Genomic DNA, 72,089 nt, shown 5'->3' on the forward strand with positions numbered 1-72,089 from the left:
ACCCGCTGCCAGGCATCTGCATCCATGCAGAATTTATGTAGCTGCTCAGTAACAAAGCAATAGTGCTCAGGGTTGGAGATGATGTGATGCACTTTCTGGTTTTGAAAGAAAATCGGATGCATCTCTGTTTAAGAATTTTCTGGGATACTGCAGGTAACATCTCCAGCAAGTGTAGCACTATGCGATGCATTACTCCTTGTTCTGTCCCATGTCTTGACCTTGCTGCAGATAACTAAAGATGAGGAGAGCTCCTGGGTCACTGCGTTCGGTCACCTCCCAGCCCGTGCTGTGACATGCTACAGTGCCATTCATAAACACATTGTGGTTTGCTTTCGCCCTTGCTGGGGTTTGTTTGCTTGGTTGGGAGGGAGAGTTGCCCTGCCAGTCCACTCCACCAGGCAGCTCCATAGCTCCTCTGATCTTACAGACTGAAATCTTCCTCTAATTTCCAGTCTAAATAAGATCAAGACTCATATGCTCATGTGCACTGCAGACCTTTAGCTTCAGTTTCTCCCCCTAGGCATTAAATCTACATATTTATTTACAGAGAGCAGATCTATCCCCTTCCAGCCTTGTCTTGCTAAGGCTGGAGAATTGTTCTTTATGCGCTGCCTTGCTCCATCAATCCCTGCTACAAAGGACGATCCCACTTCTCAAAGAGTTATTGGATATCTGAAGCTGCTTTAATAAGAAGTCACTTAGCTTTTCTCTTGCATTATTCCCTGAACAAAGCCACTTTGGTCTGCGGAAAGTCTAGGGTTCAGCTCAATGTCAGAGTGACATCCAGTGGAAGCATGGCAGAGTATCTCTATAGCACACCCACCTGGCAAAACCTTGCTTGCCATTGCTTTAAATTTATTTTATTCTTGCTCCACTGAGCAGGGCACAAACTTGCCAAAGTCAACATGTGATGAATGAAATGGCTTTCGTTGTAAGACCTGTCAATACACTTCAGCTTCCTTACAATAAAAGGGTGACTCCTTTGACGTCTGGGACTTGCACCTGTCCTCCTTCTGAAAGCAATACATTCTCGATATGCTGAAATGCCACTCTTAGGAAATCAACAGAGTTAATCTATTGGGAACACTGAGGTCTCGGGGCCAGCTGTTCAGCTTTTCTTAGTATCATAGCTCCATTGATCTAAAGCAGCTCTGATGATACACACCGACTGCTCGTACCAGATAAAATCCCTTTTTTAGTTATTTTGTGCAAGGAGAATAGTGATTAAGGCTGATCTGGGGACAGAACAAAATGGATTATCATAATAAGTAATAACTGGAAAATAGGAGGTCCCTATATTGTGGGTACATATAATGTTGAATTTGAAGCAAGGAGAGGGGGGAAAAAGTACTGGAAGTGCTCTTTTTGTGCACATAAATTAGGCAGTGGGTAAAATGGACCTTAATTTCCCACTTCTGTGTGCTTTCCACATTTTATTCCCAACCTCCTGTCCATCCCTCTATGAACCATAAGCATCAGTATCCAGGACTTGGCCTCCTTCTCTTCTCCTCCCTCTGCAGATTTTGGTCACTAGGATGTTTCAACCCAACTGCTTCTGAAGGCTCTTAGTGTTAGATAGTCATTGATGGCTGCTCTAACCCAGTGCCAAGCAGACCAAGGCATTTCAGTTACTAACCCACTTATTGCAATGAGCTTTTATCATCAGTTTAATTATCCACTTAGCTTGTGGATCCCAAGGAACCTGTGGGATGCTGGGAGAGTCTTTGACCAAGAAGGTTTCCCCATCTCTCCCCAGTATCTTCCAGGCAAATGAGAGAGGAGCTCAATTCATTTGAAGAAGCCCCACGTGTTTAAGGTAACTTGAAATCCTTTATCTGTTGGTAACTCTTGACAGCAATCAAGAACAATGGAGAAATAAATAAATTAAAATCCTGTAGCCATGGAATCACACTTTAGATCAGATTTCTATTTGCATGCTTCATACGTCTACATAAAACATATTTCATGTACCAAGTTAAATAATGCACAATACTTAAACTATTCTTACTTTTTATCCTTTGGTTATTGTAATTACAAGTAATTTTGTGAAGGATTTTCTATTTTTAAGAAATCACACTTTTGTACTTGATCCAGCTAACAGGATTTTCTTACATTACTTCATAAAGAGACCATCTTTAAACTTCTAATGTTATTTCTTATTCATTAGTACATATGCCTGTAGGGTATGTTCATAAATGGGTTAAAGTTACAAAGTTATGCTTATAAAAGCTCATGGTAATTTGGAGTATCAGGAGGATTTATTAATTTTGAAATCTTAAAAGAGCAAAAGCTAAAATGAGATTGGATTAAGTATATTCTTGCATGCAGTTATTCTAAACACCCTTAAGGACCGCAGACTAACTTACAGAGGACATTATGCAAATATGAATATATCTCTAAGTGCCTCATAGGCTTGCTGATGTAATATTTTACATGGTTAGTTAAGTACATCAAGTAAAAGGTTTGACCTTGATATACTGTAAAAGGTACTTATCCCACAACACCCAATTGTTTTCGGTGCCATTGTGAAATATATCGCTCAAACGTGCAAACAATTTTGTGCATAAATCTCATTAAATGTAGCTCCAGCAGCCAAACAGCTGTCCACAATACCCGGTCTCTTTAGAAGACCAAAGAACCGCTTTATGATTTATCTTTATCAAAATGCTGTTTATATTTATCGACAGTACCAGGCTGTGTTTAAGGAGAGAGATGACAATTTCTTACTGGGACAAACAGAGTTTCTGGGCTTTATTACTGGCACCCGTTCCCATTAACAGTCGAGTTTTTGTTTGTGGGTTTCTTTTTCTAAGGGCATACAGAAGGTGGAAGACTACAATGCCCTAAAGTCAAACAGTGTTCTGGGGAAGGAAAACAAATTTGGGTTTTGATCTCGGCTGAGGATTTCTGCATGTTTTTGGGTTTACTTTCCTCTTCGATTGTGCTGCAATAAGCTTGACTATAGGGACTTAAACATTCCATTTCCCTGTATCTTCCCTCCTCCTGCCCCTACTCCATTCCATATATATGTGTGTGTATGTTCCATTGAGGTGGTAATGAAACAGAATAGAAAAATGGATTGCTAAATATTGCGTTATCTTTTCTGTATGCGTATCTGAAGGGAAGATTGGCTGATGTGGCACCTGCAGATTACTTTAGGGTAAATCCTTGTTTGTTCTGTTTAGCATTTTTGTGGTTATCACTAACTGAACTGGAGGGAAAGACTCTGTGGATGGATGAAGTAGGCATGGGTTCCTTATATTAATCAGATGGAAAAATAGATATTCAGTCCTGCACACCAAGACATCAGCCCCCTTCTAAAGCCTGTATCGTATCAAGCAGTTCCTGCGGGGCTCAAGCAGTAAAGAGTCTAATCTCTCTCAAGTCCCTCTAAAGTGACCAAAGTGCTCCAAAAATATTTATGGCACTTTATGTTGGACTGCAAATAGCCTGTTGGGATTGCTTCTCTTACGTGGTGGTTTGAGAGTGATTGGGTAGTCAGGGGGTAGAACAAAAAGAGAATTAACAATGCAGTTTCGTTGGGGTGATGTTGATTGTGTGGGATATTGCACTGAATCGTGCTTTTTCATTAGGTCTGTCTTAGAAAAATGATGAATTAGCTGTGAAGTACTACTGAGAATGTATCATTAACATGTGCCAGCTACCTGGAAAAACTCGACCTGTTGTGTATGTCACAGGCTGAAATATTATCCCAGAAAAAAAACCACGACTGCAGCTTTATATGAACAAGAGCTATTTCTGTGACACTGCCTGCCATGCTATGGTTTTGCTCAGAGGAAAAAGCCAATAGTTTTCTTATGGAGATGAGTGGGTGATCCCACGTTCTGGGCAATTTTGTATAGTGTGATGTTTCTTTTGTGGCAAAGCATGAGCAATCAGCTCCATTCAATTTGGACCTCTCCTCTTAGGTTGGATATTAGGAAAAAGCTCTTCTTGGAGAGAGTGGTGATGCATTGGAGCCATGTGCTTAGAGAAGTGGTGGAGTCACCATCCCTGGAGGCCTTGGAGAACTGTGGACATGTGGCACTGAGGGACGTGGTCAGTGAGCATGGCAGGGGTGACTTGGGGATCTCAGTGGTCTTTCTCAATCTTCATGATTCTATGACTCTATTTGGAAGGTTATGTACCCAAAGAGGGAGGAGAGTTTGGAAGCAAGATGAGGTTTGAGAAATCGTTATTCTCTGAGCCTGTGCTTGTTTGCAAGGACCTTGTGAATGTATTTGAGCAGTGTACTGCTCTTGTTTGGCTGGTATCAGAAACGAACCCCTTTCCATGCCACAAAGGTACTTCCAAGGATGCGTGTCAGTATGTCATACTGGTGATTCTGAATATCCACTCATTTCTGTGGTATATCTAGCTGGAGTAGGACTGTTTGCTAAAATAAGAAGCTGTTTTGGGGAGGTTTACTGATTTCTTTTGCTTCCACATGGAAAATAAAATTACTACAAAAGCTGCTCATACTAAATGGAGGTTCCATCGGGATTAGTGAGGATGCGGTGCCTCTGAGCAGAAGCTTCTGTCTCTGCAGGAGGAGATGTTTATAAGGAGAGGGACTGATCTTTAACAAAATCTGGTGCTTGAAGTAATATGCCACACACATTGTAATTTAGGACCTGATCCATGGAAGTGTGGTATTCGGATAAGCAGTTGGGTGCCTTGTGAATTTACAAACAGAGCTAAACAGATTAGGTTAGGTTGGTAACTCACTGGAAATGTTTGTTGGCTCCTTTTGGCATCCGTCTGCATCTTTGGTCTCCAAGAAACGTGCCTGAATATATCTTCATTCTGTGTGGTGTTCGTAAGAATTTGTTTCCCTAAAATGAGTTAATTAAGTAGGTTCTTAGCTATGCATTTATTTTAATCCTAGTGAACTGCTGCATATGAGAGCGCTGCATTTATCCTTTTTATCTACCAAAACTTCATAATCAACAAAAAAGTCATTATTAATCTATTTGTAATGCATGCACGTACACAAAACCTGTATAGAAACCCATGCAGTGTTCCACAAAGCACCAAGCGGTATTCCTGCATCCAGATCTGACTCATTTTAAATTCAGATAGTGGGGGAAATATCACTAGCAAGATAACATATCACACTACTGGAGATGATAGCTTTTCTTCCCAGTGCTGAATGTGTGTGCATGAGCAGTAGAACTCAAACAGAAGCACAATGTTGACCTCTTAAGACAAGAATAAGTGCAGTGCATTTTCTTTGGGTCCAGTAGATGTGCTATTAAGTGTTTCCGTGTACATTCTCTTTAGAGATGGTTGGAGAGGAGAAGATGTTTGAAATGAAGTAAAAAGCTGCAGGGTGAATGACGTCTTCTGCATGTGCCATAGAAGCAATGCAGCTCTAAACAGGGACGTGGGTGGAAGGAGGAGTGAATGTATAATCATTTATATAACAGGCAGGTGAAACACATTAAAATCTTACAGCTTTTAAAATCTTACAGCTTCGTCCATTATGTCTTTATATTGTTACTCTGATTTAGGGTTCACTTGTGGCACTGTTGATCTGCAGCACAGTGTTGTCTTGCTTCCTATTGGGATTTCTTGGTGTTGCTGAAACAAAATATTATTTGTATATAAGATGCTTAGCAAATATTTTGTACAAATTAGAACATTGGGATGTTTCCTAGAAATGTGTGTTTAGTGCAAACTTCTACAGGTGCAAAACAAAAAGCAAAGCAAGAAAATCCCTGCTCACCTGCAAAACACCATGTTTTGGGAGAGCTGAGCAACCTGCTCCTTCCACCCACCCTATGTTGGGCAGTGCCTTGGAGATGCAACATCATGTCGGTGTTGTAGGGGAGCAGAAGGGGAACCTGCTGATCCAACCATCAGAAGGTTAATGTATAAATTAGCTGGCTGGCTTTCAGCTTTATTGAAATTATCATGGTACCATAAAGCAAGGGCAGCCGCCTTGCCTTGCACCTGCTGAGGCTCTGCGCTCCACAGTCTTTATGGAGCGAGCACTGGGAATATATTAATAACAAATGATTCGATTGTGGAAGGAAGAGGTTTGTGACAATGATATATCTGCTCAGGGATGTGCTTCCAAGGAAATGGCTGATAAATCTTTTTGATAATTCAGATTTGGGGGCGGGGGGTTGTCAGGGATGATAAGGGAAAACAAAATAATTTGTTGGTTTAAAATAAGGTGTTTTGTATTCATTTTTTAATAGTTGCATTGTCTTGCTGAGCAGTTTGGTTGGCTATGGTTTGATCATCTTTCATGAGAGCTGTTTTGCCTAAAAACATCCCCTTCTTCTGCTCGTTCCTGCTGTTTTCCAGCTCGCTGGGTCTTTGTCTCATCCATTAGCTTTTTGTTAAAACTTCCAATTGAGTCACGTCTTCCAAACTTCATAAAGTGCAGCCTCTGCTGGGCAGAATGTGCTGCTCTGTGGCCAACTCCTTTCCCTACCAAATCTTTCTCTCTTCCTATGCCCTATTCCAGCACATTTCCTCTTTATATTCCCTGTCCAGACTTCTCTTCAAAAGCCTTTGCCTCTCCTCCAAGCTTCTATCTGTGGCCAAAAATCTCTCGGCCTCCCTCTCTCTGAGGACATCCAACTGTGCTTGGATTTAGCTCATGTTTGGAGTCCTGGGTTACCATTTTCAAGACCTAATTTAACCGTCCTGCACTGCAGCAGTTTGGTGGAGCAGTGAGTTCGTGTAGATGAAGGTAAGTGTGGAGAGAAGTGCTGTTAGGTGTGATTGCTATCCAGCCTAGCTGAACACGAGTAGCTCTGGTTTGGAAGCTGTGAGCATGTTAGCATGGAGCTATGTCCAAGTTAACAAGACCTAACGTAGCTCCACAGCTTGTGGACCAAACCTGGCGTATGCTGTGTTCAGCTTGATTCGCAAGCAGAATTAGCATACATCAGCCTACATAAACACAGTATAATTTTATTTGTCTTGAGCCTGCCTCAAAGGCAATAGTAGTTGCTATTAAACTTTGACTTTGAAATTCCTCCTGCCCATACTGTTGGGAGCTTTTCTGGTGGGTTCTGTTGCAAAACAGGCAATCTGTTGAGTGCAGAAATACAGTTGTTGCCGCTTTCTCAGATGAAAGCAAGCAATAAATGGCGATTGCACCATAGCTTGGCTCCGGTGTTGGTGAGCACTGCAGAAGTGCTGCTGGGCTGGGATGTCTTGGGCTGATGGAAAGAAGTGTAGGTGTAGGAGTAATACAGAGGTGCAGTAAAAATGTGATTTCCTCCAGATCTGTTCTATGCAAGCTGCACAAACCATCCTTAGCTGAACAAAATACACTCAAAGACAATGATTTCCCATTTTCCTAGAAAGACATGTGGTACTGACTGCCTGTGCTTTCTCTCCTGGAGCCTTAACAAACAGTCTGTGTATTTGCATTTTCTCCAGTGGTCTCAGCAGTGAACTTCCTTCCAAAAAAGAAAGAGGGGAAAAAAGGAAATCTTATGTTCCCTGAATGCAGGATGAAATTATGCATTCTCTCTGTGTCTCGTACATGCAGATACACAATTTAGTACTTTACATCTTCAAAGCGCTGTTCAAATAGGGACTAAGTCGTGTTTGTAAACACTTGCTTTGGGAGACAAGTTCAAATGGGGCTTAAGTCCCCAGTGAAATGTTGCTGGTCTCAGTCAAGCTCCTAGTGGACATTTGCCACAAAAGCACAGCACTGTTTGCTTGTATCGATAACAATTAGTATTATAACTCTGTGTTACAGCACAGCCCCCATCAAAGGCGCATTGTGCAGTGCACTGGGCATGCAGAAAATCAAAGACTTGTACTGCCTCAAGATGTGAGCGGAAAGAAAAGGGGAAGGGGAAAAAAAAGGGAAAGAAAGAAAGACAGGGGAAGTGATCTGTTTTGTTTTGCAGAGGAGAAATCAAGAGCTGCAGTCCTCAGATAGAATTTAACTGAAGCTTACTGCTTCAGGTTACCAATTTTGCTAAATCCAAGGTTAAATTACCAAATGGTGTGACCGTGGTCACAGGGGGAGTCTGTGTCAAACCCAGGGACAGAACCTGGCACTCATAAGCCCATAGAAACTGTGTTAACTGGAAGGTTACCCTTCTTCTCCAAATGGAGTTTAATGAACATAACACGCCTCAATAGGGTGTATTCAGAAGAAGTTATCCATTATGGATGTAATGTATGAGTTTTTCTCTCTTGGAAATAGGTTGCTCTTACTGGCCATTTCCTGGTCAGGTTTTGATGAGTCTCTTTCAGGCACAGTTCCCATTGAAACAGGTTTTCCTGAATGAGGACTTAAGGAACAAATGAAAAAAGACCTCTATAATTGCTCTATAATGATTAAATGGTTCCCATGAGCAAGGCAGTTCAGAAAGACGTGCTTTCACTTAGCAACGTTTGCGCTGCCAAAATGAAATGGCCACATCTACTGCAGGCAGAACTTAATTCATTGTTGTTGCTGCTGTTGTTATGTCAGAGCAGAGGTGGGGGCAGGGTCAGACCAGGAGAATGGCAGTCTCTATTGAGACATATATTGACATATTGAATATGGCAGTCCAAGTCCACACCATCTTGGGGCTCTCGTGCTGCTCCCCTGGGTGCTGACGTGCCCATTTGGAGTGGTTTCTTGACACAGTCTTATTTCTGCCATGTTTGTTCTCATTTGAAATGATACTTGGGCACAGGTGGCAGTGATGTAGTTTAAAGGCAGTGGTTCTACAGAAGGAAAGAAGATGGGTACATCAACTTTATTTTGAGGTGAGGTAGAATCACAGAAGGTTGGAAAAGACCACTAAATCATCTAGTCCAGCCATAATGAAGTGCAAACCAGACCTTCAGGAGTGACCTGTTGTTGATATTCCATTAAGCTAGCCTAAAACAAATGCTTTATTTCCCTTTCTTGGTTATTTATTTACTTATTTTAATATACATAAGGGTTTAAGAGAACAGACAAGATTTGTATTGAGCTCTTGAGTAATGAAAATGGAGGAGCCTGAAGGAATGATCAAAATCCCACCTGAGAAAGTCTCTCCCTTTGGGCCTGTGGGTGATGGATCTTCTCCATGTGTGCTCTGGGATGTGAATGGGAGCAGGATGTTGGTGGAGGACTGTTACAAAGCAACAAGGAGATGCTATGGGAACAGAACTCAGGAAGGTAGGAGGCTGAGGGCTTCCTACCTGGTCTGGAAATGCTCAGCTCCCAGCTGGGCACACAGACCAGGTCAGCATCACCCAGTGAATGTTTGCACTCTTAAATGTGGGAATGGCAACCCTCAAAGTGGAACCATCTTGGGAGATTTGCCTCGAAACAGTGGTTGCCAAACAATGGAGTCGAATCTCTTGAAAATGAAGAGCTCATAAAAATAAGCTGTGCCTTGTCAGCTGTAAAGAGAGAAGAGCGTGCTGTTCCTCAGGGCCATATTCTAATCTCAGATGCACAGTGTGCATTACCATATAGCTTAAAAAAGCAGATATTTCCAAGATATCATGCAAAGTTGTGTGCGAACCACTCACAGAATCCAGTATCCTTCAGGAGATTTTCATGCACTCGGATATACCCAGCAATGGCATAGGCTTCTGATAGGTGCTCTGTGGTTCTGTGGCAAAGGGGCAAAAAGGAAGATGAGGAAAGCCAAAGAGAAACATAGGCACAGGAGAAAGATGAAGCTGAGTTGGAGCTGGATGATTCCAGCAGCATTTTACTTTGCTAAAACATAGGGATGGGGAGAGTAACGAGTCCTGCAATGAGAGCTGGAAAGGAAAGATAATACACTTTGAGAAACCGTGCTATTTGTTTATGTGGTTTGGGTTGCTTTTTTTTTTGGTAGTTGTTCTCGTTCCTTGCAACAGGAACAAGTAATTTGGACCAGTCGAGCCAAAAGTAATTGGTATCAACAGCTGACTGGTGTCTGACCTCAGTCTGGCTGCTGGGAAACAGCTGCCAGCATTGCAGAACCCTATCCTGACAGCAAGCAGTGGTGAGGAATCACAGAAACATGGGGCCAAAAAGGATCTCAGGTCATACAGGCAATGAACAGGTGACTTTTCTGTCTCTCCAGGTTGAAGATCAAAGTCCAGGAGTCCCAAGAGTCACACCTTGTGTCTGTGGGAGCTTGGAAGGTGTGGATTTCAAGAGCAGTGGATGGCAGTGGTTCCTCACAGAGCCCTGCTGCAGGATGGAGCAATGGGTAATAAGTGTGCATCTGACTGATGTTGCTTGTGGTCATAGGAGACTGTTTCTTGGGAGGTTGAGGTTGGATATTAGGAAACATTTCTCCTCGAGAAGGGCAGTGATGCCCTGGCACAGGCTGCCCAGGGAGTGGAGGGTGTCACCATCCTTGAAGATGATGGTCCAAGAACCATGGAGATATGGCATTGAGGGACATGGTCAGAGGGTAGGGTGGGGGGTGGTTATAGTTCTGTCTCCTGTTGCCACACAGACTAAGAATCATAGAATTATTAAGGTTGGAAGAGATCACTCGGATCATCTGTTCCAACCTTCAGTCCATCACCACCATGCCCACTAACCACATCACTTGAACGTCTTCCCCATCTGCAAGGTTAACCAACATAACTGTGGGCTCTGGTCCTAGTGGTTGGCAACCCTAGGAAACAAGATGATCTTAGAGGTCCTTTTCAACCTAGGCCATTCTATGATTCTATTAATCATGCTAAGATGGTGTGCAACATGGTGGCTCCTCAAACACTGGCTGAACCACTGCATGTCTCTAGGAGACCTCTCTGGTTCAGCTTTGCTAAGCCCTGACCCGGCAGAGTGCTTAGAGCAGAGTTTGAAGCCTATTATGTGCACTGCCATCCCTTGTGTCCTTAGGTTTTCTCACATCTGGAACTCATCACAGGAGATGCACCCTGGCCACCTCTCAGCACCAAGACACCCCAGGGCAGGGGTGGCTCATGATTTGGGGCTCAGCAGATGGGAAGGAAACACCCTGAAGGAACCATGCAATCACTGCACCTGCATTGACAGCACAAGAGATGTGTGTGTGAGGAATGGGGACAGACTGACAGTGGCAGAACAGTAAGCTATTTGGAGCATCTGAGAACACAATGCAAGACAAAAAGGACAGTGAAAATTCTGAAACAGCACTTGAGTGGGGTTTTTTTTGTGTGTGATTTTTGTTCTGCTTCTCTTTGATGTATCACCTTTCTTATTGATTTTCTTTTCTTTGCGCTGAAAATATGCATTATCTTCCAGTCCCTCTTCAGTGAAGTAAATCTAAAATGAAAACAAACCACGCATTTGGCCAACCCTGCCTTAAAATTACACATCAAGAATGTTTCCAGTGACAAATACTTTCAAGGCAAACAAACTGAAGAGAAATTAAAAAATCTCTGTGGGGCATAAATATGTAATTACACTCACACAGGGAGCATTTTATCAGGTAAACCATCCTACTTTGTTAATTGAAATGCTGCAGCACAAGGTTTTTTGACAAAGGGGCTGAATATGTATGTGTATTTCTCGCTGCTGCTGTTCCATTTCTCTCTCCCCTTTCCCTCTGTGCTCCTGCAATGGGGTAATGATCACTCCTGGTTTCTTTGTTTGAATACTCTCACTTCTACTACCTCCACTTTATCCTGGCAGGGAAAGTTTTCCTTTCACTGGAGGCACAGGTATGTGGTTTAGGTGTTTTGTTGTTTTTTTTTTTAATGTTGCTGTTGGTTTAAAACAAAACAAAACCCAGAAAACAAGTCTTTTTCTTAAATAAAGGAAGGATAGAGTGGCACAAGCTTGTCCCATACACACCCCAACTCAATGGTGCCCCCAATGGGCAATGAGGAGAGGCAGTGCCAAGCCTTCCTCTCAATGTGCCAACGTCTTGCCCAGGTTTCTCTTCTTCTTTAAGACCAGTGGAGAATAATATATTGTTGTCACTGGCCTCTTTCATGACCCATTGCCTCATCTGATCCTTCTGTGGCATTTTCTCTCCTAGTAGACGGTACAGAAAGCATTCCAGTTGCAGAGCTTTTGGCCAATGTTTTGTAGATGAACTCAGAGAGCTTTCAGTGTATTACCTAAAGCACATGAGTTTAAATGTGCCGTATTTCTGATTCATCCTCATCTCTGCATTTCTCCATAGACCCTTCCCTTTCGCAGTCCTGTTTCTGATGTCCCACTTTGTATAATCTGGACTCTATTTTCAGTCTTTTTGTCTGCTCTGCTGCTCATTTTGAACAGAAGGGCAATAGAAAAACTAACATTTCCAGAGGAGGGCTTTAGCACACCATGCATCTCTCCAGGGAAGTCACTTAGTCTGTCAAGTAGATGTAGATCTGTAACCCTCTTGAAAAATGCTCAAAATACTTCTATGTGATCTCTTAACATCTTTCATCTGCTTTTACAGTGTTGACAGCATCAGTGCATCCTTTCATAGAAGTGCTGTGAGTGAGTAACTATGAACTGTGAGTTATTCTGAAACTAAAACACGATGGTTAAAGACTGAGAAATTGCCTGATGCTTTCTGCTCTTAGGGACAGAAAATGTAGCACTTCCATGTGATTTGAGCAGAGCTGCGGTTGAGACACATGAGGAAAGGGGGCTGAGGGATGAGACAAGAGCAAAACAGTCCTATTAAGCTGTGCCATTGGAAATAGGAAGGGACCCAAGCTGAGCTCCACCTTTATACTTAAATATAATGTTGCAGGCTCTCAAATCAGAGGCCTGGCACGGGGTGCTTTTGTGTAGGTACTGCTGCCCCGTGGAGCTGAAAGACTTGGCACAGGAGCAAAGAACGTAATAGAGAGGTGGGAACAAGTTTGGCCAACATGGTTGACAGTGCAGTGACCCAAGAGTCTAACACATGTCAGTCAATTTGGAGCATGGAGAAGAGATTTGGAATGGTGGTAAAGTACGGGATGCATACCAAGAATGTCCTTGTGGGCATGAGGCAGTTGGGAAGACAGTGTGGAACAGGCAGGCACCAAGCTGGGAGTCAGGTCTGTCAAGGTATTATTAATTATTGGTAGTGGCTGAAAGATAGTAGTTGTGTTGGGCTGTGTTTTGAGTTTAGTCTCTCTCTAATTTTGCTACAAAAACCGTTTTGATATGTAGAAGTATCTAAAAGTACTCTTTCAGATCTGCCAAAATAATACATGCAGGCAAGAGTTGTTTTCTCTCTAACTCTGAATATTGAACAATTTTACACAAAGAGCATCAGGTTCAGTTGAGTCCCATTGACTCTTTGGTGTCCTTGGCTGGTGTGCGTCCCTTCTGAGTCACATTCAGAAGAGGACTCGCCCATCTTTTCCCCTTTTCTTTCTTTGTGTTTTGAGCTGTGTGGTGGATGTTTGCTCAATAAACAGTGTTTGAAGTCAGTTGTCTCCAGGTATCTGTGTTGACTGAAACCGCTGTACTGTGGCGGAGAGAGCAAACAGAGCAGCTTAGTAGATTCTGTTATGGTTCATGTGAAGCCCTCAAACACGTCTCATGAGGATTTCCTTAGTGACAGATCAGTGTATATGCTTGAAGGAGTTTGACACTGCGTGATTGTTTCTTTTTTAATCACCATTATTTTCCTAAAATACAAGATTGGCTTATTTGAATGTACAAAACACAAGTGGAGAATCTTGTACCAATTAGGTTGGAAAGCTCATTATTTAGAGATTCAACTCTGATTCTACACCTTGTATTTTCCCAGGAACATCCTCTCTTGGGCATTCATCATGTCCTGGACAATTGCTGAGCAGTCCTTCAGGCAACCACAGCACTCAGCGCTGAACTGTGAGGGCTGGAAATGTGGTGACAAACACTTAAGGAAGAGGGGAAATGCGATTCTGTGGTTTGCTTCATTATTTACCAAATGGCTTGCATTCGTGATGAAAACTGGTATACAAGCTTCAGCCTACGGTATTGCCGTATTGGTCAATATCAGACAGAAATTTCCAGTTGTTTGGGGTTGACACCTTTTTCCTTGAATTGTGGTTTTGCACAACAAAAATAGTATAATCTCAAAGCTTGTGCTTGGACATTTTGCTTTTTCTAATGGGTGAAGCTGCATCCATTTCAGTGCCTGCATTCTCTTTCCCATACTGTTAATTAATGAATTCAGTCTGGTTTTGCTGGGAGCTGTAAAACTTAGTACTGATATTTGGTAGGAAAGTTCAATTAATCCAGACTTCAGTGCCAACTGAAAGTCCACCGGTCTGTGGCCATACAAAATCCCTCTGTGATTTTTGTAAGCCAAATGATGAGACCAGGCCAAACTCAGCCTCAGCCTGTGATGCAGTTGTAGCTGGATGAGGTGTTGAAGTGCCAGTTGGACTGTTATTTCCTGGTAAGGCTGCCCCTATCTCTTTTGAAGAATTACTCCTCAGAAAAAGGGAAAATAAGTTTTCTTTTTTTCAAAGACCAAAATTCCTTCCATAGGACACTGAAGTATCTCAAGGAGATACTGTAGCTGTTTCATTTGCATTTGTCATGAGTTGTAAGGGACCCATAAGGATCATGGAATCCAACTCCTGGTTCCACACAGGAGCACCTGAATATCAGACCATAGTCCAAAATATATGAGGAATAGTTACAGCAGTTGGGAAGCAGGATGGAAAAGCCATTTGTATGAGCACAACACTAGACTGGTTGGATAAAGCACCTCACTCGTACAGATATTTGTTGGATAGAAGTCCAGAGAGAGATGGAAAGTTTCCAGGCTGTTTGTTGGCTTGCATTGTCCAACACCTGTTTTAAACTGAATCATCACAACTACCTTAAACTGTCTTCACATCTTTTCCCGAGCCTGATTTGCTTTGGGAATAAACAGTGGTGATTCTTCCTTGCCTTTGTTCATTTAATTTGAACATGCTGGCACCACTTCTGCTTGTGTAAGCATTTGCAAACCTTTCCTGGCATAAATTAACGCCTGTTCAATGGCTTGTGGGCAGGTACTCGTACAGAACTGCTGAAAGGCCAGGCAGCAGTTTGAGTTTGGAAGGGTGACCTTTGTAGTTGTGTTACACTCAGATACGACTTCAGGCTTTGATGGATCCATCTGATGCACTTTGCCTCTCATGAACCTCAATGGCCTCACAAAAACCCTAATTGTAATCTGATGTTCTCTAAATGGAATTAGGGGAGAACAGAGTGCATGGCATGTGAATGGGCCTGAAGGATGCTGAAGGGCTCAGTGTTGAGCTCATTGGCATAGCTCAATGTCTTCGGCTTTATTAGAAGAGCTGTACAACCCAAGCAAGTTGGCAAATCTACTAAACAAGAATTATGCTTTTTGACAGACTCTGTGGTTTTGTTTCTGAGTGATGCAGAGAGTAGTTTTGAGGGAAAACTGATCTCCAATTCCCCTTCATATTCACATACAGTTTCCCTTTAAAACCTGTCCATTTTCTTGTCCCTTCAGCATCCATCAAAGTGCTGCTTCAGGACCTTGGTGCCTGGGACCTGCAACTTCTGCCCTGAAACAACTTGGCTTGTTTTTATATATTCTCATGCTGGTGCCAGGTTTCTGTCTGAATGTGCTTCCTTGCCTCGCTGTGCTTCTCTGCCATATTTCTACAGGGAAAGCTGAATGTTTTTCCATGTTTGCTTGAAGACTGAAATTCCCATCTCCCCTACCCACTGAATGAGGCACGCTGTTCTGCCATGGCACTGGAGAGGGACAGTCAGTGACGCTTCCACAGCTCTATAGGCTGCATCTGCCATTTGCACTTCAGCAAAAGGAATCTGTATCTTCCCATGTTTCTCCCTTCAGCATCTCTAAAGACATACCTTTCTACCTCTGTTTCCACTCAGATGATTCTTGCTTCATTTCACTTGGCTTCCTTACCCACAATCGTTCTGTAGGGGTGCTTAATGCAGTGTGTCAGTGTAAAGAAGTGTCCTGTGCATGGCCATCTCTACAAGGACTTGCCTGCCTGAGCTCTGCAATTATGTGATTTTAATTGGCTTTTAATTTGGGGAGATTATTTCTTATACTTAAATGAAAACCACAGAGGTGTTGTTAATACGTAGGTTAGAAATTGGGGGGGAAAAAAAAGAGATAAGTGATTGAATTGCTCCTGAGCTCATAGAGGAAAATTCACATTTACTTTCCTATGTATTTAATGTGGAATATACCAGAAAGTCCATAATTAGAAAATTATAAGGATTTAAAACCTATATTGCAAAAATACATTTCTGTGGCTCTGGAGGTTGCAAACATACTTTCCATGTAGAGCTGTATGTTGCATTTATGCTGATTTAATCATTCATTAAACATTAGTAAGAGGCCAATTATGCTGTTCAAGAATAAGATGTTTTACGAGAAAATGACAAAAAGATACATGTAATCATTGAAATGCCAGTTTACAATCAGATAGGATGGGAAATAATCCCTTTAGCAAGCTTAAGCTTTTACATATTAATGGCAACATTGGGGAGAGTGGAAAGAGGGCTTTAACAGCCTTGCGGCCTTCTGGTCCTAATCAGAAAGTGAGTGCTTACAGTGCTCTGGACAAAAATATAATGAACTGTTTGACGCTGTGGCAGAGACCACGTGAGATGCTTTTTAATTGTCCTTGCTGTGGCTTAAAGCACACGTCTACTGATAGACATATAAGTATAGGATCGAATCTCTCTCTGACTCTTGCAGGAGATGAGATGTCCTAGGAAGGGAAGGGAATACAGGTCCACTGGGACACCTTCATGCTTGTGTTTCTGAAGTTCCATGTCAGTCACTCTGTAGACAGGGGAGGAATATACCTATAAAATCATCATTGCTGTGGAATCAGGGTGACAGGAATTCATTATACCATTTCTCTTCTAAAACTTGGGGGCACCCAATTAAGCTCTTAGGTGACAGGTTCAGAATAAACAGAAGGAAGTGGTTGTTCAGACGCAGTGCTGGCAAGTGGTGGAACTCCTTACTGCAGGATCTGATGGATACTATGAGCTTGCATAGGTTCAAAGCACAAGTAGATAAATTCATGGGGGGTGGGTGGAGAAAGAAACCAACATTTGAGGTCTACTAAACACAAAGTTCCTTTTGCTTCCAGGCTTCTCAGCTGCAAATATTTATTCATTGGGAAAACACATGATGTGTGTGCTAGTCTGCTTTGGGCTGCCCAGGGAGGTGGTAGGTTCACCATCCCTGGAGGTATTCAGTGACTGTGGAGATGTGGCACTGAGGGATGTGGTCAGTGGGCATGGTTGAAATGGGATGAGGTTGGCATCTTCGAGATCTCTTCCAACCTTAATGATTCTATTATTCATCAGCTCATCCTCAGCCATTTGCTTTCTGCAGCTATTGGTGGAGAAGAATGTAACTAGTGGACCTTTGAGCTGAACCATCATGGTTGTACTTATGTTTTCGTATGCGTGTATATTTGTACATACATCAGTAAAAGAGATTTTTCGAATCTCATTTTGTGATGTTGCAGAGATTCCTGTCAGAAAAATATTCAGCACTGTATCTCTCATATTTATGATGCATCAGAAACCTAAGGAAGATGACACCTAGCAAGCCATGGACTGCACATGGAGGAGGACTTCTTTGATGTGCCTGGAAAGGCTGCTTCATGGCCAAGGAGCTACACAGGTAAGCTCAAAATGAAGAAAACAAGACAGGACTAACTACAATTGCTAGTTTTATTGTTCACATGAACCCTGCTCCCAGGTGCCTCACCTCTGAGCCTCTCCAGGTGCTTTGTGCCTTGACATATTCTAGATGCCAGGATTGCTGAGACCCTGGAGTAAATCTGTCTTCCTCTCTGAGTGCATCTGGACTGGCTGAGTTGGATGAAGAAAATCTACCATGATCCAAGCAAACACTCTGTCCTTATGAAAAATGTGGCAGCCAGGGAGCCCTAAACTTGTTTGCAATGAAGAAAATAGATGTAGGACTGAGAAGTCCTGGGCAAGAGCACAGAAAACAGGGAAGCCCTGGATGAGCTGCAGGTGGGTTCCAGATAAACCAGCAAAATATTACTCCAGTTTCTCAGGGCCACGCCAAGCATTGACGTTCTTTGACCACCTTGCCGACTTGTACATCTGGCCACCCAAACGTTCAGCCCTCTTTTCCCAAATGCAGTTGGTCAGCTGTGCCCGTTGCCATGCTGGCCTCTGGGCAACGAACCCGAGCGGTGCTGTTGAGAGGGAGAAAAATGTATTCCAGCGATAGTATTGAAGGGCTACCGCTGCCAAACACACTGTGTCTGTGGAAACACCTGTTGAGTAGCTGTTGCAGTGGGCAGAGCAAGATGAAGAAAGACAGCTGTAAAGGTGCCAGCAGCAGTAGGAAGCTCTACCAAGACTGCTTTGTGCCAGTTAGAGATGTGCCAAATTATTTGGCTGCATTTCAAATATCTGGGTGTCCACTACCTTTGCCAGCTCGTACTCTCAGGGAATATTTCAGCATTAACACCACTACTGCCATGCTCCCGCTGCACTTCCACTTTAATTTCAGTCTTTATGTTTCTGAGTTGTTTTTGTTTATTATTTCAAGTTTCTTTCCACATCTGTGGCGCTCAAAGGAGAGCCGGGTATTGCAGTGCAGAGCCCAGAATAAAGGCTGGGATCTGCAGTTGGTAGGAAGACAAAGCGTCGCTGTAAAGTTCTTTTGGCCACCGTTATCACAGAATCACAGAATTATCAAGGTTGGAAAAGACCTAGAAGATCATCTAGTCCAACCATTACCAATACTTCCCAGCTAAATCATGTCCCTCAACACAACATCCAAACGTTTCTTGAACGCTCCCATGGTCGGTGACTCCATGGTTGGGCTGTTAGGGTGGAGACAGAATGGCAAAACACAATGGGGGAAACTCTCTGAATGTTTCATGTCTATTCTGGAGTGTTTATGTACCATCCATTGCACTGGCGATATCCACTGAGGAATGAGAGAGCTCACAGCTGGAAGGAGAATTTTTCTCTTCAAAGAAAACCTTTCATGATTTAAGAGCACTCTTTTTATAGATGAGGAATCGAGAGAAAAAAGGAGTTGTAAAATAACAACAATCTGTTTTTGATAATCATCTTCTCCCTCAAGTGCCCAAGGAGTGTAGAACCAGCTTTGCCCCTTTTCTCTTCCCCTTTCCCTGCTAGAAGGCCATATTGTAAATCCATCCACTGTCCACAACAGACCCTAGAGGTATGCCCAATGTTAAGTTTCTTCTTGGTTTGAAAGCCAAAACGAACAATGAAATCTCAAATAATTTAATTATTTCTTTGTTAGTTCCTTCCCCAGCCTGGCACAAGGCTCTTGCGGTTCAGCAGCTGTTTTTACCTGTAGAAGAAAAATTCAGTGCATCCCTCTAGGATGAATTCAAGCCTAAACAACCCTGTTCCTGAGTTTCTTTGTCTACATCGTTCTCTGTTTATTGCTTCACAGAAGGTGTGTTTATTTCTGGTCTGGGGACTCAGGAATGGTGTTGCTGTTTGGTAGTGGGCTGGTTGGTGTCCCTCCCTGCAGCTTTATTTTCTGTGGCTTTTGCAGTTTTCTACATGTTTTTCATGCCTTCTCTCATTACACATTGTGTGGAGTGTGGATTCATTCCTGTTGTTTGTTTTTATGAGGACAGAATCCTATCTGATCTAAGGTCAAATGGTTAAAGTGAAAATCTTTCACACACTTTCCTTTGCAATGTTGGTCTTTCTCAATAATAAATCTCATTTACCAAAGAAAAACAAACCTTTGCTTTTGGAATGAGAAAATGTTGCACCATACAAATTGCCAGAAAACCAAATGTGTCCAGGAGAACTGACTGTTCTTTGAGCTAACATTCCAAACGCCCCTTTTTCCTATTAGACCTTTCTTTTCTCAAGCACTCATCTACCTTTTCCTATTCTCTGGATGGTTTAGGCCAGGATCAATAACTGAATGCCTGACTTATCCTGATTTTACCTGCAGGTGCATGACAAAGAGCAAGTAATCGTACTTCATTAGGTCTTGCAAGAGTCCATGGTTCATCTTTGCTCCAAGACAATGGGGTCATCTTATAGAAATCCTGCAGCTCTCTTCTTGTCTCCGTACTAACCAGAGAGCAAAGGAAAGAGACACTTGGTCCCTGCACTTTCAAATGTCCAATGGATCAAGAAAACTACAGCTTCTTGAAAACTTGCTAGCTGGGTCTCATAAATAATGAGAAAAGTCTCTGGCTGTTGCCTTGGCCACATCAAACTTTTCTCCAGACAACCAGAAAATGCATCTTTCCTATTAATCTTCCTGGCTTTGATGCCGGATTCATGGGTTATGGTCTGTTCATCCTTAGAAAATGTTATCTGAGTCAATATTTAGACAGAATAAGCCTTAATCACAACATAGTTATGCTTCATTAAAGAGGTTTTTCATTCACTTCATTCGGAAAATAACGCAGAATGTACCAGCAGCAAACAAATTGGGTAGATTTCCTATTCATGAAAACCTTCCTGTTGTTCCATAAAAATAAAGGGCTAATTACTTGTTCAGAAGGATTTATTTTCTTTCTTCACACGAGAAGAAGATTTTCATGACCTTGCTAGTGTGGACAGACTTTCTGGATAGCACCCAGGTTTCCTGTTGCTGGAGTAGACCCTTAGTGACATAGAGTTGTCCCCTTAACCCTTTCCTTAGGTACCAGGGGAGGAACAAACCCAGGCACCTGTACATGCTGGGACCACCACAGCTGGGAAAAATCTCTGCAGGGTAGGACCTGGAGTCATGGTGGACACCAAGTAGGACAGGAGCCAGCAGTGTGCATTTGATGCTTTGAAGGTTGAAGATAAACTGAGCTGCATTAGGCAAAGGATCACCAGCAGATCAAGGGAGGTGATTCAGTGATTATTCCCATCTACTCAGCTCTGGTGAGGCTACACCTGGAGGATTGTGTCCAGTTCTGGGTCCTCAGTGCAAAAGAGACCCGGGCATGCTGGAGAGAGCCCAGCGTATGGCCATCAAGGGTCTGGAGCAGCTCTGCTGGGAGAAGAGTCTCAAGGTGATTCCATCCATGTCTGTAAATACCAGAAGGGAGGAGCAGAGAAATAAGAGAGGTGTTGCTCAGTGCCCTTGCAGAAGGGAAAAGCACATCCAGGTCTCGGCAGCGTGAATACGCAGAGCAGAGCGCAGGCATGGCAAATATGGCCTCAGAGCCCCTCTGCACTACCATGTGGCTGTATTACCATAGTAACTGACCATTCAGCTGTCCGTAATGTATTTCTTTATCCTCACAACATCCTGGCAAGGTAAAAGTGTGTTTTTGTCTCCACGTAGCAGGCTGTGCGCAGTGGCTCACCCAAGGGCACTCAAGCAATGCTGTTGCTCTTCTTGCAGTCTAGAAGAGCACAGAAATAGCAACGTTTTCCCTCATCCCCACTGCAAGGAAATAGGATGCAGTTCCTTCTTCCTTCCTACACCCATAAGTTTAGACCAGGCAAGCAGTGGGGAGGCTGCAGAGAAGCCTGTGCCTTTCTCTGGGGCATGGAAGAGTGGATGATTTTGCCTGCAGTGCTCATAAAATAAGAAGAAAAATTGATTTCTTTCATCTCTTTCCTGTGCAAAGGCCAGTGCTGAGCCTAGCAGATTATTCAATAACATCCCATAAAAATATTAAACTTCTATATCGGAACCAAATTAAAACTGTACTTCGTGATGCGAACAAAGGTGCCCAAGTTGACTTGGTTGCTCTCCCTCTCCTTTTTCAAATTTAATATCACACAGAAGAGAGAAATGAAATCTGTATTTAAATGGCTGTGGAACATTGTGCATTTAAAGTGCACAGCAAGTCACTCCCTAAAGCACTCCATATGATATGTAAATCTTTTGATCTTTCACAAAATGCATGAGTTCCATAAAGAATAATGAGTACTAGCTTGGGAAGTACAATATTGACTGTCACTGTAGTGCACTTAGCCACAATTATTATTTGCATGGCTTTTGCAACATTACTGGAGGGGAGAGTCCTGTGAATATTTTTAATGCATTCTAATAGCTGCTAAAAGAGATTTTATTTTATAATAGATGCATTCTTTCTTTTGGGTCTACAAGCTTTTTTCTTTTTTTTTTTCAATTTATTCATTACTTTTTTCTTCTTTTTTTAACTCTTTATAAAAAAGCATCTATGGGGAAAAGCAGAGGAGCACAAAAGTCCTGAGGATAGAAACAACTGAGGTCCTGCCCTGCCATTAACTGCAAGAAAGCAGGGAAGTGGACAGTGTTTCTTTATTCTTTCAGACAGTCAGAAATGTTTATCAGTGATCTTAGAAGTGATCTCCCTGAGGAATCTTGAAGTGATGCACTCTTTGAGGTGCATTTGGGACAGGCCAAGGTGTAAATGCATGCAGATTCCCTTAGGTTCAGCTTTTTTTTTCCCTTCACATGCAGCTGGGGTTGGCATCATCTTCAGCACCAATCCAGCATGTTGTTGCTCCTCAGTTTCACCATGGGAAGGATTTCAGTGCCTGGGTCTGGTGGCAGTGGGGGCTTATTTGCTATACAAACTGTGGGGAAGGAGAAGCTGAGCTTTACAGTCTGCATGCTGAGCCTTCCCCATGTTTTTTTCCCAGCTTTCCAGTGATGCACAACACAGTCCCTCCTGGAGGTGGACAAGCAAACCCCACCTTCCAGAACCTGAGGTTTCTCTCTTTGGGACACCAGCATCTTGTGTGTCCACCCAAGGGACATGAGCTCACACCATGGGAGAATGAGGTAAGGAAAACAGCTGGAACCACAGCAAAAACCATAAACGAAATATTATTAGCTTATTACTATTAATGCTTTCTGGTTTTCCCTCTGAAGCTCTCAATAGCTGTCTGAAGGTCTTTCTGAAGTAGTTTGATTCATTTATTACTTGTCCTGCTTAAAGCTTGGAAGCTGGTGGTTTTTGGACTAGATAATCTTGTATGTCCTTTCCAACCTTGTGATTCTATGATTCATAGAACAGACCTTTCCTTCTATCAGAGAACGGTGATTCCCAACAGTTCATATTGGGAAAGAGGGAAGATTTAGGTTGGATGTTAGGGGGAAGTTCTTCACTAGGAGAGTGGTTAGGCCCTGGAACAGGCTGCCCAGGGAGGTTGTGGATGCCCCGTCCTTGTTCAAGACCAGGTTGGACGGGGCCCTGGGGAACCTGATCTAGTAAAGGTGTATGTTTGGTGGCCCTGCCAGGCAGGGGGGTTGGAACTACATGATCCTTGAGGTCCCTTCCAACCCGGGTAATTCTGTGATTCTGTGTGATTCTGTGATTCTGTGATATTGATCTGTTTTTTAATCATACAGAGGATGGTATAAATTTTGCCAGTTTAATTCCTCACAGTTTCACTTCCTGGTGCTGATTTTTCCTACTTTTTGTTGTGTGACTTTTAGTTTCCCACCTTAGAAACACTGTTCCATTCACAAGTCTATCTTTCATGATGAGAAATAGCTGGTGGAATTTAGGTTTAATGACCATATTGCTCTCTGTTGGTTTCGTGTCGTTCTTTTTTAACCCCTTTTCATCCACATAATTCCAAAAATGAATTCCTCTGTGGGAACATTTATTAGAAAAAAGCTCCACCAGCTCCCAGAAATTTACTCAACTTGTTTACCTGGTAAGACTTGTAGTAATTTTCCATATCATTTATGTTATGCCATTTATTATGCTCTGGGAAGGCACTATAAAGGCACTTTCAAGAGGAGAAAACCAAGAAAGATTATTCATTTCACATCCTCGTGCAATTCTTTTGTAGGTGGCTTTCAACAAAGGGTGATATTGGATTACATTCATTTTGGTTCTTAATAAACTAGTAAATCTCCCATTGTTCTATGTTGTCCAATTATAAAAGCAATGAATATGAGACTAAGCACTTCAAGATAACCATAGCTTTAAAGATAGACAAAAAGCTTTATAGATTAGGATCAGAATAAAACTGCCATTTTTGTAGCGTTTTGATGAATAATATTTTGTGAATTAAAGCTTTCTCTCTTAGGAATGTCAATAAATTACTCTTTAAGTGGAAACCACTGCAAACCTCAGGAAGAGTTTCCTAATATCTATGCTGCTGAAAAGGGAAGGAAGTAAATCCTTCCTAGAAGTCATTTCCTTGCTGTCTGAAGAGGCGATTATTGAGGGTATTTCTTGAGGTCTGTTTGCCTGTAGGAGTGATCTGCTGGGATTTTCCTCCTGAATCGTTTCTGTTGCCTCCTGTTAAGGATACGGTGCCTTTTCACACATGCTTCTTAGCTACGCTATGTTCCAAGAATGGATCCTTCAGCACTTTATAAATGCTTAATTGGCAATAAAAGCTGTCATTAGCATTTTGAAGGCAGGATTTGGGTATCTGCTTGTTCACAAGCACAAGGGTTTCCAAAGTGGAAAGAACTGCTTCTGAGAGGTCTCTAGAGGTAATGAATTAAAACATTATTGGCAACTGTTTTAAATACACTGGGCAGAGGCTGGACCATTTTAGTAAAATTTTAAGCACCACAAGTTGGGAAAAAACAAAAAGAATTGTAAGCCTCAAAGTGCTCGATGGGGTCATGAGCTGAGATCATTGCCTTGCTCAGCTCTGTAAGAAATCATAGCTTGCTTACAGAAATGTCTATTAATGTACCGACTGCCAACAGATTCTTTGTCAGCAAACCCTTAATGGAAAGTAGAACCCTCCACATGCTTAGTCCTCATATTCCTAACTTGCATACAACCTTACAAAATGGTCACGTGGCATGACTGAGTGCTGTGAATTTGTCCATCGGCAGAGGAGAACCAATGACTCATGGCCTTCTCTGGTGGTGATACAGGATAAATGTTCCATCCAGTTGCTTATCCTAGTTGCAGGCTAAGGCACGATGCAAAAAGAATATATATATGTAGGGGCCAGTTGGATAGAGGGGAAAACAGATCATGAGAGATGTGAAACGAGGCACGTGGATGGATGTGGGGAATGTCTAGGTGTCAGATCCCAGTCTTCAAGCCTTTGTATCATCCACGGAAAGGTCCATTGCCCATCTGTACCCTTGGCTTGGGCTGGGATGAATTTTTGCATCATAAACCTACTGCAGCCCCAGAGAGAACCTGAATTGTCTCTGAATGCAGTATGGAAGGGACACTGCTTGCCAAGAGTGGCAGCAGTATTAGCAAGCTCAAAGGAGAAACAAAAACAGAAGAGAAGATGCTTCCCTGCAGTCAATCCTCTCCTCACACACGTACCCTCTCACTGCTTCCCAGAATTTCAAGCACTTTTGTCTCTTCTCAGATGGCTCTTCAGCTAGAGAGATAGCTGCTGGGTAAAAATAATTCTTTAGCTCAGGATTGTCAGTCCCATCATGGGACCGTGCCTGAAAACGCAATCACACTTTTTGATCAGTTCTGCTGGAACAACCTGTTGTCTTTTATAATAACATTTCCATTGGGAATATTCAGATGCAGAGTGTAAAAAGAACCATTTCATAGCACACAGGCAACTACACACACAGTGACTTTGCATTCTTATCTTTTTGATTTTCCAGTGGGTGTATTTGCCTATTTCTTTTTTCAGACCGCATCCATCTGCTTCACCGTTCCCACAAAAGCTAGTTTACATGCAATAATTGCCATTAAAAATGGGGGGGGGGGAAAGCTTGTTGCATAAATACATTGCTTTGCTCCTTCTAAAGCCCACAGAAGCTACAAAACTACACAAGGTTGATGGATGGATGACTTTATTTAATTATTACTTTCAGAAACATGTTCTGTATCTTACTTATAGCAGGTGCAGGCTGTGACGTGGTATTTGCTCTGGTAATTATGCAGGTTTTTCTTGTAAATAGCAGAACAAGTCAGGATGAAAGATAGCGCTGCCCTCAGGTTGTGGGAAATTATTCAGTTTTCTCTTTACCAAATTTCAAACGATACGTGTAAATGATAAGGTCGCTTTGATTCCTGCTGCACCTCCCACCCCCAGTTCTTTACTCCTGTGGCATAAAACTGGGAGAGAGGGAGAATGGGACTGAAGGTGGATGTGTGGAAGGGGCAGCTTGTGCTGCAGCTTGTGATGAGTGCTGATATTGCTGCGTGGGAGGAGAGTGAATGTGAAAGCTGGCTCAAGTGCCATGCACTGTGTTGTAGCATTAAAAGTCCTTGCAGTGTGAGAGCTCAAGTGGTCTTTTAGTGGGGCTGGTGCTTTGCATTGTAGGGCAGTGCAATCAATCTCCCAACCACGTGCCCACTGGTGGCATATGTTAGGTCTCCTCTCATATCCTCCATCCTGTGCTTCTTCCTCTTCTTTGTCTCTGTCTGAAGGAGGAGGTGCTTGGATTTTCTCCACTCTCCACCTCCATATCCCATGTTTCTTTCCCCAATAGCTGGTGCCGTGTTGGTTGCGCTCAAATCCATCCCAACAAAAAATGCCAAGGTGAACATTCCCCAGTCACCAGGAGATTCTGCCACAGGGAAAAGGGACCTCTGAAGATCATTGTCATCCTCAGCCTATAAACTCTTCCTTGATCTTTTCCTTCCCTTGAGGCCCAAGAATACCATGTATGGCTGGCTCAGTGCTGTCAGCTATGTCAAGACTTGGCTCTGTGGCTGCAAAGGAGTGGCTGGCCACTTTCATGTTGATTTATGATAAAAAATCAGCTACTAACTCCTCTTCCCTTGCAGCAGTGTTGAGACTGTGTGCCTCCCAATGCCTTGTGCAATGCAAGGATGTACAAAAACTCCAGGCAGCATTTCCAAACTTGGGTGCCTGAAGTTATCCATGAGGGCCAGCATTTCCAAAGAGTCACAGAGTCACTAAGGTTGGAAAAGATCTCTGAGATCTCCAACCTCAGCCCACTCCCACCATGCCCACTGCCCATGTCCCTCAGTGCCACATCTCCACAGTTCCAGAGCATCTCCAAGGGATGGTGACCCCACAGCTCCCTGAGCAGCGTGTTGTGGACTCCTTTTGACTTCTCACTTTGGTCCTTTTGAGATGCAAATGACTACTCAGTTTAGTCCCATCCTAATGGGTCTGTGGCTTTCCACTGAAATCAAGAGGAACTGATGGCGTTTGGCACCTACTAAAAGCAGAGCCTTGCTACTGAGGGTAGTGTGTAAATAACAGTTCTGTAATAGGCACCCTCTGGAAATGTTACCTTCTGTGCTCTGTAGCAATCGTGCAATGAAATGAGAACAAACCCAACAATGAAAAATGTGCATTCAGTTTATAGAAGAGCTTAGCTGAACAATGCAGTATTTCAATGGAAGGTGCAGAGGATGTATATGAATGAGAAGCGACTGATTGTTACCGTGTGTCTATCAAAACGAAAATAAGGTCATTCACAAATCACATTTTATGGAAGGGAGGAATATATTTTTTAATTAGGATTAAAAATATTATCTACTTAAAACGTGCCCATGCATATAGTTCTGGCATAGCCTATGGCAACACCTATAATTTTAAAATAAAACTGTGGTTTTTTTTGAAGAAGGAAGTAATTTTGAGTGATAACTAATTTAGATAGCGCTAATTATATTGGTTGGAACTTGCAAGTGAGTCAATGGATAAAAAGTTGATTAAAGCAAAGTTATGAAACAACAAGAAAAATCCCTAGCTCTGTTCTTTAAGATGTTCTGAGCATTTTAATGTTTGTTCCTGCCTACTCCCTTGGCTGGGCTGGAAAAGAATGTTTCCATATAGCTGTTCAGAGAGAAAAAGAGGAAAATAGAAGTTTAAGAATAGTGTGTATATTGTACACCCTGAAATACTGCTTCAGAGGATGTAATAAGTTGCGTAGTGATGTGACTTACCTGATCTGTGTTTTGAGATGATGGTCAGTGTTACTGTGGCTAAGCAAGGAGGAGCTGGTGGGATTTGTGGGCATTTCTGTCTGCTGCAGCAAAACAAGCCTTTGCATGTGGTTGCTCTCCATAGGTTCTTCTAAGTCAATCTAATGTCTTACAGTGCGATGCAAATACACCTGGAGGCTTTATATGATCTCTTTTGGAAGTGCACTCCCTGCATAAAATCCCATAGACCAAGAACATATCTTCTTGCAGCTATTTCATATTTGCTTTTACAGCCTGCAGAGAAAGATGCAGCCTTGCAGGCTGGTAGTTGGACATAAGTCATCAGTGCACCCAAACAGAGGGATGGAAGGAAAAGAAGAGCACAGGCTTGACAGCCACGTGGTTGCTCTGCCCAGGCTGAATTTCTGCCCTCTCTCTATTTTTCAAGTTCTGTTGCTGAGAAAGTGGCCTTAATTAACCCCAGCAGAGAGTGACCAAAGCTAATATTAATTCTGCTGATTACCCTATTCTGTTTCTTCAAGCCAGGTGTTCCCTATCCATCTGAATGATTTACACAAGATGAAAGCAAGGTCAGTGAATATTCCTGAGGACTCAGGAAGGTCTGATGGAGCTACAAAGGGAAGAAGCCATTGCTTTTATCTCAGCTGCTGGATCTTATCTGGACCCTATCCTGCTTTCACAGAACATCTGTATTTTCCCACCATTCCAGTTCAGCTTTGTCACTGTTATTACTGGTGTTTCTAAGGCTCATAGAATATTTTACTTTAGTACATGTTTGCTTAATGTACAACCCATGGCACCCTATGTGCACTTGAGCACTCTGAAAGGATTTCGTTGTTTAAAAACAATGAAAGAAAGGATAGATGTTAAAAGAAAGGGAAAAGTAAGAAATGAAGATACTTATTATACATCAGCTAGACTGTCTGTAAGCAGCCTGGCATAAGTCGTCCTTTAATAGAGCTGTAAGAATAATTAATTTTTCAGTTCAGTGGTCAAACTGAAAAACTGAGGGAGGAAGGAGAGGAGGTGAGTGGGTGGGAAGAAACAAGGAGAAATGTTTGGGTCAACCTGAAGCAGCAATTTCTCATTTTCTCTCACTGATGCGAAACAAACACACGTATTATCTGTTCCTTTGGAAAAAAGTGGCTCTTGCTGAGTTTCTAAACAAAACCTTCTTTCTAGAAGCAAGGCCTGAAGATCCTGCATAGCTGATGGTGACACAACCACTCAATAAATTTACCAGTAGTGTGTGAAGACCTTTATGAAACACATGATGTTCCCAAACTTGTTACCCAGCTCCAATCTGCTTATGCAGCAATGTTTTGCAATGCTTCCAGAAGGAAACCCAAAGTTAGAGTCTACTAACAATGAGTTTGGTTTTCTTAATGATCTTTTCAAGGTTGTTTCAAAAGGAGCCTTCAAGCCCTTGGGAATATGTTTTTTTCAGGGTAGGGGATGTATCATGGATAAGGCCATGGAGTATCTCAGCAGTCCTGAATTCTTCAAGCCTCTGCCACAAATCACGGTACAGACATGGTTCTACCAACCTCATCTTTCTCTGGACAACCTGACCTGGTGCCCTTTATTTAGTGGTTGGCAACCCTGCCCATGGCAGGGGAGTTGGAACTAGATGATCTTTGAGGTCTCTTCCAACCCAAGCCATTGTGATTCTATGACCCAATGATTCTTCTTCTTGTAGGGGCTGCTTGTTTTCACTGTATTACAAACAAACCCAACCAAAAAGTGCATATAGAGCTGGTAAACTCCTAAGAGTACATTTCTTTGTGGGAAATCAACAGAGATCCTAAACACCAGAGGTGTGACAAAAACATGCAAGCAAAAGAGGTTGCTATAGGAAAAATCTTCGAAGGGGTATTATCCAATTAGTACTGATAGCTCTGCTAATATGGTAGCAATTAATATGTTGTTTGTGAAATAAATAGGAGAAGACCTAAATATTCTTTGGAGTTACATATGAATAATGCTCTAATATCTGCTGGAATAATTATAATGAAGCTGTAAGTATTCTCTCATCAGTTGTTTACTGAAATAGCAGTCTATTTAATCAGTAGCAATGCATTCAAGGTGACTAAATATTAAATATGATTGGCAGCTTACTGCTTGGACTAAAACGATTAAGTAACATGAGAAAGAAAGTGACAGGTGACTTCAGTCCCCTCGAGGAAACATGCCCCAGCCAGGAAATGGGTTGGGACTTCTAATAATATTGGTAACAAATAAGTGCTGAAATGTTTGCTTGCAGCAGTCATTCTGGAAAGGAATGCAAATCCTGTTATACATCTTTTTCATCTTGGTGAGGTTGCAGTGGCAGCACTCGCCAGCTCTGAGGTACCATGCATTTTAACTATCCTGCAGAAACACATGCTTGTAGGGGAGGTGCTGGATGGCCATGCCAGAAAAGCTCCTCCAATCCTCAGCGCTGTGCAGATGTGGCCTGATGGACCATTAACTGCATAGTATCTTGTGTTCACTTTTTGGAGTCTTTCCTTCTTGCATACTCCATTATTTTGGATTCAGTTAGACAAAGTGATCCTATCTCTAAGCTTCACATCCAGTGAAAGCATTTGCTATTTTGACAAAGACTGCATTTCCAGGGTTTCTAAATCTAATGTGAGATTCCACTCTGATATTCCCTAGCTCCTAGTTGTATGTTAACTGCTTCTAATGCTAAACCAAACCCCATGTAAGGACAAATACTTGTGTCTTCCCTTGGGCTACATTCTGATAACCTGGTCTAATCTTTGGGTGGTCCTGTGTAGAGCCAAGAGTTGGACCTGATGGTCCTTATGGGTCTCTTCCAACTCAGGATGTTCAATGATCCTGTAACCTCACCAGAGGAGTGCTTAGCTCCCTGGCAAGCTGCAGTGAAAGCACCACTCTTCTTTACCAAACACATCAAATGCTTGCCCTGCAGCTGCAGAGCTCTGAATTAAATCTAATAAATCAGGACATATCTTAGAGCAAGAAACTGGCCGGGGTCATGCAGGACATTTGTAACTAGTCTAAAATCTGAGTCCAACTCTTTGGTCTTTCTGCCCATTGCTGTCTTTTCTGGCTGGTCCCACTGGGTTCTCATGAGCATCTCCCTCCTTTCTGGCACTGTGGAATAGGTGTTCAACCATGAAAAGGCTGCAGGGCATTGCTGCAGTTGTTGAGGCTACTGTTGTCTGCTTCTCAGCCCAAGCAGCTATACTAAGGAAGTTGGGGAGCTTGGGGCAGCTACAAGGGCAGCAAGGGAGACATGTTTCTCTCTGTGTCCCTGATGGGATCCTAAGTGCAGTATAGACATGAGTGTCAATGCCCTTTTACACAGAAAATAGAGAATGAATTCCAAACAGTACTGGAGACAGCTGACCCTTTTAGCACAATGCTTAAATATTCTAGTGCCGTGCCAAGGCAGCATGTGCAGAGTAAATATTTTAATCCCTAATTAATCACTTTGGTTAGATTGGTAAAACAGAAGTCTAATGAAAATAATTTGAAATTTCCTTCATGAATAATTGCATTGTTCAGGGGATTCTGGGAAGAGTCAACTGGCTGACCTTCCATTCTTGGGCTGCTCTATTGCTATGAGACTTAATTTGTGTCCTTCAACCCTTTTCAGTCACCGTCACGAGATTAGAAATACCTTTCATGCAGTTTAGCAGCAACTATGCAAAAGGACAGTGCAGTCAGCAGAGAGGTAAGAAATTAGCACATGCTTCCCTGCAGTGAGACACATACAGTATGGCACATAGGACAGGGGCAAAGCTTCTTTTCCACTCTCTGTCCCTTTATTATGTCCTGAGCATGATGGATTGCATCGTTTATTGAAGTATTCATGACCATTTTTAATTAGAGATGTGAGGTCTGCGGGTGCAAGAGCTTTTACAAGATTGGAAAAGAATTTGCTTGTTGATAAATCCTGGTGGCCGACACTATGATTCATCCTGTGGCTGCATGGAAATTCATTTCCTCCTTCAGGTCCTGTCTTTCCGGTGCTCAGTGTCTGTCTCCAGTCCTGTCTAGACAGGATGGCTTGTAGGATCAGAATTACATCTCCTGCCAGCATCAGCCTGCATTTCTCTATGAATGCTACAGTCCTCCGTGGAGCAATGATTTAAGTGCAGCAAGGTCTGTGGTCTCCCATCCCTAGAGGTGTACAAGGCCAGGTTGGATGGGGGACTGGGCAGCCTGATCTGGTGCTTGTTTCAGTGGCTGGCAACAGGGTTGGAACTGGATGATCTTTGAGGTCCCTTCCACCCCAAGGTATTTTGTGATTCTATGTGGATGTTCCATGGGGAACTTTCTGCCTTGCTAAAAACACTACAACGTACTGTCTTCTTTCTCAGCGTGCTTTTTTGGGGGGGTTTGATAGTTGCAACAAAGAATGGTACAAACTGGGAGTGTTCAGGAGAACAGGTCATGTTGTACATGACTACTATGCTTAGCATGGAGAGGGAGTGCACAGGTTTTGCAAGTAGTTGTTGATTGTGTGGTAGGAATTGATGAGGGTGAGGGTCTTGAATCTTAGTTTGGAAGATAGCTGTCTGGAGGAGAGGGGCTGAATGTGGGTCAGAGCTCTGGTTTAGGAAAGTGAAAAGTTTGGTAGAAACTGGTTTGCTGGGCCCAGAAACATAAGCATCCTTGCCAGTTCCTCTAGCAAGAAGGGAGTGCAAATGAGCACAGCTCAGAACAGTGGCTGGTGAAAAACGCCACTAAGAAGTGTTTTCTGCCCATCAAAAAAAAATATGTTTTTGAGGCAAATGTTTAAAACTTTGGGTTTTGTTTAGAGGACAAACAATTATTTTTTATCCCACATTCACTATTTTACTCCTCTATTCACGTGCACAGTTGACGCTTATCAGCCATGGAAATTTACAGATATTAAACAAGCTACAGGAGGGCTCTGATAATGTTCCCTCAATTCAAGATAAACCTATTGAGAATTAAGGGAAAAATTATTAATGAAAACTGAATGAGAAGGCTGTAAAGTTCAAACAAAGTGTGTTCCCTACCTCACAGGATTTGGATGCATGCAAAATTTCATGAAAATTACTCATAAAATGGTACATTACTTCACATCTTCGGGCAAAAGCATTGTTGAAATATTTTCATTCCGTGCAAAATACATTGGATGATAATGATATTTAATGTACATTTAACAAGGAGATAAAGAATATGATGAGTTTATTGCAAAAAAAAATCATGACCTTCTCTCCAGGAATTGAACTTGCTACTTTTAACAATATAAAGCAAAGCCTCTACCCCCTGGGCTAGAAAATGTCATCTCCAGTTGAGATGAAGATGAGCTCAATATAGATGAATGTCATGGAAATGAACCTTGGTTTTATGTGTTGAGAACAGGCTGTGGGGAAGGAGAATGTATCTGTGAATCTCCAGCAATAGGGTACATAATCAGCAATTTGATTTTTAGGATAAAGTTTAAGATTTTACCTCTCTACTGCAAAGGGAGCATTGCCATCATGAGTAACAGTAGGAGCTTGGAGAACACAAGTGAAGTCACAAGGTACAGTAAACCAATGTTTCTTTTAACCTGATCTTGATTTCAGTATCGTCTCAAAGTGAATTGTGTGAATTGTTCATAAAGCAGGGCCTTGGCCAAAGAGGAGCCCTGCAAAGGAAGTGGACACTGGAAGCTCAAGGGGAAGATAATGGTAAACAAAGTCTAAATCTCTTTTTGTCCATTGGCAGAACCAGTGGGCCTAACAGGCAGAGCTAGAACCTGTGGGTCTTTAGGACTTGCTGGGAGGAATTCAGATTTGCTTGGTAAGACCCAGATTTTCCCCAACAAACAATAACAAATTGAAAAGCTAAAAAGATTCAGATCCCTTTGCAGTTCTCTCATATTTTATTATTTTGTCATAAAGGATATATGAGAAAACAGACAAAGTTAAATCATCTCTGCTTTTCAACCTAGATTTACTAGCTTGTGATTTTACTCTTTATTGAGGGAGACAGAGTAGAAGCACTACTGAATATCAAACAACCAAGGTGACAGGAGGCTGATATCAGCTTCATAGTCTCAAAACCCATCTTATATTGTGATTTGATCATGGACAAACCTGTAGCCCTTTGAAACAGAGAACACAGCAAATACAGCCACACAGTGCTGCAGAATAATGACCCAACACTGGCAAACGTGAACATTATTGACCCAAATATGGTGAGAATCAAGTGCTGTCCAGAAAATCAGAGCAAGTGCCGTTACTAATATTGGACTATTGCTAACCTGAACCTTGTCCAGAATATTGAGGAGAGCACAGAGAGTGCTGAAAACCATCTGAAATCCTGGGCGAAATCCAGACAATATTTTTTGCAAATTAAAAACTGGCATGTCAGAGAAACTCAGGAACTACAAAGGCACAGGAAGCCTGATGCTCTGTGCAGCCTGCTGACTAAAAACTTGCTGCTCGGGGTTCCTAGAGAGCCATTTTAATTGAAAGCGAGAGCGTCTGTTGCAAAAGGTTGGGAAGTCCTGCTCTAATTGACTCTTTCTGGGGTTAACTGTTGCAAAGAATGAGTCAGATCCCAGCTCCGCCACGAGCACCGGGAGTCAGTCCTCCCCCATCATTAATTACTTTGGTTGCGTTTCTTCATCAGCGCCGCTTGGATCTATCGACGAGATCCCTGGCTCCTTTCCAGCACCGCCACTCTGACGAGATAAAACACTCCGTGCGGGGAAGGGGAGGGCAAGCCTTGCTTGTTATTGCTTCTCTCTTTGATGCTGAATGGGTTGGTTCTCCCACACGGACCTTTCTGTACAGCTTCTTCCTTTCACGGAGCTGCGGGGTTGTCATTGTCACTTTTGTTTGGTTGTTTTTGTAATCGACCTTCCGGCATTTTGGAGGTCTGTAATCTAAATGAACAGAGTCTTACAATTGGTATGGCTTGGATGCTTCTTCCCAATGTGTGGGATAATCACATTCCTTTATGTAGCTGTAAATTAAGGCAAAGGTGGGGACAAAGAGCCCCTTGAGACTTCTATGTGCTAAATGGCTTTCAGTTATGGCTAAGTTGCAGTAATATCTTTGTGTTATGGAAGGCCCAGGTTGGATATTAGGAAAAATTTCTTCTCCAAAAGAGTGGGTGGGCACTGGAACAGACTGCGTATGGAGGTGGTGGAGTTATTGTTCCTGGAGGTGCTCAATAAGAGGGTAGATGTGGCACTGAGGCCTGGCTTAGTGGTACGGTGTTGATGGGCTGATGATATTAGTGGTGTTTGCAACCTTAATGGAAGGAAGAGAGACAGAGCAAAACCAGAACAATTACTGCACATCTGCTGTAAAGGTTTACATGCTTTTTCTTGGAATTTTTACTGTGAGTTCTTCCAAAACCAACAAACACAAGTGGCATTAGAGAGGTAAAGAATTTGTGTGAGTGTATGTGTGTGCTGGATGGGATGTTTTGCAAGTTTTCCTTCATCTAATGAAAACTTGCTTGGCTGTCCCCATTGACACAAGCTGTAAACCAGCTTCAAGTGGGCTGATACTCTACTGCATAGTCCCAACACACTCATGTTAGGTAGTAGAGCTGGTGAGGGTAGCTTTTTTGCTAGTAAGCCTATATTCTGTGCAAAGCATGCACAAAACTGTATTTGCTGAGGCCTCCTGTGGCATAGCTGTATTATTTCTTTAAATATTCTCTTTGGGTCATTGATGGCATCTCTCTTTTGCAGCATGCCTGGAACAGCAGGGCCTAATTCATTGCTACATCCCTAACAGCGCTGCTGAGATGACTGCTGCCTGTGAGATGTGTTAGTGGAAAGCACCTCTTCTTCAGCAGGATATGCTCAGGGTAAGTTTCTCCTTATCTCTGCAAAATAGTGTACATTTCATTTGTCTGCAGGAGGGTTATTAATGAAGGATGTCATGAGCCCTCAATGAAACAAAGTCTTTGGACATGGGGACCCAGAAAAATGGACACAGTGTACTCGCAAAATGTTCTTAGTAGCACATGTGAATTTCTTTGCACTCAAATTAAGGAGGATTAAAGCAGCTAAACTGTTGTTGCTCAGTTCTCTTGGATCATGTGACAAAGCCTGAATCACTTTTAGTCACTGGTATAGGCCTAAGTCAGTCCCTTGATCTCCAAATTAATTTTTGAATTGAATGATTGTGTGGGGCTTTTTTTTGTCCTAATTGAGTCTTCAAGTGAAAAATGCTTAGCAAACAGATGGAAAACTGAGGACAAAAGACTCTATTATGTAACACACACACACAAAAAAGGGAGAGTTCACCACAACAGTTTGAAATTAGTACTTGGAGTTTCTATTTATTTATTTTTTTTCTTAATAAAATCCCAAACAGTAAACGATACACGGTGTGCTTGGTGTAAAATCATGAAAAAAAAGGGAGAAGGTGGAAAATTCGTACTGGCAGCTCTCGTAACGGATAATACAAAGTGTCTGAGTAATTTATTGATCCACTTCTCGTTTTCCTTTTATTGATATGACAGAATCAACAGTTTTCCCAGGAGGAAAGAGGTATTGAGTGACAGCAATGCAAAGCTCAATGGCTGGTCTCTTGTTTCTGGAAACCCTGAAACTCCCTCTGAGAAAACACACAGGCTTAGTTCTGGAGGACCCTCAGGGCATTTTAGGGTTATCTTGTTCCCTAGATGCTGAAAAGTAGCTTCAGCAGGAACCTAACAAGCTTTAAAGTTGTACCGAGGGGTTCTATGCATAGTCAAGGCCCTTCTGTGGGATGCACCACATGTACTACATGCTCTGAAATTTGTGTTTTTCATAGTCAGATGGAGGTTGATGGTGGGAGAAAGTGCAGTGGGCTGCTGGGTAAGTGAATGCAGGTATACCAGGGTTTGTTGCTTGCAGGAGACATGGCAGAGATGGGCACATAGCCCCCACCTTTAGGACAGGAGATTAACTTGAAAGGAGTTTCTTGACTCTGTACAGAATCAAGAGATCTTTGGTCACAATATCATTGGTTTCTGTCATCCAGCTAGCAGGTAGCATTGCTCTTCACCCATGAAATCACAGAACAGTTTGAGTTGGAAGGAACCCCTCAAGGCCATCTGATCCAAACCCCCTGCAGTGAGCAGGGACACCCAAAGCTCCATCAGCTGCTCAGAGCCCTGTCTGACCTGACTTTGGGTTTCTGCAGTGACGGGGCATCCAACATCTCTCTGGCTGTCACTGTGCTTTTATTAATTTTACAGCCGTGAGGGCACATATGTTTTCTAGCTTTTTAGCTCCTGTAGTCCTGGCAACCAAATACTTTTAAAGCTTTCCCAATTCACATTCATCCCTTAATTTTATAAAATAGAGAGAAACCAACCACAGAGCAATTAATTTTATCACTGGGAGAAGACTCTGCTGAGATACAGAGATAACCAGAAAAAGACATTAAGCCTCTCAGTACCTTGGCATTTGCTTCTATGAGCTTCTGCCACACTTGGTGGATGTTTCACAGTTTTCTGCTTGAATGGAGGTTGGACAGAAACCATCAAGTGTCCCATGCTCTGTCATGGCTCTGCATGGTTTGGTCCTCTGTCTATGATCCATGGAGCTGCTATGTTCCTCTGGGGTGTTGCTCATATATACTGTGGAAAAGAAGTTGATTCTGCTTATTCAGAGAGAGAAAAAAAATCAAGTTTCCTGAGATAACATGTTGACAAACACTAGAAAAGATCTGGCCAAGTGTGTCCATGTATGAGTGAAGGGTATTGTCCCCATCTGGACAATACTCACAAATAAATTAGCTGCAGAGAAACCTACATGGTATCAGGCCCTTGTGTCAATGCTGGCATTTCTTTTCTGCAGAGATCTTGTTCTGTAAAGGTATAGCTTTCTGCATGTAAAGAGGGAGCACAATGGTCTGGTCTGTGGTCTCTGAAGGGGGAAGCTCTGCTCCTTCCCTGGGCTGCTGCCAGTGCACCCCGCAGCTCTCCATATCAGAATCAGTAAATCAACTTTCCTTTGTTTTAGTGATTTTCCTGCATGAGAAATTTGGAAGCATTATTCTCATTTAGTCTGAAATAGCAGCACATGAACTGGAGAGGAACAGGTCTAGCCCTTCATTAAGGGTCCAGACTCTGCAATGTCAGCAGTTGTTTCTTGCCATCACAGTGTAAAACCCTTTTCCCTTTCACTTCGCATTATTTCTTTCCGCAGAATGCTTTCAGTGCAGATAATGCACATGAAGGTACAATACAGCCAGTTGTCTGAGAAAAGAAGCCCGTTTTCTTCTAGTGGGTGGTAGGTAAGAATTACTAATCCAATCTGCTTGAGTTAACGCAAAACAAGGATTAGGGTAAAGTTCCCGAATATGTTAATCTTCCTTTATAGAAGTAAACTTTAGCACCGCTATCAACCCCATGGTTTATGGTTCATGGGAACAATGAACCAATTAAACTTGAGCGGAAAAAAAAAAAATCTCACACAAGTTTTCTGATTGTTACCTAATACTTTGGATTCTTCTGATTCTTAATTATTTGCCTCTGTGTCAGAGGCACAGGAAATAAAATGTTGTTTATTATTCATTAAACTGTTTCTAAACATATCCACAATTAACTGTGTCTTATTGTGGTTGTTCTTTTCATCTCCCCCCTCTATGAATGTAGCTATTAAATGACACGTAAGGTCCTGGGTCGCTGATATAATTGTTGGCAGCACAAACTGTCGGCTTACTGGAATGGTTGTGCCTATTCATAGTTGGATAGTTGTGGAAAAGCATGTGGCCTGTGTGAAGAAAGGAAAGGGTCAGCCAAAGCCTTTCTCTTAGGTATTGAGAAGGAAAAAAAAATGTTTCATTTCATTTTTATGAATTTTCTGGCCTTACAGAAGCAGGCCCATCCAGAAAAGCTTTATTCACTGCTTTAGCCCTGTTTGTTTCCAAAATATTCTTGCTTGCTGCTGATTCATATTCATTGCTCTATATCAATCCACATAACTGGGAGAGTGTAACTGTGTGTTTTGGGTTTTCTTCTTTGCATCAGATTTCTGACTGCAAAACGGAGCACAGTGGGGATAATTGGACTTACTGTAAGGGATATAAACATCAAGGATTGACTTTTAAATGCTTAAGAGTCTTTTCTACTCAATACCTGCATGGGAATCTTGGGTGCATCAATTAAAGAAAAGCTGTCCTAAAGCAAAGGTTACACCATAGGATTTCAGCAGCTTCCATGCCGATGGGTCAGAAAAGCCATCTTCAATTTAGAACAATAATGCAGGCGTTGCGTGTAGTCAGCATTTTACTTTTTTAATGAGTGAAAAGTGCAGCAGGAGTTCAGTTGTGCTTGCAGTATTGGTATGTACCCATGGCTGTAAGAGATTGAACCCCATCGCTATTAAAAAAGAAGCACCATTTTTCAGAGGTTCTGATGAGGTTTTGGAAACCTCAGTGGCTATCAAGGATTTCATAGAATCATTAAGGTTGGAAAAGACCTCTAAGATCATCCAGTCCAACTGTAATCATGTCTGAAAAGGAAAGGGAAGTATTTATCCTTTAAGCCTCCTGAAAAAGTAGATTTCTGTGTGCAATTTCATAATCAATGTTCAGATTTTAGAAGAAATAACTTGGAAAGAAGCGTGTCTGATGCAGGATGCAGTGAATATTCAAATCCAGGCTACAGTTCACTTTACTAAGTCATGTTTATAATACTCTTGGTTAGCAGAGTTGACACCTAGGGTATGGAAGAGGATGTACAAGCCTGGTGGGTTGAGTTTGGTCACTTATAGCAGCAATATGTTGCGTCCATGTAATGCTTATCTGGTAAAAACTGAGTCCACCGTTACACTGCCTTGGTGTGGAGTGGGCTCCCATGCCAGGCACTGAGCTGCCTTTTGCATGCCAGCAGGGAGTCGGGGCTCCTCCAAGGCAGCGTTTGCTTCTTAGTCCTTTTGCTCAGCTCCTTTGATTTCTGCATCTCACCTGAGTGCTGCTTGGTTAGTTAGATCCAGAGCATGCCCAAGCCTGAAATGCAGCCAGGACATCTCTCCCCACAACGATGGCACTTGCATGCACCGGGACCACATCCTACCAGCTCCGTGCCAGTGGGAACAGATGGCACTCAGCACTTGGCAGCATTGGGCCCCAGGTCCCAGGGTTTGGTTTTGTGTTTGTTTTTTTTTTTGGTTGTTATTTTATTTTATTTTATTTTTGTCTAACCACCTAAAATCCCAAGGATTGAGGCATGACTGAAAACAAGGCACAACGAGATGTACTGTGCATTCCCGGCTGCATTGGTACATTTGCAAAAGTAGCTAGTCCTCTTTGTGAGTTCCCCAGCACACAGTACAAACAGTCCAAGCCTGAGGCTGGGGGACTTTTCAAGCTTGTATCCCTGCTGTGGCATATAACGAACAGACAAAAACCCCTTTCTGCAACCTCCGCTGGCTGCGACATTTGTTGGTGTCTGTGGCTCTGATTCACCCCGCTTTGTGCAACACTGGTACTAATGTAACTGTATTGTGGCAGGAGACTGGAGAGGGCAGCGGATCACTCGCTTGAAAACATGACCTTTTAATTTAAACAAAAGACTCGAAAAAATGAAAGTGGTTCTTAAATGCAGTTTAATCAGTCAGGCGAAAGATGTCTAATGAAGCTGCCAGACAGATTTGTAGCCAGACTGTCACTTTACCCATCATGTTTACAGCCTCCAGTGGTGAGATTAGGACAGGGTGAAGGCTCAGTCTATCCAAATTTCCCCGCTCTGCTCCTCTACCATGTCTGTAAGTTTTGACAATTTGACAAATCATTTTGCTGCATTGTCTCAAGAGCTGGGAGAGCCAAGCGTGGTGTTCCCACCCGTGACCATGGCGGAGCACAGCCTGATGCAGGGATGGGAGACCCAAAGGGATGCTGTGTTGCTGCAAAAACAAGGTAAAGCCTTTCTGCTTTATGTCATTTTATTCCCAAGGGATATGTGCTAAAGCCCCCCCCACCCCTTCTGTAAGAACAGATAAGTCGTTTCGGAGTAATTTTTACCATCTCAATTCCCTCTGCTGTGTATTGGAGGACTGTTTCTCACCAGGATCTCTATCTCATAGATTCATGTTAGTAAATTCATAGAATCACAGAATGGCTTGGGTTGGAAGGGACCTCAAAGATCAGATGGTTTCTACCAGCTGGTTTTCTTACTTAAAGCTGCTGTGACGGTGCGGTTATGAATCAGGTCAAGCTATATCAGAAGAAACCTAAGAATGGACTGGCTTTAATGAGAATTAAGTTATAATCCATCCCCACAGTTAAAATTCACACGTATGAGACTATCGAAGCAGTTATCACACATTGCTCACGCAGCTTTATAGTCAGCTCTCGTTTACATTTTGGGACGTACAATAAGTATTTATTTTTGCAGGGAATATTTGCTACCCAACAAGTTTTGCTGGCTGCCTGTTGTAGGAACCAGCCCCTCTGCTTATCCACAGTCTGAGCACAGCTCAGACACCGTGTGAGCCCACGGCACTGAACTTAGGCTCGAACGGGAGGAATTGCCTCTCTGCATGATGAGAGGGGATTCATTTTCCATGCTAGCTCTTTCCTGGGGGGCTTTGCCAAGAAGAGGAAAAACCACTTGCAGTTTTCTGTCTTTTCACCATTTTTATTTACTTATTTATTTATTTTAAAGAACATCAAAGTTATCACTCCTTGCTTTCTCACCATAATCCCACAAATCCTAATGTACGTCTCCCAGTCCTTTCATACTAAAAGCATGAGTGCATGTGTTCCGCTGCATTTCGGAGGTCGCAGGCAGTTCCCTCGTTTACATATGCACTGTGACACTAAAAAAAAAAGCCAAAACCAGGAAAAGTATTTCAAACTCAAACACAGGGTTGTCTTTTCATTTTTTTCCCCTTGGGGACTTTAAAGCCGATGATTATTTTTAAAGTTACTTATGTGATGTGATGTCTAATTCTGCTTCAGTGGAACAAAACTGGACAAAAATGACTTTTCTAGGGTTCGTTGTTTTTTTTTTTCCCTTCCTCCCTCTTTCCCTTAGCACTTTTTTTTTCAAACTTTCATGCTTAGCAAAAAACTCCCCTGTAATTGTCTTGTCATGATTATAGTTTTTCCCATTCACCACCGCTTTACATGGAAGCCCCGGGAAAAGAATTCTTAAAAATTAAATTTCATGCTTGCATGTGTTTCTGTGATCTGCAGTGTGTATGATCTCCAAGTGGAAAACTTCTCTAAAAATAAATGGATTACCCTTGCTCCAACGCTGTCTGATGTCTGCGGAGCAGATACCGCCGCTCGCCTGTGATCTCCCACCCACCGCAATCGGGGTGACAGGCGTTGAGGCGAGGGCCGGGCCGTGGCGTGGGGCTGGGGGAGCTGGGCTGGCTCTCTGCTGGAGGACAAAGGGTTAGCCTTCCCCACACAGCAAGGGGAAGAGCCTCGTTGCGTGGGCCAATGGCTTTCTACACCGAACGCCATCTTGGGGATCATCTGCCACACAGTCCTTCTCTATAGAAGGGTTGGGTTGAGCAGCTTGGTTTGGCACAGCCTAGGCAGGGCAGCACCCAAGTCCTCAGTAGCAATTGGGGGGCTTCCATGGGGCCTGATGGCTGGGGCTGCCCCTCAGCCTGCAGGGCTGCCTTTCCTCTGCAATACCCAGCCCTGTGCTGGGCCTGCAGGTGGTATTGCAGTGCAAGAAATAAGTACCGATAGTGCCCAAGGGATCCACTTTCAAGTCCTTCCTTATCTTGCAACAAGCCTTCTTCCCACATGAGCACATCCTTCTGTCCTCACTGGAAGGGGAGTTGAAGATGCAGTGCAAGGCATAGTGAACACCCTCCTGTTTCCCTGCTGTCTGGCTGTTTTGTGGTAGTTTTCCTGCCTCAAAGCTAGAAATGACTTTGTAAGCCCTTGCTCCTGCGACGCCACCCAGCAGCAGCACTGCCAGGCGAGCCACTGGTGCCCGCAGGAAGACGCAGCATGTCCCTCATTGGCATGGCTGCATCAAGTCTTGACCCACATAAGTAACATTCCCTGGAGGGCCACCTTGAAAAGGGATTAGGTAGAAATGGGGGGGGAAAAAAAAACAGAGCAGCTGATAGCAGTAACACATTCGCAGGAGAGGGAAGGCTGGTCCGGTGACTGAACACCAGACTTGGACTCTGGAGATCAAGGTTTAATCCTCCATTCTTCCACAGATGTTGGCAAGTCACCTAATCTCTCAGTGCCTCAGTTCCCCATCTGTAAAAGGCAGATAATGGTGGTTCTTTTGTCTGCACTGTCTGCTTAGATTTCTAAGTTTTTGAGGGCCAAGGATGCTTCTTCAGGAGAGTGTATACAGCACCTACCTCTGTAGGGGAAATCGTACAGGAGCCTTCCATGCTACAAATGATAATTAGTAATAACAATATCAGTCTTTTAATCATCGGGGAACTCATGCTCTGTTGCAATAAAATTAACAATTAGTGCATGATCTGAGCTTTAATTGAAGTTGAATAAATACTTCATGTAACTCAGTGGGCATTTATAGAAAACTTCTCCATGGAGCCTGAGGGTGATCTAATTGTAAAGTGTATCTGTAGATGTTCACAACAATAAATCCCATCTCATAATGTTTGAGAGCTGTTTTCAAGTTGGGTGGCAAGGCAGAAGTTGTACCGAGGGCATTTCTACCAGCTGCCTCTGCTACCTTCCATCATGACCCTTCCCAACCCACCAAGTGTTCAGGAGAAGCCCAAAAACCACATCTCCATCATCCACAAAGCCTGGGATGAATTACATTGTTATTACACCTATTGGAGCCCAAACCACCCAGCCTACTTTCAGACAGCAATCACCCACAGTAATTATTTCTAGAACTTTTCCTTTGCTGCCATGCTCTGAGATGTAAGTTTAATATTTTGAAGACTGTTCTCTCTTCTTTCCAGGGGGAGAGAATTGGTATCTGTCCTGATTATACTTAGCATGTGCTGGAGTCTTCACTGAGGTTAAAAGGAAATTTCAGCAGGTAGGATTATCTCCAACAAGTATTATATCCTGCCAAATTGTGTTTGGATTTTGCTAGACTTATTTACTTGTTCACAACACCCAGGGAAGCAGAGACTTTTTTTTTCCTGTAAAGAATTTGACTCTGTTTGAAGACATGGGAGTTGTGTTTTCAAGATGAATCAGACTCAGATTGACTTTGGGATTTGACATATTATTGATTTACTGACTAACCTTGCTGTTCTGCTGGACATGCTGTGGCTTTTGTGAGCGACACTGAGCTATTAGAAGGCTGCAGGAATGCTTTCTGGTGGCATGTTTGGTTTAGGACAGTTCAGCTAAGGCTTTTGTGATTAACTACTTTACAGCTACGTCCTGGCCCCTGCCTTGTCTCTGGATCTGTTGAATGTGCCGAACCTCTTCCCGTCTTTCCTCTCTCTCTCCATTAAATGTCTTATCCTGCCTCCTCCTCTGACTCGTTTCAAGAGCAAGAACTTCAGTGAAAGAACAGGCCAGGCTTTTTGGGATGGGATGTGATGCCTTTACTAATGCTTCTACAGACTTCAGTCTTCATCCAGCTGTAATTCTGCTGTTGCTGCTCTCCTATTCTTCTCTCTCTTATGCATGTCTCTGCTTTCCAGCTCTTCCCATATTGCTGTCTAGTCCTGCATCCCACTTTTATCAAAGAGATGTGGGCATGCTAATGAGCTTCAGACCTCTCGGTCTGCTTTTCTTTGTCTCAGTGCTCAATGTAGGTCTTTTGTGCTTGTTTTCCATACCTACAGTAGATGACTATGATTTATTTGTATTTAAAGCAGTGATCTAAGTGGAGATAGGATGGTAAACACTGGCCACAGCTGCATCTTATACCTGCAAATCCTCTTTCATCTGAGGGGTAGGGGGCTCTGAGCCTGCTACAGACACAGCATATTCCTTACAAAGAGGAAAGAGCAGGGTAAGTGGAGCCATTGCCTTTCCAATGGGTTATTTGTCACCACAAGGGAGTAAATGCCCCACAGTTCGTGTCTGTGTGCACAGGATAAGCCTTAACTAGTCCTGATTAGGTGCAGGCTGAAAAAGATGGGAAGAAAATTACAGATATTTTTATTTTAAACTTCAAGTTTCGATTTTCTGTATATAATTACACTGAAGCACATGAGGAAAGAGGTCGTGGTTTGGCAGTTAGCTGCAAATTATGATGAAATTAAAAGAAAAAGTCATCTTTGCCCACCAATTCTAGTTCAAATGCTCTCATTTCTTTCAGCAAAACCGCTGTCGTGCCCCCTGCCCACAGTAGTCTGTATTCTTGGCATCCTTTTTGTCCCATGGGGTTCTCATTTTGGCATGCTCTCACTCCCATGCGGTACTATTTTCTTCCTTCTAAATAAAAAGAACTGGGCATTTGTGGGGATGGTGGGTGAGAATAAACCCTGAAAACATTTATACATTTTTTTTCCAAGGAGGAGGAGAATTTCTAATCAGCTGTGATTTATAGTTCACTGCTGCACTGGGGCTTTTAAAACATCAGATGTATTAGATCTAGTCAATATAGGACAAGTCATTGTGAGAGATGAAAATTCTACCTAGATCTTAAATCTTTCCTGGCAGTGACAGATGCCAAAGCCTTTCTGGCAAAAAAAATATACAATTGTTTTGTCAAAGCTCACTTTATAAATACCTTTCGCTGGAATGATGATGCTTTGTATGAAACACATTGCAGAAAACTGACAGCGAGGATGGGAAATGCTGACCTAGTTTTATCCAGAACAAAAACAGGATTTATTTTTTTTTGTACAATTTTTCTCTTTTTCTTTTCATTTTTTTATTTTTTTTTCCCTTGGAAGAAAAGAGAGTTCTGTAAATGTTAGTGCTTAGGGACTGCAGAAGCTGGAAGATGGGAAGAAAGAGAAACACCTTTATGGTCAGAAGCTTAATGATTCTTTTATGGCTATTGGGCAAGCTGGCAGGGCCAACTCTGAAGGGTGAAGTCTCAGTACTTCTAGTTGTTTTAATAGTCTTCAGCCCCAGAAAACACCTTCAGCTTCTGCTCTAAATTGTAGGCAGGCCTAGGTTTTCAGAAAAGGAAGATTAGAAGAATATTAGTTGAGACATCTTCTTTAATTAAGGTGGGGTTGTAGGCCTAGGCCCTAGTTTGAGTCCAGAAGATGTTTATCTCCATGGTTTGTATATCAGGAACCTTTTACAGAGGGGGTTGTTAAGCACTGGAATAGGCTCCTCAGGGAGGTGGTTGAGTCACCAATCCCTGGATATGTTAAAAACCCTTTGGATGTGGTGCTCAGGGACAGGATTTAGCAGTGTGTCGTTAGTTAGGGTAGTATGGTTGGGTTGTAGTTGGACTTGATAATCTTTAAGGTCTTTTCCAACCTGAGCAATTCTATGATTCTATGTGTATCTCTAAATACATCCTAGACTGTTCTTACACCAGAGCACAAGCTTTGGTGTTTTGCTAGATGGGAACCTTGAAGGGATCTATGTACTCCTTTTGCTGAATGTCAAATGGGTTCTTTCCAATTCCCAACTTGAAAACATAGTAGCTTTCTCTGGGAAAGTGGCTGTGTAAGTGCAAGAAATCATGTTTCTGTTATGGGATAAAGCAAATTCATGGGGCAAAACTCCAGCAGGGCTATGACCCACCAAAGTATAACTTCCAGATGTACCAAAAGCTTCTGGAAAGCTAATAGAAAGCTAGTAGAAAAACTTCCTTTTTCTATTAGGTTTCTACTACTTTGCAAGTGAGCAAATGGATGTTGGGCTAGATGGGACTTCAGCCTCACCCATTCATTTCATTTGTCCTTTATTTTAAGGAGACCTCCATTCTCTCCAAGGTACAAGTGGTACTTTGGCTGGTCTGGTTCAAGTCCCCTGACTGCAGCTTCTGCTTTGCCATCAGCTCCAAGATACTCTCATATGCAAGTAATGCTTTCTGAGATGAAGAGGGCAGGATCTGAGGCAGCCCCTGCACTGGCAGTTTAGATAGTGGGTATGTACCATCTATATACACAAGGGGATTTGATAAAGCTCTAGTGGTGTCAAGGAGAGAGGGAGTTAGCTTGAGAGGATAACTAGGCAGAAGACACCCTTCCAGGAAAATTCATAAGTGACAGAAATTGAAGATCAACCAAAACTTTCCTTCTTAAATTTGATAAAGGCGTATTTAAAATTATCGTATGCAGTGCAGGAAAAGCATAATATTAGCTAATTTCTCGTTTTTCAAAAACATTTAGAGTCTTACAAGTATTTGGGTTTTATCATATTTGCATTCTTTCTTGTGATTTTTTTGATACTTAAACCAGACATATCTTCCAGAGCATTCCAGGTCATTAACATTCACTCTCTCTCCTTTTTAATCTCTCGCCTAGTTGTCAGCCTCAAGTGTGAGTTCCTCCCTGGAATGCTGTTCCTTTATTGCTTATTGTCAAAAATGTTTTCGCTTGGAATTTTCCCCGGCTGGTGACATAGTAGGCTATCGCTGTGGGTCAAAGTTTGCATATCAAGCCATCAGTTTTCATCATCGTGTTTGTCATGAGCAAAGGACGTTTTTATTAGATGAAACAATAACAGAGTAAAATGCATTGAAATTGAGCCTGCTTGTGGCAAGCTGTAAATGAGTCCATCTTTTGGTAGAAGAGAATTGTTTGAAGCATCTTATATGTTAGATTATTTATATTTGTTTCCACTTTATAATTTTTTTTCTGTTCTTGGATTATCTTGCATGAAGATATGGAAGGGTTTTTAGCAGCGTTAAAGATGCTCATATTCTGCTAATTCTTGTTTGTTAGATCTTGAGAGCTGTGGATCTCATGCATTGAGATCTGTACAAACATTGTAAAAAAAATCTCAGATCAAGAGAGTTATGATTAGACAAAAAAGTCTGCAGTTTTTCATGATATTTTTGGTGATCTTGTTTATTTTCCTCAAGAATACACTGAGTTTTATAGAAAGCTGCATCTTTCGTGCTCTGGATTTCCCATTACTAGAAGGCCTGGGACAGACTGTCATTTGGAGACATTTTTTAGATTAAATGTTACAGAGTTCTTAAGCAGTCAGTGCAAACAACTGGCTTTTATTCAGCAAAAAAACTGGATTTCATTTTATAAGGAAACCATAAATCCAACCTCCAACTCACTGCATGGTATTAAGTGCACTCCACACAAATGTTACCTTTTCCTTCACACATTCAGGGGCTTTAAGGGCAAATTTTCAAACCATTTCAGGTGGTTAAGTTAGTCCTTCAAGACACAATACTCTAGACGGGGGCTTACAAGGGCAGATCAGAGGGGGACAATCCCCTCCTTGCCCCACTGCCACCTCTCTGTTGACACAGCCCAGGATGCCATTGGCCTTCCAGGCTGCAAAAACACACTGCTGGCATATGTTCAGTTTGTGATCCACCAGAACACCCAGTCCTTCTTGCTGCCTGTACACACAGCTGGGATCATCGTGACCTAAGCATAGCACTTTGCACTTGGCTCTGCTGAACCTCATTGTGTTCATATGGGCCTACTTCTCAAGCCCATCCAGGTCCACCTGTATTGCATCCCTTCCTTCTGGTCTGTCAACTACACCGCTCAGCTTGGTGTCATCAGCAAACTTGTTGAGGGTGCACTTGATCCCACAGTCTGTGTCCTTGATAAATATATTAGACCTCTAGGGGACACCACTTGTGATCAGCCTCCACCTGGACAAAGAGTCATTGACTGCAGTGAGATCTTGTACTCAGCCACCTCAAAGTCATTGCCTTTTTAATTTCCCTATGTGCCAAATGAGGAGAATGGCAGAACATGGAGGTGGAAAAGGGTTGTTTTCTAAGCCACACAGTGGTATTCAGGGGTGCTGGACACCCTGTTGAAGGTACCAAGATGCTGAGAAGCTCTGGTGTGATCGGTCATATTGCTGATTTGATTTCACTTCACAGTGAAATCAAAATGGGGACACATCTGAAAAAGTAGATAGTCTAATGAGTAAGACATTTTGTAAATAAGACCAATTAAAAATCAAAAACAGTACACATCTGAAAAGGCAGATAATATGGTGAGTAAGACATTTGGTAAATAAGAGCAAGTAATGATGTTCTAAACCTCAAGCCAACACACTCGTGTCAATACTTATGTTCTCACCCACAACAGGTTAATACCACTTTTTAAATACAGCTTGGTGATACTCTCTTTTCTTTATGAAAAGCATTTTGCTGCCTTCTAAGCAGGTATTTAACTTCACTTTGGGGATGTGGTAGGATCAAGCAGAGGAAAGCAAAGACTGCCCCATTTGTTTAAATTTAGAGTACTTGAAAAAGTGATAGATGGAAATGCTTTTGTGATCTGTAGACAACGTCAAAGCTTTTCTTGCCTACCATAACATCTGCAGAGAACTTCCTAATAGGCTTAAATTCAGCCAAAGATGATATTTTGGTACCTAAATAACCTTTTCTGTTTCCCAGGCTTTAGAGTTCTGGGACAAATAAGTTCAACTTGAGAGGCAGTCACGGAGTCATGTGTACCCCTTTGCTTTCATGGAGTCAGCATTCTGAGTCTGGGTGGTCCTTAGATTTGATGTGCTGCATATCCCAAACCAGACCATTTTATCCATTTAACATCTGTATAAATTTGGTGATTTTAAAATGTCATTCTGATTTGTGATTGGAGAACTTGAAGAGCTGGATAATTCCTCAGGGTTGCTTATTACTAAAATCCATCACTTTCAATATTATAAATGTTCACCTGTTTTCCATGAATTCTCTGGCTATTTTCAAGGCTTTCTGATAGGTCTTTCTCCAAGGGTCAAAAGGCATTTTTTTTTCCTTTAGATTAAAGAACCACCTAAAATCCCCTGTCTGGACAAGTGCAACAGACAACAATTAGTCCAGTCAGAATTGCTGCCTGACATTTTTTACATTGCAGTGTAAACTAATCTCTGCAGAGCTCAGTGCACGATTCACATGATGCTCGATGCAATTTATTTATTTATTTATTTATTCTGATGGAGGAACAGCTGAAAATGCACTACATTTTCTCAGACATACTCGCTCTTCAAACTCCTTTTTCTAGCGTTCTCAGAGGGCTTTTTGTTTGTTTGCTCAATGCACAACTTGCTGTTAGGAACTGAACCTTTCAGCTCAGCGGTGGCTGATGACAGATGTCACCCAGCAGTGCTTCTCTACCAGCAGTGGCTGCCTGTGTCTCTCAAGGCCAAGTTTCAGTGCTTGAAAAAAAAGGAAATGTAAATTCTCTTGACACAAGGTACAGAAAATTTGTGTTCAATCAGTTCTTGTTTGAGGAAAATACAAGATTGGGTTGTTCCTTGGCAATAAAAAATGAAAGTGGAATGACTAGGAGAGTAATTCATTCAGATGTAGGAACAAAAGATTTACAGAGTACTGTACTCTGAGTACTCTACAGTTTGAGCTTTGTTTCACACATAGTAGATGTTAACATGACAGCAGGCTGGAATATTGATAGGGTTTGGATTTGGAATTTTTTCCTCATTGAATACATTTTGGGAGTATTTTCATAAGGCCGCATGTTGGAGATGCTGAGACTCATCAGAGGTGTCATGCAAGACATAGAACTGTACAACTGGAAGAGTCTTACAAACCCAGTTCCTTGGCATTTTCAGGAATCACAATAACAGAAACATTTTGCTGTGTAGGCAAACCTTTTCCTACGCTTATTTAGTTGTTGGGTCACAGAACTGCATCTTCCAGGAGACAGTTTCTCCCCTCTGATGACCTCTTTGTCTGGCAAGTAAACACCTGGGAAATTACCCATATCAGCGAATCCAGCTATAGGTTTTGATAAGAGAAATATCTACTGCAAACTCAGCACTTTGGTAGTGATTAGGGATGGATTTATTCCACTTTCAGGATAGTTCGCTTTGGTCTGCCACCCTGCAGTTCTTTGAGAAGGGGACTGTCTATTTTGCTGTGTTTTGCAGAGTACATTGTGGGAAAAACCTGCTAATTTAATTCATGCTGTTGCTCTAAATGGATACTTTCATTTTTGTCTGTGGGCAATTTCCGCATATAATGCAAAATCACTTGAAGCTGCAAACTGAATATACGTGTGTAGAGGACCTCATGACCATGAGGCACTTTGAATCTCAATCTGACTTAGTTATGGGAATTGAGAAGGAAATCCTGGAAGTGTCTTAGAGTGCTCACATTAAAAATTCAGAGAAAGTTGTACAGTGTGGGAAGTGACATGATTATAAATGAATTTATGTTTATTGGTGGGGGAAATACCTCTTGGAAATAAGCTGGAAGTGGTCAAGTTGGTGGATCACCTGGATTCCAACTCCACATGACCACAATCTTTGCCTCAGTCCATCCCAATACTGCAGACTCTCAGAGCTGATTCAGGGCTATTCAGCTACTGAGCTGGTTATTGTGGGCTCTTTTTTGAGTAACAGGATAAACAAATGCTGATAAGATATGATTCATCTGCTGTTAGGATCGTAGAATTGAAGGATACTCTGGTTTGGATGGGACCTATAAGGATCACTGAGTCCAAATCCTGGCTCCACACAGGACCACACAATGATGTTTGCTGTTGTGAGAATGAGAAAAATTGTGCCTGTTTTTCTTGACTGACTTAAAATACTTGTGGAGGACTAGTTCTGACAGAGATACCTATCTAGTGGATATGACCCCTGAAACTGATAAATCATCTCTGGCCTATTGCTTGCCATCTTCTATTAGACATGTGAGCAAAGATCAACCAGAGAAGCTGTGGATGTCCCGTCCCTGGAGGTGCTCGAGGCCAGGTAGAATGGAGCCCTGGTCAGCCTGACCTGGTGCCTGATTTAGTGGTTGGCAACCCTGCCTATGGCAGGCAGGTTGGAAATGGATGGTTTTTGAGGTCCTTTTCGATCCAAGCCATTCTGTGATTCAAAAATGGCACTGAGATGGTGCTTACAAATGAATGTAAGGAAAAGCTACTGCCCAGATTGAGGGAAAGGGCATGCCTTGTAAGCAAATGCTAATGCTTATGCAGTCTCAACAAATTCATTGAGCAAAGAATTAAACTCGGCATCAGCAATGCAAGGAAGTAAGAAAGATTGCATGATAATGAAAGATATGACCTGATGCAGTTATCTTTGCTCCTATCATAAGCAGCATCCAAAACAAAAACCCAACCAAACAAACAAAAAGAAGCTAAATCTCATCAATAAGAACAGTGTTGCACACCTGGGGTCTAAACATCTGGGAAGTGCTGTATTAGTGAAACCATCTCCAGGCTTACAGGGGGGATGAAAACTGAAAGCACCAGCCACCTGCAACTTTAAATCGCTAATTTGGGAAGATGTCTGTGTGTCATCCAATTTCAAAAGCACCGTACAAGCTGCATAGTCATTGCTATTACTGTGATCCCAACATATATTAGTATCTCAGTGTACAGGGATTTAGATGCACGCAGCAACTTGGTGTCTTAAGATGAGACTCTGTGCCCCTCAGAACACTTTTAATTCCTAACCACTAGGGGTTATAGCCCCTCTTGATGTGCTAGGATTTATATCCCTAACTCCTGGTAATACTCATGGGAATTGCATGCATGAATCACCATAGAACAAGGCGAATCCTTGCAATGTTTAGTTTCTGGAGTTTTCTCATGTTTCACATCCATCACATTTCTTGTAGTTATTAGCAGCCCCACAGTCTGTTGATGAGAAGTATTAAGTACCTATGTACTCCTAGGCAAAATTCTGTTATTCTTAAGGTATGAAATTGTTTTGAAGCAAGCAGTATTTTGTGGGCATTAATAAGGACATGGAAAGTAGTACCTGTGTAGGGTGACACTTCTAATCACCATCTAGGTTTGCAGCTCCAGCCAAGAAAGCATAGCTGAAGTCTGGTGGGTGATTCATCCACTCTGTGAAACCACATTCAGAATTTGCATACAAAATGGCTGTTGAAGTGCTGAAGAAAGCAGGCTGCACATGCAACTGTCTTGATAATTTGAATTCAAGTTGCACTTACACAGAGCTACTCTGTGTAGCTGTGGTTTTCTAATGGCCAGTCTCTGCTTGTGCCTACAAGTCATGACCTCTTTGCTCCTAGGGAGCAATGCAGTTGCACCTGAGAAGTTCTGGATGCTGTAAAATATGCTCCCTTCCTCCTCATCCCCTGGAGCCTTGTTAATCTAAGTCCATGCCGCAGCTATCCAGCAAACATGAAATGAACCTCCCACCCCACACTGTATTGGTTCCAGCTTATTGCCTCCTGTTGGCTGAGCTCCCACTCCTGAGCGAGCTCTGTGAAGTCAGCTCAACTCCAACTAACAGCTTCATCAAATTGTTTGGATTCTGGGGACATGCAGGTCTGCCTTCTCATGGTGAACAGGCATCAGGATCGCAGGGTGAAATGCTAAAATGCAGTAAGTAAAGCTACACCTCCAAGTCCTTTCTTCGTGAAAGATCAGCTCCTCTCTGGCCATTTCTAACACCTCTGTGAAATCCAAAGATAAACTTATTAGGCAACATTGCTTTGAGTGCCAGCAGCACACAGATAACACACAGCTTTTCCCATTTGCCAGCATGCAGAGATACATCCTTCACATCAGGACAGCCTTGTGAAGGAAGAAGAGCTCATTGAAGCTGAATCTTAGTGAGGGAGAGGTAATGCTGTTGCTCAGAGGAAAAGATTTCAAAGAGTATGCGGCTGTAGCTGTGTCTTTTTTTTTGTTGAAGGTATTCGTTCAGCTCAGCCTTCCCCGACGCTAATCTCCTCCATAGCAGTGTGCACAGGTAATAGTCTCTTCTGTTTCCTTCCAGCTCTTCGACTCTGTTATATTTCCTCACACGGTGACCTCATCTGGTTCCTGTAGGATTTTGCCACTTGGCAGGCAAGCAGCATTCTGCCAGATCTATGCATGAAATCATCAGCATTTGAAAAATTGCAGATATAAGATGTGCAATCGGGTTTCTCCTTAATGACACCAGCTATTCAACTGCATCATACCACCAGACCTTCAAGTGGCTTCTCAGAGAATTTCAGGCCCGGTTCATAGTCTGTTCTTTGTTGACAGAGTTCAACAAGCACTGTGAGAGGGAGACTGGAGAAACATGAAAAAACATTCAGGACTCTATGAAGACCATCCTCAAGCACTTTGCTCCTCTGGACAGCGGAGCTGTCAAATATATCAGTCATATCATAGAATCATTATAGAATCATAAAATGGTTTGGGTTGAAAGGGACCTCAAAAACCATCCTGTTCCAACCCCCTGCCATGAGTAGGGTCACCGACCACTAAATCATGTACCAGATCAGGTTGCCCAGGTCCCCATCCAACCTGACCTTGAATGCCTCTAGGGATGAGGCATCAAAATCTTCTCTAGAAATCCCTACATGAGTGATAAAACTACACTGGAAACCAGCCTAAGTGCAAAGCTGAGACCTGGAGTAGGAAATTACTTCCACAGTATTCACTTCCATCTACTCGGAGGCCTTTCTTCAAGCTCACCTTCTTTTGTATCTTAATCACACTCTGTATGAACTCCCTTTCTCAAAAGAACCCAACCAATGTGACAAACACCAGTGAAAGGAAATGAAGCAAAGAACAATTTTTTTCCAGTGATGGGTACACATGAGTAGCAGTATAAGAAGATAATTGCATAAGAATGAAAATGTGTGCTTATGGTCTCAGTGCAAATGTTGTTTCTTAAGGTAGGTACATGCACCTTAATCCTTCCTCAGGTACTATACATACTTGGTGCATGTTGCACAAAAAGTGGCTGAGTTGCACCAAAGTTGATGCCAAAGAGTGGGGACCTGCTCTAAGCAAGCTGTAATGATGTTGGGATATACTGGATATATAGCAGAAATAATCTTTCTCCCTGTATCTTGGACTCTGAAATTTGCTTTCACATCCAACGAGGCTGCAAACAAAGGCAAAGTGCTGTGACAAATGCCTCCAAAGTCAGCATTTGTCTTTCCCTCTGTTTCATTCATACTTATGAACCTCTAGGTGTCAAGTCTGAAAAACAAAAAATCAGATTATGTTCTATGAAATGGAGAATGAGCAGTAGGTAAGAGTTTAGAGGACTAACCAGAACGTGTCTAATTATTTGGGCTTAGGATTTAACTTACTATTTTTTCTTTCTTCTTCTTTTCTTCCCTCAGCCCCTGCCTGATACTTAGAGCACAAAACCCAGCAGGGAGAGGGGTAATGGAATTTGGAGGCAACTGGTGTTCAAAGACCTCGCTTGAAATGGGCCTATGCTAATGCTGAGGGCCTGTGCAAATTGGGTCAACTTCTCACATATTCCTAAAGGAGCAGCTTCGTCAGGTTAGCCTGCACGGTACAGAGTTGTCTCTTTAAGTATTTCATAGAGCTGCACCTCAGAGTATTGTCCAAATCCTCAAAGAGATTCTGGCTGTAACTGCCCAGCCCATGGCCAGAGCAGGATACTTTCATCCACTGAGCATCACCGACATGTGTGTGGTCTCCTAGCCACAGGGAGAGCACGTTCATCCCAATGTAACTGAGTTTAATTGCCACCTCCTGACTCTTTTCAAAAAAGGAATCTGTGCTTAAAGGCTCAGAGCCTTTTCCTTGAACTTTCTTGCTCCAAATTGAGCTGACATAACTCCCTTGTCCTTGACAGAATTACATTGGTCAGTTATTGGTCAGACAGAGATTTGAACTTGGCAATGAACCTCATCATATCCCTTTCTTTGTCTTCTCTATGTATTTCATGCAGTATCAAAGTGTTTTGTATGCTTGCGTGTGTGACTCACACAAAATGTTTGCAGAAAACAGAACATTAAAGGATTTGCTCTAAATTCAAGAATTAGTTGTGCTCTGAGTCGAAGCAATGCTCTTTCTTTTTCTGAGGCAGAAAAGAAATATTTTAGAAACAGAACTTAAAAAGATGCAGCAGTGAGGGTAAGTAAGATAAGAGCTATAATACAAGCCTACAGGACTTTCCATTGAAAATGTGGGCACGGGCTTCATGTTGTCACATCTTTATGAAACAGAAGACAGACGTGGCTGAGGAAGCATAGACACAAGTGAAAAGTTGCTGATCTGGAGAAGGGGTTGTGTAACCCTGGAGAAAATTGGTGCTTGCTTACACTGGATAAGCAATCCAGTACTGAGCAGATGAACCAAGCTATAGATACAGTGTTGAGCTCTAGAAGCTGCAGACCTGGTTCAAGTAAATTAAGGCATTAAATGGAATCACATTCGCAGCAAACAATCAGTGCAGATAACTATGAAAATAGGAGGCAGGGACAAAGGCAAAAGATGAAGCCCTTGTTCATCTTGCAGAGCAAGGCTGATATAATGCAAGCAATTCCGTTATAGAGTCACCATTTGCTGAGTTTTGTGTTCTTTGGTTGAGAAGGAGTTTGTGATTGGTCACTGTGGTCCAATTTGTCCCATCCCAGATAGATAAAGCAGTGGAGAAGCCAAACCTGAAAATCTTTGCCAAAGACTCTTTTCTGTGCAAAGTGGTTTCTGATTAATGCCCATAACTCAGTGCTGATTCTGCCTAAATACTGTAAGTGAAATTCAGGAAAAAACAACGTTTTTTGATCAACTGCATCCCTGGAAATATAATGAGCACAATTATTCTAGCTTGACTATGCAACATTATTCTGTTTTGCCAGTTAATTGCTGGTGGTGTTTTCAAGCTGATTAAAACCAGACAATGCATTCACATATGTTTAATCAAGAAATTTTGATAAAATTTAGAAGAATACCTTTGGTCTTTTCTGTCATTGGCAGATATCAAAATAATAATAATAAAATCCTATTTTAAGTCCCAAAGTTTTCTCTCTTTGGTAGATGAAGGAGTTTATGATGAGGTGGGGGTCAGCCTCTTCTCCCAGGTAACGGTGATAGAATGAGAGGCAATGGCCTCAAGCTGCTCCAAGGGTGGTTCAAATTGGATATTAGGAAATATTTCTTCTCAGAAACAGTGAAGATACACTGGAACAGGCTGCTCAGGGAGGTAGTAGAGTCCATGGGGAGAGTTTAAGGAAAGGGTAGATGTGGTACTGAGGGAAATGGTTTCGTTGTCAATATTTGTTGTGGGTGAATGATTGAACTAAATGACCTCAGAGTTCTTTTCCAACCTATATTAGCACTGTCAAACAACCGTGTTTGTAATCTGAAGCCCAGATTTTCAAACTTCTGCGTATCTTTTTGGAAATTGATTCTTGAGATATTAAGAAGGGGTCGATTCTAATTACAATTCTAATTCCAGTTGTAGCAGCAGTAGGATAAATATCACAGAATTACTAAAGCCTGGTTGTGGATTACTATGTTTTTAAATACCAATATATACATATAAATTTGTCTCCAAAGAATTACCGATCATATAGTTTGCAGCCAACAGATACCTGAACAGAAGGAAATACTGAGGCACTGCAGGTGAGTATGAGAGACAATGGTCTCATCAAGCCTGAAGCCAAGTGCTTTGCCTTGAATGACCGTAGGAGCTGCTGTCCTGTGTTTCTGCACATCATCAGTGTTTGAGATAAGAGGGTCTGAATACACTGACCTAAAGAACTGCAGAAAATTAAATTTCATTGGTCTGTGCAGTCAGGGTGTTGCCCATGCAGGCATAGGATGTGTATATTGACGGTGTCATGAACCAAGATTTCACAAGATATGATATCATTACGTTGGTGGCTTGAACCTTCCAATGCTGGAGAGATCTCTGAGATCCCAGATCCCATTGTATTTGGTGAAAGGTGGAGGCATTCATCCATCAGACAGACACCATAAGCATGGACTTTCTAACAACAGTCATGAAACCGAAGAGAGTATCAATTGCAAATGTAAGAGGGAGCTAAGCACAGTTTCCCCTAATCTCTTGGGGATCCGGGTATTTATCTCTCTGCTTAATTGAATGAATGGGAAATTAGATAAAACTTTGCAGAGTAAATCTTTTGGCAAATGTGATACCCGAGTAAAAAATTTTCAGTGGACTCTACATTTTCACAGCTGCTCCTTTGTTTTGTGGAAGTGTATTTTGAATGTAAGTCCTGCTTATATTGCATCCCTATTAATTCTATTGTACATATGAAATGTCCTCTTTCTAGCGTGTAAAACCAGAAGAGAGACTAAAAACAAATAGCATGTGTTTAAAATGTTTTATGGAAGGTGGCACCAATATTTTCTGAAAGCTTCCACCAGACCAAGCCACTGTTCTCTGATAACAGTGTTGTTATTCAAGGCCAAAACTGGAACCTAAAATTAAGTATGAAATATTGGAAGAGGTGAGAGTACAGGCTACTTAGCCCTGTGAGAGACAAAAAAAGAATGTATAGACTAGACAGAATATGTTTCTTGCTTCTCTACCAGCCTACTTACGTCTGTGATAAGTTAAATCCTCTGTTTCCTCAGTAACTGCAAAGTGAGAGTTATTTTCTTTTTATTTCAGCAAATCCTGTGACCATCAGAGCCATATTTTATGACTCACAGCATGATGAAATGCTTCCATACGCTGTGTGAGCGATGGAAATGTATCTGTGCTCCCATTTTGTCACATGGGACAGAGTTCTGCAAATTGGTCTGCAGATAGTTCCAGATTTGTCTTTTACTTGGGGGACTTGGGAAATAGGACCTCTGCAGGAACCTGGCCATAGCAGCTTCTTTCTCTAAAGGCTTTCTATAGCTAAACAGCTGGACATGCTCATGTCCCATAAGTAATGTACACCTTTGGGGTGCTCATGTGGGGCTGCTTGTGGAATTGCCGAATTAGTTACTCATGGGAGGATGTGCATTTGGACTTCCAATCTTGTGGAAAGGGGGGAACGATGGTATGTGGATTTCAAGCTACTCCACAAGTGGCATGGACCAGGCTCACCAAAAGACCCCATCTAGCCATCCTAGAGCCAGCGCTCAGATAGCTGCAAGATATCCATAACCTCTGGAATGAGCATGGACAAGTGAGGGAAGACTTTGGTACCGAGTCCTGTTTTAGTGATCACTGTCTGTACCAAGGGATTACGAGCAGGTGGAAAATTTGGAGCATCAGTTAGGATATTTATTTCAGTGTGAGAAATAGTGGATTGGATAAAATACCCTCATTTGAGTGGCACTGTCTTTCCTTTGGTTGCAGCTGAGTCTCCAGGTCTTTGCTTACCAAAACAAATGCTAGCACCAGGCCATCGTGGCCATTATGGCAGAAAATACAGAGCAACAGAGGGAGATCCAGTGAGGAAGAGGTCAGATGTGGTAGAGATACAGGAAACTGAACTGAGGAGGAGGAGAGGCACTTTGCCAGTCAGGGGAGATGCAGAACTTACCACCTGCTACCACAGAAGTAATTAAATCGTGCTCCAGAAATGGATAGTCCATATCCAAGTGAGGCAAAACTGATCTCATACAGATCTATTCCAACCTGGAGAGTTATTACATCTCTCTATTTCTAATTATGCTGTTACCCAGTATGATGCCAACTCCAAAGGCAGAACCTGTGTCACTAAAGAACCTTTTCTATGTGGAAAGAGCGATTAGTGGTGGTGATTATGAGAAATTTCGGAAATAGTTCCTTTTTATATCCGAAACTCCCATCATTTTTTTTAGACCAAAAAGCAAAGGGAATAAAAAAAAAAAAACAACTTGAAAACAAAAGCTGAGATTATTTTTCTTCTGTTTAGAATAAATATTCAGTTTGAGATAACTCTTCAATAAAACTTCAACCAAAAAGTGGAAGAAGGAATGTGTGAGTACCATTAAACATCTCAGCTCCCCATCCAGCAGCGTTCATCCACATCCTACTCTGACCCAACTGTGCTGCTCAGCTCTCAGAGTGATGCTGACACTGCATTTTTTTTCTGATTCAGGGATGGTAGATATTTGCCCCAAATAACCCATGTGGTGCTTCTCATCTTCCTGCTCTCTGGATCATTCCGTATGTGATATTAGTAGAGCAAAATGTTGCTGAATTGTCCCTGGGATGGGGGAACGAGACTCTTCATATGTGTTTTCATTCAGGACCCAGTAAGACCCTTATGAAGAAGCAGAAATATTCTGGAGTTGGAGCTGCAGAAACTGATTCAGTGTGCAACTTGCCATGCATGGGGTGATGCATGACCTCACCAGGCTGGACTTAGAGATATGTTCAACGTGGCTGTTTCTGTTGGTGACACTTCTATAGTCAGATATGCCTTGCCCATGGCAATGTCATAGAATCATGGATTCATTTGAGTTGGAAGGGACTCTTAAATAACATCTGGTCTCACTCCCTCACAATGAACAGGGATACCCACAGCTCCATCAGGAGCTGAGAGCCCTGTCCAGCCTCACCTCAGGTGTTTGAAGGGATGGGACATCCACTACCTCTCTGGGCAACATGTGCCAGTGCCCTTATTGTAAAAAAAAAATTTCCTTATATCCAATGTAAATCTCCCTCCTTTCAGTTTGAAATCATACTCCTGCAAAAGAGTATCCCCTTCTTTCTTACAACTCCCCTTACTGGCAGGCTTCTCTCAACTCTCCCTGGAACCTTCCCTTCTCCATACTGCACAGCCCCAGCTCTCAGTCTGTCCTCGTAGGGAGGTGTTCCATCCCTGCGATCATTTTGTGGCCCTTTCTCTGGACATGCTCCAGCATATCCACATCTCTCCTGTTCTGTGGACTCCCCATCTGGATGCAGTGCTCCAGGTGAGGTCTCACAGCACAGAGCAGAGGGGCAGATCCCCTCCCTCGCCCTGCTGGCCATGCTGCATTGGATGCAGCCCAAGATACATGTGAATGAGGGGTGGAGAACGGCAAAGAGCAGGTGGTTTGAGGTGACTATTTTTGGCCTTAGTGCACATCAGGGACATATAGCTCTGTGTATTGTAGATCTGTGCATGACCAGGCCCTGAGTCCTGGTCTTGACTTAAGTCAAAGGACAGCAGTAGGGACCCTTCTTTTAAAGCTTTACACTTAAAAAGGACCTCCTCAAACACATCACACCAAAAGCCTATTTGTGCCCTGATTTACACAAAGGGACTGGGCTGGAACTGGGATGAGATATGGGATGAAACCCCCTGCACTGTCCCTGCAGGAAGACCTCCAGCAAAGGTAGCCACAGAAGCAATGTCAACACCTTCCCCAATCCCTTTGGAGCACCAGTTCTCCGTTAGATCCCCCAGCTCCTTGGCTGACCCCCATTTCTTCTGGGCAGTGCTTTCTTGTTCTCTGCCTCGCCACCAAGGGCAGACTTTTGCCCAGCATTGTTCTTCTCTCTAATCTTGGTCATGTACTCTTTGGCATCCAGATACATAGGCATTACCATCCAATGTTTTGACATTTATTCTGTATTATTCAATCAGGTTTGGTTTTTTATACTGCGAGGGAGGGGGAAGCTCTTTCAATCTCCTTTTCTATTCAGCAGTGTGGTGGTAAATAGACTGGATACGAGAAGCCAATCATGAAATTGCTGCCAAGAGGAAAAGAATTAAAAAGAAGGGAAAAAAAAAACCACCCAAGAGAGTAATATATATATATTTTATTAAGTGAATGGGACATTCAGCTTTGGACATGACCCTCTCATGACAAAGCCCTCGAATGAATAAACCATCCATTGCAGTGTCCCCTCAGATTCCGCCCCAGTGCCCACAGCCAACCCCGACTCCGAGCCAAAAACTTTTGCTGTCGTATCACAGGACATGGCAATCTCCCACATCCTGTGTCTGTAACCCAGAAGCCACCTCCCCCTAATATTTTACGTATTCCTGAAATTTGTTTGCAAGAGGGCAGGAGGGAAGATAACGGCGGTGACTTGAGCCGAGTGGGAACTGCTGACTGACAAAGTGTGTAGTGCAGTACGGGTGCTTTCTGGCTCTCTAATTATCCTTTTCCTTCTTGACTCCAGTATCACATGTAGCCATGTGTAGAATCATAAAATAATTATGCAGTGTACAAGCTTTCTGGGAGCATGTACCACTGTTTTCCTAATTCTTTATCGCTCCCATTGATCGTGGCGTGTGTGCATTGATCCAAGTCGGCCATCTGGTTGGGGAAGATAAGCGTGCGAGTGTCTTTGCATTGCACTGTCACTCAGGGAGGGGGGTACATTTTGGCTGTAGGGAATTACAGGGGCAGGATTAGCCCTCTTCCTAGGAGTAAACTGAATTTTAAATGTAGTGTTGCAGCTGCATGGACCATGTTGCTAACTTCTGTTTTTGCCCATAGACTGGGTAGATTTTTTATTCTTCCTCTTATTATTATTATTTTCTCCTCTTTCCTGCTCAGACTGTATTTGGAGATAGAGATATGGCTTGCATTAAATGGAGGGGAGAGAAGGGAAAAGGAGGAATGTCCTCCTCTGCACACACCAGGCTCACGAGTGGCTGCTGTGTTACAGGATTTCGAAATGGCAAAACCAGCTTTAAATGCAGGCAAGGACCCGCTGGATTGAACACATTTCACAATAAGAATCATTGGCCCAAAAAAGAAAAAAAAAAAAAAAAAAAGAAGAAAAAGATGAAGTTATCAGCCTATGACAGGAAATTAAAGAGTGGATATTAATCAGCTCTCTTAACTTCTATTAATCAAGACAAATAACCCTAATCGTGTATTATCGGGATGTGTATGTTTAATAATCAGCAACAAAACAATGGAGGGGTTTGGTTGGGGTGGGTTGTTTTTGGTTTTTTTGCTATGTTTATTTTTTCTTGCCTGTCAGTTTCCCCTGACACAATGACCGTATCCTGCAATAACTTCAATTTGGCTGCAATATTCCACCCGAAATGGCCGTTGTGTGCGTGTGTGCGCGCTCACACCCCTGGTCGTCCTTTTGTGAACCGTGATCGTGGCCATTGTTGTCTCATATTCTGCAAATGTATGGAAGGTGCCTCAAAAGCCTTTCCTCTAAAATTGAACAATTCTGTCAAAAAAGATTAGTTCTATTTTGTCTGCTGCTTGCTGACTATTCATGAATGTAAAGAGAGAGGGCTTGGGTGTCATACTAAGTTGCTAAGGTGGCTGGCTTTCGGCTATTGACTTGAGGATACCCAACCAGAGCCTACAAAAGAGCAGCCAGAAGGAGAGGAGAGAACTGGTCTGCCATGTGTTTCAGCTATACCTTCTTTAGCTGCCCATTTATTTCTTTTGTTGCCACAACTTTTATTGTCATACAGTTGAAAAAAATGTTAGACACAGGCTTCAGGCTGCACCAAGCAGAAAAAAGGATTAGCATATCACTAGGATCATCTTACACTGAACCAAATTCTTTTCAGGATGTATAATTAGTGAATACAGTCTCCCCCCTCCTTTTTTTTTTGAGGGGGTGGGGGGACCCAATGGATAGGGAAAATTAGCTCAGACCTCTGGGTAGGAAATGAGAAGAAAGAGAAAGAAAAAGTTTCCCAGTTTCAGGGAGGATTTATAAGGGCTGTTTGCTCCCGTAAGGCTCGAGCATCATGTTTAAGAAGCATTTTGCACAAATGTGTTAAAAAAAACATCTTTTTTTTTTCATACCCAAGCGTGTGCAATTACCTTCCCTGATGGGGAGCAGGAGGAGGGCGATTGTTTTTAGAGCTGGCCCCAAATGGAGCAGCCAGAGGCATAGGGTCTCAGCGCCCACGCTCTCTGACAGGGGCTCAGCACAAGGCATGAAGCTGAGGATGCATTACTTTATGCTCCCCGTGTGTGTTCATGGCTCCCTTCTGCCATCTGGGAACTGCACACTGCTCCGTGCACTGCAACAAAAAAAAAATACTATTTCTCCTTATGCCTGAACCAGCATTATCAGAAAGCTGGAGTTAGTACTGAACTACAGCGTGCTGTGGTATATGCATTTTTAAAACAAGAGAGAGCTGGAGGGGGGAATTAATGGTCTATTCTTTAGAAGGGCATAGGCAGTTTCAATGATGCAGAGATAGGTGTGAGACAGGCAATGGTACCACGTCCACAGAAAGCAGCAGAGCTCCCACCTGGTATCAGTGGGGAAGGCAGAGCGTTTGCCTTTTTGTTGGGATGGTTCAGCACCCAGATACTTGGCCCCAAAAAGCATCGATTCAGATCCCATATACAGTGTGGTGTTCTTGCAAAGTGAACTACCGGCAGAACAGGATTGTGCCTATGTTAGGGTCAGGGTAAAGAGGACGCATTCAGCTTTCTGCGCGCATCCCAAATCCCAGTCCATGCTACCTCCAAAGCTCAGCTGCACCTCTGCACCGAGCAGTTTGGCACTGTAGGATAAAGCCACCTGGGCATGGTGTTTCCTGCTCCCATCAGAGCAAAATTCGAAAGCAGCATCACTCTGGGAAGTGAACAGAGCTCCTCTTTCAGTGCAACGGCTGGTAATTTCACCGTGTTTAATCACGCTGCACGTTTGACATCATTGCCTTTTCAAACTGTTCAAACCAATTGTTCCACCAAAGTAGCAATTGGACGTGAATATTCAGACGCTGCTCTGGGGTGCTCGGTCATAATTGGTCACATCATTCACATGGTCTCCTTCCCATTCTGATTAGAAGAGGGTAGAAATTTGCTTCATGCAGATACTTAAACACCCACACATAAAAAAAATCTCATTTAGCACAACTATTTTTTTTTCCTGGGGGCTACTACAGCCACTTGAACGTTTGTAGTCAGAGGGCACCAAAGGGGAACAAATAAAAGGAGAAGTCAATTAAAATGGTAAATGTAGGAAAAATGGTTTCTTTCTTCACCCAGTTCAGTTCCCACTGGTGGTCCTGCCAGTACGCGGGATTGCACGCAGGTTTCGTGTTGGATGGAAATCATGCCACATGCTTTATTACTGAAAGTGGAAAATTTTAACTTTAGCTCCCAAATGCAGCTGTACTGATGTTTCCAGGGGTCCAGAGCTCATCCTGGGAGGTGGTTGCCAACCCAACCGTAGATGTGAAGTTCAGTGCAGAGAGCATGGTAAATTCCATGTATACTTGGGGGTTGTGTGACTTGAACACCATGGAGCTAAGAAAAAAAAATGCATAGGGTCCAAGATATATTTGGGCAGAATAATCTGTAGCGTGTTACTCTATTTGATGAGTGCTGGGTCACGTACATAGTGGGGATCTATTGTCCATGTGGATCTTCTCTTGACTTCAAAGGAAGGATTTTGGTGAGGGCTGTCTTGAGCAGACGTGTAAAGCAGCCACATCAGGCACTGTGGCTTATGATCTTCTTTATTATGCTCTGATGCACCAAAGAGTGTGTGAAATTATGAAAGGGAGTGACTTAAAAGCAACCACTTATTTACAGTGCAAAATAGAAAGCCTAGTGGGATATTCTTAGATCACAAAAAATTACTCTTTGGTGGCTGCGTGGGAGGCAACCCAGGGTGGCCAGAGGAATCAAGGTATGTCATTTTTAAGGAAAAAATGATGATTCCTGAAGTCCCTCACTGAAACATTGGATGTGGCTCTTCTTACTGAACTTCATGCTCTTCAGCTTCCAGCAAAACCCAACTGAAGGAGAAGATAAAGAAAAAAAAAATAAATAAAAAATAAAAAAGATAAAATTAAGAACAGAACAGCAGAAATATTGTTATGGTTATGATATTGTTACCACCTGCAATTTTGCAATCTTGGTAAAAATCATAAAATCAAAGAAACATAGAATCAGTTGAATTGGAAGGGACCCTTAAAAGCCATCTGGTCCAACCACCCTGCAGTGCACAGGGATACCCACAGCTCCATCAGAGACCCATCCAACCTGACCTTGCATATCTGCAGGGTACGGGCACCCACCACCTCTATGGGCAACCTGTGCCAGTGCCTCACCACCCTTAGTGTAAAAAAACTTTCCCTCATATCTAATCTAAATTATGCCTTCTTTTAGTCTGAAGCCATTTCAGAAATACAGTTAACTTGCAAATGAGCTGATATAGCAGCACCTAGGCCTAGCTCCTTGGTAGTGAGCACCTCATGAAGACAAGGTTGCAGTGGTCACCTTGGAGAGGCTTGCTTGGGGCTTGCAGTCTGCCATGCTGCCTTTCTGCAGCCCGTGGGATGTGTTTTCTGTAAATAAATGTCGTTTAATAAGTATTCTGTGTGCATTTTGTCATTAGTCTGGTGCTACAGAACCACGCAAGCCCAGACCTGATTTATAAAGCTGTTAAAATGTTTGACCTCGTTTCAATAAATGCTTCAAGGTTAATTACAACAAGGATTCTATGTACACCCTCTTTGTTTCAATTGCCCTGATGATCTGTGGGAGGAAAGGATGATAACTTCTCCTCTTTTAAAAGCGATCGCAGTGCAAAAGTGTAAGAGTTTGCTTTTCTTCCAGTTTCATCTTTGCCTACACTTTGATATGTGATTCACTGAGTGATGAGCTGCCTCTTCCTGGGCAGCACCTGAAGAGTAATAAGAATCATGTGAGAATTGAGGGGGGAAAAAAGGAAAAGTTGGGAGTAAAGAGTTGGAGCTTTGCTGCTGGGTGGGATGTATCCATAATGAGGTAAACAAAGGGACCATGTTTTATTCCTCGTTGCGCTGAAAACAAATTTCACAAAATAAAAACCAATTTAAGTTTCTTTTAAAAGAACGGGGAAATATTGAGGAAAGTTAATTGAAGCACATTCAAATTACAATAAACACATACAGGCACAATTATCTCCTTTTGACTAGTGTGTGGCTTGGAGATGTTTTTATCTTTTGTTTATTGCACTATTAAAAATATGGAGAGGCACCAAGAAAGGGTAGATAGCCACCATATGGAATTACATATTTCCCCTATTTATATTTAAATAACTGTCCGTGAGAAATTATGCACAAATCATGCAATAATTCCCAACTGAAAGGACTGTTTAGAAAATAAAAATTCTGAGGCACAATATTCTTTTCATATTAAATTGCCCATTTTCTGTACATCTTATACGTTTGTACAATACAAAAAAAAAAAAAAAGAAAAAAAAATACTGCATTATAGCCCAATACAATTTGTTCACAATGCTAATGAAGATGGATAGAGGACATTGTAATATACTGTAGTAATTCATAAGCAATGTGGGAAAACAAGACAAACAGGCTCAGAAAGCTGGAGCATAATTTTTTGTTCCCATTTTCAGAGTGAATAGTGGTAATTTTAATAACCTGCTGGTTTGACAGATTTAATGATGCCGATTAACTTTTATTGCTTGATTCATGCCACGCTCACTTTGGGGTGAATGTTTGTGCTTGCAAAGTTTGAGTGGTTGGTTGGAGGGAGCTAAAAAGAAGCTCCTAACACCCCATGGAGAACTTGGCAAGCTCCAAAGCTTTCTGCTTGGGATTCCACTCCCTCCCCAGAGAGGTGCGTTTCAAGCTCACATCTCACTTTGCTACAGTGCCATCAGCCCTTAAGCAAGGTCTGCTGTGGGAGAAGGTAAAATGGTTTCCAACTAAAAAAGGGGAGATTTAGGTTGGATGTAAGGAAAAAGGTTTTTATAATAAGGGTGATGAAGCACTGGCACAGGTTGCCCATAGAAGTGCTGGTGCCCCATCCTTGGAAACACCCAAGGTCAGGCTGGATGGGCCCTGAGCTCCTGATGGAGCTGTGGGTGTTCCTGTTCATTACAAGGGGGTTGGACCAGATGGCCTTTAAGGGTCCTTTCCAATTCAAATGATTCTATGATTCTACGATTCTATTTTCCCTTGTTTTGTGATGGAAGGGACATCTGCACACCTAAAGGTGAAAGACCTCATGGGAACATTGGGTCCGACTTGGCTTGGAGGGCCTTAATAGTTTTTTATTATTTATGGGTACAAGTTCTGATTAAGTGGGACTTAAGTGACTGTTAAGAACACTTCCAATATGAAAAATCCTCCGCAAGAAGAAATATATAGTTAGCAAAATATCCAGCTTTAGTTTAGGACTCCTTCATAAAGGAGAATTACAAAATCTTTTGACTTTCCATAACAGGAGTGAAAACTTCCAAATCAGCTATTGTCAGATTCCTTACAGGCTCAATACACTTCAAATTCTACTTGTCTGTCCCTCTCCAATAACTCTAATACTTCTAATTTTTGTAATTCATTCAACATCTCTGACCTAACTCCTTCAATTAATAGGTTTCAATCAGGCTTCTATAAACCTTGGTTTGGAATTGGAGGATCTTTAAGGACCCTTCCAACCATTCTATGGTTCTATGATTCTATGTGACCTGCTGTAAGCACTTTGTGTGTATATATGTATATGTATGTGTGCAGCCAGGAATTGGACTTGATAATTGTTATGTGTCCCTTCCAACTCATGACGATCTGTGGTCCTATGGCTCTCTATACACACAGGTGTGTGCGTTTGCCATCTTTTTTTTTCTCCTGCTGCAGTGTTGGTTAATATAGAGAAAACTTCCAAGATAGTTTCAGGTCTGTCAGAAATAGGCAAGAAATTCAGAGTTTGATGTGAGTTTTATGCCTCTCTTCTTTTTAAAATGTAGTTAGATCTCCTCTTTGATGCTGCCCTTATGGATCAAAAGGCTCAGTTGCTGGGAAAACTCTGGGAGTGATTCAGGTTGGTATTTTGGGAATTATAAGGAGTTTTTGGTACATTAACACTAAAGGAAAAGGTTCTAGTCCAGTAAAAAAGGGATTTTATGGAGTGCTGCTGTCTGTCGTGCCCTTCTGGCAACACTCATCACTGTGTTTGCAAAAGCACTCTGCTAAAGGCATCTGATCCATGTTAAACTCTTAGTTATCGTCCTGGTGTTCTGAGCTCCCATTCATTTGATTCATGCCCTGCCTCTCCATCAGCTCACAACAGCTCAAATGTGAAGTTAGTGAGGAGCAAGAATCATCACCAAATGCTTGTGTAGGGCACAGGGAGCTCCTCTCCTGGGCATCACAACAGCAGAGAGGCACAGTGGTGAGCTGGGATAGCAGCAGCACTCTGAGTATGCTCCTGTGTGCCACCTGCCTCGCAGCCATCTCTCCTCCCCACTTAATGAACAATTAGCAACAGTGCCCTTGTAACCATGGTAGTTTGAAGATATCAATGAAACAAGGTTGAAAAGGAGAACTAACTCCATTAGGCCAAGCAACTGATACCAGTATTAAAAGTTAGAGAAAGCTCAGCCTTGGGAAAAGCACATGGAAGATGAATGAAACAGACACCACAGCACTGGCTTCATTTTCAGAGTTGTATTTTCCAGAGAACTTCATATAAAAAACCATCCACATCCTCTCCTGGCTTGTGGTTATCTGCCATGTGAGAAAGGGGTACATCTGGTGCCATTCAGGCAGTGAGGTCCAAAGGAACCAAAGCCACCAAACTCCTAAGTGTGGAGGAGCACCCATACCATCCCCTCTCCATCACAGCCCTGCAAGGAAGATACAAACTTCACAGGCTGTATTCAACACTTAACATTTTTTGGACAATTACCATTTATTTCTCTCCCTTAGGTCCAGTTTTCTCTGTTTGCCCATAGCACTGTTAGAGAAGAACCTACAATGCAGTGTTCCCTAAGCAAAATTAAATCCAGAAACCTCCCCTCTGTTTAGGCAGTGCTGGTCAATACAAATAAATAATATGAAGCCCTGGAATGACTCATTTGTAGGGAACACACCTGCATAACCAATCCCACAGCTGTGGGGCTGGAAAGGCAAATAAAACAGCTGTAACCCAAGCCTGGAGGGTGCTGGGGACTTAGGGAGGGAAGCTGGGCATTCAAACTGCTGTAACCCAAGGAAGAAAATCATCAGCCTATATGCCTTTCACAGCATTTGAAGGCAAAATGGTTTGTGGCTTAGCCATTGTTTAAAGGCCATTCCTCAAATTCCTTGTTTACTGTCAGCGGGGTGAGTTGTGGACTCTGTGACTTTAGCTGTTAATGGGCCTAAACACTTCTGCCAACAGATTAAGCTGTGCTGAAACATTAAGAAAATTGGCCCAAACAGAGATAGGGAACATTCTTGTTTAGCTGTTGTTTCATTTACATGAGAATCATTGTTCCCAAACAATAGCATTTCCATATCGCCCAAAGAGCGGGCAATTGGGTGAAACCCATTCTGATTCTGTTAAATGGCAGAAATTGTTTGTTTGTTTGTTTCTAGAGAGAAAGAAAAATGCTCATTTTCAGCTGGAAGGGGTGAGCAGGTCCGAAATGAAATCCAGCCCCCAAATACCTCCAGCTGATGAAGGACTGGGAGCTCACAGGATGGGGCAATGCTGAAAGAAAACATGAATATTAACAGCTGTGAATGTGCTTAAACCTATTGCTGACTGTGGGAGAAGAGGAACAAGCAAAATTAGTCCATTTGGGGATGGAAAGAACGAGTTTATAGTGTGGATTTTTATTATTTTTTGTTTAAATAAATAGATGTGCTTTTGCTATGACTCATGCTACTGGGTTTCCTAGGTGATCCATTTCCTCCTGTTGTTTCTGTATAAATGCTGCCACCTGAACTTGTCCCAGGTTCAGCCCTCAGGAGAAGGGTTAGTTTGATGCTCAGGAAATGTCATTTCTTTCTGTCTGGATCCTACAACTATTATTTGAATTATAGCAGCACCTGGAGTCATCAGCCAAGATTGCAGCCCCCAAACATGAGGCAATGGCCAAGAAGCCAGCAAGATCCAACCAGCTCCCTGTCCCCATGGGCATGGCCAGCAGGGAAGGAGCACTGGGACAGGTCATTGCCAAGCCCAGAGCAGAGTGAGGAAGAGTAGGAGCTGTTCTGGGCCCAGGTGTCTCTGTAACATAGGTGAGTGCTTCTGGTTGGGCATCACTGCCTCCTCAAGGCCAGTATTCACTGTGTGCTGCTGTAAGGAGGGGTGGATCAGCTCAGTACCTTTTAACCTTTTTTATTGCTGATTAGTGCTATGAGATTTATGCAAAGCACCATTTGACATTTCCTTGCTTTGGGGGGGTCCTGCTGTTTTCTTTATTTTATTTTTCTTCTTGACCTGATAGTTTTGGCCAATGCTACTGTTACTGGCAGTTACCTTTGGCTGCTTTAAAGGCCACCAGATGTGAGGGGAAGTTTACATTTTCCCAATTACATTGTCTTTGAACGGTTCTAAACTTGACTTTGATTAAACCCGCTAATAACAAGAGAGGTTCCTTTTTATTATTATTATTATGAATGTCACTTGCTCGAGTTGAAAAGACATGCTCTTAATACTTGCTTTTCATCTAAATCAAGAAAGCAACACTAAGCAAAAAAGTATTTAACTGTAGCATATAGGATTGTAAAGATGGTAATCAGGGACACTGGTAATTGAAGCTTTTGGGGGAGAACCTTTCTTCTGAATCCTTCAGTCTGTTTAATAGGATAAAATTAGCTTGAGTGGCTTGGTGTTTGAAGAGGTTATGATATAATTGGAGCTGCCTCCTGGGTTTGCTGCTGGACAAGGCGATCAGGTGGAGACACGGGAGGGCATGGGAACCTCTGAAGTACAAGACTCAGCTTCTGCCATACTAATTAGCCTAAATTAGCTATGCCAGTTTTCTGCTTGCTTTTGAATTTCCCTGATAATGCTTTTATCAGGAGTGTAAGAAAAGGAATATGGAAACATGCACAAAGTTCACTGCGGAATGGCAAACGCGGTGGTGACTGTCGACTAAGTCCCAGGCTTATTGCTGCAAGCTTCAGGAAAACACAGGGAGAAAAAAAGACTGAATAGCATTAGGAAATAACAAATGGATATCAAGCACAACCCCTAGGGATTTAGAAAGTACTATGGCTTGCGTTCTTGAACACGAAAGTTTACAAAGCATCTGTAAGAAATTGATTATCTTGAGGATTATATACATAGTACTTTGAGGCCAAGCCCTCCCCCCAACACTCAGCTTTGCTCTTGACTGCTTAACCCAAGGTGAAGGAGGAAGGTCCTCCTCCAGGCAGAACCAGTTTGGGCATCTCAGCTCATGCTCCATCATCTGCAAGGCCCGGAAGAAGCTATTTGTATTCCGTTTGTTGTTGCTGTTACTTAATTTTTCACTTCTGACCCACATTAATCAACTCTAACCATGCAAAGAGATTTGTGGCACATCCAGCATAGCTTGCACAAATCTATTTGAATTGAAAATGTGCAAGGGGGTAGAAAATAAGGAGGGTTTGTTGGTTTTCTTTCTGTCCTTGGGAGGGGTTGCCAGTGGACAAAGGAAGTCAGGGGAGTGCTTCACCTTTAAGAGGCAAAGAGATGTCTGTCTATAGAGAACAAGTGAAGCTATGAGAAGATAAGTGTTTTTCCTTCACAAAAAGCAATAGCCTCGGTTTGCAGTTATTAGGGAGGAGCATTGCCCATGCCTCTAACTGGACATACAGATATTATGCACATGTAGAACCAGCAACTGAGCCATATCATCAGCTTGATGCAGAACAGGACTCATGACATCAACATGCTCTACTTATCTCTCTTGGGGTCCACTCGTTCTTGGAGGCCATCAATTACTGGATGAGCAAGTGGAAAGAGGTCCCAGGAGATCTTCTGGGCATGAGGAGGAGTTGTGGTTCAAGAGCTCTCAGTTAAGACATTCCTTACTTCTCCCATTAATCCTTCTTCCACCTAGTGCCTTTGACTTGTCTCTATCAGGCAATTCTAGGAAAGTTTTACATAGAGCTGTGTGAATTTAGAAGTGGATTCTGATCTCATCTGAAGAGCA

The 72,089-nt window shown here is 42.5% G+C and overlaps 2 long non-coding RNA genes across 2 annotated transcripts in view; one reads left to right on the forward strand and one right to left on the reverse strand.

Moving 5' to 3' along the window:
- Positions 1 to 22,420: 22,420 nt before the first annotated feature.
- Positions 22,421 to 38,354, forward strand: LOC107315436. The gene is made up of 3 exons (XR_001555908.2): positions 22,421 to 22,607; positions 35,348 to 35,466; positions 37,802 to 38,354. It is a non-coding gene; the product is annotated as an uncharacterized LOC107315436 (long non-coding RNA).
- A 22,708-nt stretch (positions 38,355 to 61,062) lies between these two features.
- The window catches only part of LOC107315466, an 89,424-nt gene continuing 78,397 nt past the window's right edge, over positions 61,063 to 72,089 (reverse strand). Inside the window, exon 3 of the long non-coding RNA XR_001555920.2 lies at positions 61,063 to 64,971. This is a non-coding gene — a long non-coding RNA (uncharacterized LOC107315466). The remainder of the gene's footprint in view (positions 64,972 to 72,089) is intronic.

This window comes from Coturnix japonica, chromosome 5 (genome assembly GCF_001577835.2).
Source record: "Coturnix japonica isolate 7356 chromosome 5, Coturnix japonica 2.1, whole genome shotgun sequence".
NCBI classification, from domain to species: domain Eukaryota; kingdom Metazoa; phylum Chordata; class Aves; order Galliformes; family Phasianidae; genus Coturnix; species Coturnix japonica.